Source organism: Heterocephalus glaber, unplaced genomic scaffold (assembly GCF_053883595.1).
Source record: "Heterocephalus glaber isolate CG9 unplaced genomic scaffold, H.glaber_assembly_v1.0 deba00001531, whole genome shotgun sequence".
Lineage (NCBI taxonomy): Eukaryota > Metazoa > Chordata > Mammalia > Rodentia > Bathyergidae > Heterocephalus > Heterocephalus glaber.
Genome location: NW_028258329.1, coordinates 18,437,290 through 18,508,413, shown reverse-complemented (window position 1 = coordinate 18,508,413; position 71,124 = coordinate 18,437,290). Strand labels below are relative to the sequence as shown.

Below are 71,124 nucleotides of genomic sequence, written 5' to 3'. Positions count from 1 at the left end.
GCTCACGAAACTTCCAAATCCTAAGTTTTTAGGCACTAGGAGTAGAAGCAGCAGCTCCCTGTTGTCTAGTTTTTTCCTCTGAATGGCAGCAAAGAAAAGGACAGGAACAGAGAGTGGTTTACTTGGGCTCTTAGCAAGGGTCACTGGAGAAGGACTCAGAGTGACAGGTGCAGGGCACCAAAGAGATGCCACTGTGTCTAAGCCCAAGGACTGCTGGCTTCACTAGATAACACCCAAGATGTGGTGCAGACTTGTGCAGCAGCATCCAGATGTAAGAAAAAGAGTAGACGTGTCACAATCAGACAGACTCAGGTTTAAATTCATCTTTTCCTATCCCTACAGCTTTGATCTTGGCCAGGCCACTTCCTTTCCTTGAGCCTCAGTTTCCTCATTGGTAAAATGTGGAAAATAACATCTGCTCAAAATCAGCTGTGAGCATTAAAGAGATAAATAGCATAAAGCAGCTGAGCTCCAAAGGCTTACAGTACTGTTGAACATCATGTTGGTGGTGCACTATTTATATAGAAAATGGAGGATTTTCATTTTGTTTTGTTTTTTGCTTTTATGCAGTATTGGGGATTGAGTCATGGTTTCACCCATGTTTGGAAAGTGCTCCACCACTGACCTATGTCCCTAGCCATTTTTATTTTTTATTTCAAGTCAGGATCTTGCTAAATTGCCCAGGCTGGCCTCAAACTTGTGACCCTCCTGCCTCAGCCTCCCAACTAGCTTTGATTTCAGGTGTGTACCACTGCAATTATATATTTCATAGAAACTAGTTTATAAGCACATCTGTATGTGTGTACAGATTGTTTGGCAACATTTGACTTTATGATGGTATGCAAGCAAAACACATTAAGTAGGAACCATACTCTGAGTTTTGAATTTTGATTTTTTCCTGGGTTAGCGATATATCATGTGGCACTCCTTTCTGACGCTGGGCAGTGCCCACAAGAGGCAGCTCCCAGTCAGCTGTACAATCTTGAGGGGAAACAACCCAAGCTCCACAGCATTGCTAATGAGGCTTGGGAGGTTAGGTGGATTCGATACATTCCTTACTTATAATATTTTCAACTTACAATGGGTTCATCAGGACATAACTCATTATAAGTCAAGGAACACCTATATATACTCTGTGTGCGTACATATGATATATATATATGCATATATGTATATGATAGACAGATGGTGAAGGTAGCTCCTGTGACCCCCACTTCCTGTAATCCATGCTTTTGGATACTCCCACATCCATCCTTCTTGCTTCTCCTATGGACCCGTGACTTGCTTTTAACCAATAGAATACAACAAAGGTAATGAGATGCAAGAAATCACAGAAGATTGTAACATTTATCTTACTAGAGTCTGTTAGGCCCTTGCTGACTTTTTGTTTTTTTGTGGTACCAGGGTTTGAACCCATGACCTTTGCACAGAGCTACATCACCAGCCCTTTTTAAAATTCCTTTATTTTTGAGACAGGGTTTTACTAAGTTGCTAAATTGCCCAGGCTAGGTTCAAACTTGTGATCTTACTACCTCAGTTCCCCAGAGTACTGGGATTACAGTGTATACCACTTCCCCAGCTCCTTGCTGGCTTTGAGAAAGCAGGTGGCCATATTGGAGCCCAACATAGAGTGGTCTCCAGAATGGAGATGGCTGATGACCAGCAAGAACAGGAACCTCAGTCCTATGTGTTCGAGGAACCAGATTCTGCCAAGAGCTGCATGAGCTTGGAGGGGACCCAGTTGGGCTTCTGGACGAGGACCCAGTCCTGCCTGGAATCTTCAATGCAGTGTGCAGAGGGCTCAGCGAGGGCATTTCAGGACCCTCGACCCACAGAAGCTGTGAGATAATGAATGTGTGTGTCCTATGCTGCTGGGACTGTGCTGATATTGTTATGTACATATCCGTATCTGTCATAGGTCTGTTTGTCTGTGTCTGTCTGTCTCCCTATGTACCTGTCATGAGTTGCATGTGTGAACATCCACACACCTATACCACACACACAGGGCCAGGCATGGTGTTCTGTCCCCTTGACTACAATGATGGGTATGGATCAAGATGCCAACCTGGGACTGTGTGTGTGGAGCGGGAAAGGGGAGGCTTCGCTTTCCTCCAGGCTTGTTCTGCTGACATGATGTGGGCCTCGTGCTCTCCTGCTGCATGGAGGAGACCCCTCCCCAGCAGGGGAGACTACAACTGCCTTACAGAGAGGAGAACTGAGACCCCCAAGAGGCTGGTTGCCATTATTTGAGTAACGGGGATCCTGCCATACTGAGGCCAACCTACTCTTAGATTTCCCAGGGCCATGAAATTCTCTTTTTGCTCTCTTGGCTCCCTTTGCAGGCCCTGAGCTCCTGGAGGTCATAGAATCTGCTGGCTTCCTCAGTGTTCCCCTCGTGGCCCAGCTCAGAAGGCTTTTCCAGAGTATGTGTAGAAGTGGTGGTTGGGGGAGGAGCCGTGCTGAGAGAGCCTTAGCTTGTGATCTCTACATACAACCCTGCAAAATCATCACTCTATCAGCCAGATGGTTTTGATCAGAAGTAACAGAAAACCTCAACAAAAATCACTTAAACATAAGAGGACTTAATAATTCACACAATAAGAATATCCCCAAAGATATTCCAGGCTCCATAGTTCCTTAAGCTTCTGCTTCCTCCTGAGTCTCACTGCTCTGCCTCCTTTCACTACTGCCTTCAACCCTGAGTCAATGTAAAACTGATCCCAGCTGGGTGTGGTGGTGCATTATCTCTAATCTCAGTTATTCAGGGGGCTGAAGCAGGAGGATTGCAAATCCCAACCCAGCTGGGGCAATTTAGCAAAACCTTGTCTCAGAAAAAAAAATAAAAAGAGATGTAGCTCAGTGCAAGGCCATGGGCTGAATTCCCCAAACTGAAACACAATAACAATAAATAAATAAAAAATAAAGGTGCTCAGGGCATTGGGGACATAACATGCAGACCCTGCAATGTCCAGGGGTTGAAGAGCCACCTTATTTTGCTTTTCTGTCTTTTATCCCTTTAAGACATTTTAAAAGGTGAAATTGCATATTTACATAAGTTGATTCATTTTTGTTTTAAGGTTGCTTTTTAAAAAAATGTTATTCTTTGTATTTTGCAGTTTGTATATCTTGTTCTTTGATCGGAACATTCTAGTAGAGATGTCCTTTAATTTGATGGTCCTCAAAATGTGGTCCAGCTGGGCGTGGTGGCACATGCCTATAATCCTACCACTCAAGAGGCTGAGACAGGAGAATCACCTCAAGTTCGAGTCCAGCCTCAGCTACATAGTGAGTTCAAGGTCAGTTTGAACAGCATAGAGAGACCCTGTCTCAAAAAAACAAAAAAACCCCCAACAAACAAAAATGTGGTCCAGACCATTAGTATCACTATAGTTCGGGAAGGTGGTTAGAATTCCTGTGCTGTTTCCATGCCCTGCAGACTGAGAACTGCAAATGGGGCCTGAGGATTTGGGGTGTGTAGGCCTGCAGGGGGCGCTGCCTCCTACCAGTGGACATTTAAGTGGTTTCCAATTTCTCGTGCTGCAATGTATCCCTTTCTGTGTGTTTTTGTGACCTGTGAGAACATATCTTCTCTCTCAAAATTTTTCCTATTGATTCTCTTTTTTTCATAATAATTCTCATAAATTATTTATTTATTTGTTTTGAGTTTGTGATGCTGGGGAAGGAACCCAGGGCACCCTAAGCAAGTGCTCTGTCACTGAGCTACAGTCCTGGCCCTCACACATCTCAAACTGAAATTTGCCATCAAATATTGAAGTCCTACAAGCTTCTGAGCCCAAGTCATCCACTTTAAGCATGTTTTATTCTGATCCCAAATCTAACAATTACAGGAGATATTGTAACTGTCTTCTTCCCCTGAATTCCATGAAACTAGGAACATAATCATGAAGGTCAAGTGTATGATCATTTTGTTCCTCATGGGATTGTCTTGTGTCTCCTGTTGTTCTCTCAGTTGTGATTCAGTTAAGCAGTTGTCTCTTTCTGGGAGCAAGGAAACTTTTTCTAGAAACCACCCCAACAGACTTCTCTCCATGTTTCATTGGCTATTGGAGCTTTAGAACACGCCCCCCAAATTCTTTGGTGCTCTTTCCTGTGAGAAGCTGGGCCTCTGCCCTCCCTGGACTCTGAGCTGCCTGACCAATGAGAAGGGTGACATTCTGCCCATTCCCAGGGTGAGCCCTGAACAAACCATCAACTTCCATTTCTTGTCTCTTGGGCCACACTCTTGGGCTGAATGACCGGCCCACGGCCAGCGCCTACTCACCAGGCATGGGTGTGGGCCCTTGTGGAAATGGCTCCTTCCTGGACCCAGCCATGCTTCCCTGGTGGAACCCTAAAGAACACAGAAAGGCTGGGTCCACAGAGCCACCGCTGTTCAGACCAGACATGGTGAGAAAAATCAGGGACTGTGGCCGAGTGTCGAGGTACAGCAGTTGGCTGGGCTGCAGGAGATGGCTGGGCCCATCTCCTGGTACCTAAGCAGCCACGGCTGTGGGCACAGGCACCGGTGTGAGACTTCAGATACCCAACCCCTCCCCACCTGGACTTCAGAGGGCACCCGGGCGAATGTCTACAGAGGCACTGGTTCTCAGCCCCCAAGGGAGCCTGGACCGGAGGGGCGCCCCCACCCCATGCTAGGAACTTCTCTCTGCTCTTTCGCTGTCTCCATCCCCATTCCACCCCTTTGATTTTTGCTTAGAGCCAGGGCCTCACACATGCTGGGTAGGCACTGCACCACTGTGTGGCATCCCCAGCCCATCTCTCTCCTCCCTTGCTTCCCTTTCTTTCTCTCTTTCTACCTCCCATCTCTCAGGTTCTTTCTCTGTAGCTAACTCTTTTCTTCTTTCCCTCTTTCTTTTGCCATACTAGGGATTAAATCCAGGGCCTTTGCCCTGAGCTACAGCTACAGCCCTTGTTATTTATTTGCTTATTTTGAGACAGGGTCTTGCTAAGTAGCTCATCTGCACAGGCTGCCCTTGAAATTGAGACCTTCCTGCCTCAGCCTCCCAGAGTTCTGGGATTATTGGCATGTGCCACTGCAGCAGGCTTGTCTTTGGTCTTTTTCTGTCTCTCTCTCTTTCTCCTCCCTCTGCCTGTGACCCTCCCTGTCAAGTGCTGTGGGATCCTGCAAAGCCCAGAGAGAAGGTCACGATCCCCTGCAGGTACCAGTACAGACTGCCATCAACCTGTGACTTCTGCCTCCAGCAGGGAAAACTGGAGGGCTAGGGGTTTGGGAGGGAGGAGGACTGAAGTCACTGGAGAGGGTACAGCTCAGCTGGGACTGACAGCTGAAAGAAGCCGGCAGTCAGAGGGCTGCAGGCAGACCTGCCCCAAGGAAAACAACACAGGGTTCTGGGCACCAGCTGCACACAGCAGCTCTCTGGACTCCTGGGCAAAGGGCTGGGGAGGGAACTGAGACTGATGCTACACACAAGCCTCCCCTGTGTGCAGGACGGGCAACTCAGCCAGGCACAGGGAAAGGCTCCCAGCTCAGTAGCCCCCGGCCTATGGCTTCAAAACAGGAACCTGCATTTCGAAATTGGCAAATTCCATATTGTAGAAGAGTTTGTTTTTTGAGGGGTTTTTTTTGTTTTGTTTTGTTTTGTTTTTTGAGACAGTGTCTCACTATGTAGTTCAGGCTGTCCTTGAACTCACTATGTAGACCAGGCTGGCCTCAAACTGACAAGGATCCTCCTTCCTCAGCCTCCCGAGTTCTGGGATTATAGGTATGTGCCACCATGCCCATCAGGAGAGTCTGTTTTAATTCTGAGCTGCTGCTATGCCACCTAGCCCCAGGTGGATGTCACATGTCCCCTGTCTCTCCTGGTCCCTGCTTAAACCTGAAAGTCTCCTCCCAGTAACCTGCTTGGTCTCTGTAAGCTCACAGCTTTGTGACCAAAGAGATTCTTTGAGAGGGGTAGAAACCAAAGTGCCACCATCATCTTCTCATGTGACATTGGCAAGGTGAGCCTCAGTTTTTCCATCTGTGAAATGGGAAGTAGGATGAGTCCCGCAATACAAGGCACTTTTTTGAGCATCTGGTGAAAAACCTGGACCTTCATCCTGCAGAAAAGGACCTGAGCATGGATGTGACTGTGATTTCAGGGGTGCACATACCCCTCCCCCAGGATCCCAGGCTATGAACCCCTACTTGTTCCAAGATCCCTTCCCCACACCTCAGCCACCTCAGTCCAGCTCAGCTCTGATTGCCTGGTGCCACACTTTTTGGAGGGGCCAGGGGTCTGCCTATCCCCTCCAGGCCATCAATATGCAGGAGGGGTCCCGGTTGGTTCTGGACTAGCATAGAGCGCCCAGGAGGGAAAGGGCCCTGTGGTGCTTTGTCCTGGCTCTGGGACCAAGCAGGACAGCCTGTGTAGCTCCTCCACTTTTGACTGCCAGATGAAAAGGAGCGACAGAAAGAGGTGGCCTGGGCTGTGCAGGGGGAGCTTTGTGTCCCTCCAGACAGAGTTACAGACGTTTGTGAGACGTCAATTACAACTGCATAAAGATGTCTGCAGCCCAGACATGCCTCCTTTCAGCTCTGAGGTGTCTCCAGGCTGGGCAGGGAGGCCTTTGGCAACCTCATTTGTGATTCTATAAGCAGCCCTGGCATTCAGTACACCCTAGGAGGATGGGAATGGCCAAGTATGGCTGGGGTGTCCTGGAATTTGGGGTGAGGTGAGGTGCAGGAGGAAGGAGCCACTGGCTGCCCTACCCCTCTCCTCCAGGCCTGTGTAGAGGGCTGTGTAGATGGTGGTCTTGGGGTGTAATCCAGGAGCCACAGGAATCCCTTGAATGGTATTGCTCCCTCCCAGGCCCCTGACCACTAATGGATGTAAGGGATGAGGGTTCGCTGGCCCTTTGTCCTGATGTACCAGTGTGATGTTCTCGAGGGAACAGGTTTTAAGCAGCCTGAGGTTCACATGCTAGAAAAGCTGTTATAGTTTAAATCTGGAATGTCCCCTCAAAGTCTCCTGTGTTCAAAGGTGAGGCTTTGGGAAGATGATTGGATCATGGAGTGCTGTCCTCATCTGTGGATTCATCTATTGACAAGTCCGTGGCTGAATATATTGTTAGGAGGTAGGGTCTGGTTGGAGATAGGGTATTAGGGAGTGATCCAGAAGGGTTACTCTTGTCCCAGGCTCCTTCTTCTCACTCTGCTTCCTGACCTCTATGAGATGAGCTACTTTCCTCTCCCACGTCCTTCAGCCATGCTGTTCCTGCCTTTGAGCCAGCTTACCATGGACTGGATCCTCTGAAACCCCGAGGCCAAATAAGCTTTACCTCCTTTAAATTTTGGGAATTGGGTATTGTATTCCAGCAACAGGAAAGAGACTATTATAGAAGCTGAAGGATTCCCTGACATCACTGAACATCAGGCCAACCCCAGATGCCTCACCTCTTGCCATGTGAAATGAATACAGCTACATTTGTGTAGGCTTCCATCCATGGACCACCCACAGTCAGAAAAGATCCCACCCTTCTCAGTACGACCAGCCAGATCCCACATTCCTGGCCTTCTACTCTCAGAGTCACAAAGGATCATGCCCTTCTCTTGGAGCCAACTTGGAAGGAGGTAACACAGCCACAGTAGGCAGTGATTCTCGGTGTGGTGAGCTGGGCTGCTCTTGCCAACCCATGGCCCTGGAGGGCCCTTGTCAGGACACCTCTCCTCCAGGTGTCTTGGGATAAAACCATTTCCTGAGGTCCTCCAAACATCCTAGGGACTCATCCTGAAATTTGCCCAGCAAGACTAGGCCACTGACAATTTGGCCACCCTGTGCTAAACCCAATGTGATCCCTCTTAAGGGGTTTGAGGGAGTGAAGACCCTTGGGCTTCCTGAGCACCTGTTTGGGGGCCTGGATGAGTTGTGTTTCTGCACAAACTCCTTAAAAGGATCCCAGAAACTGAGAGGAAGCCCTCCCATCCAGAGACATAGCAGCAACCAGCAGTGTGGAGCAGGATTCAGCCTTCCCCTGGCAGGGGGAGGCAGCCTGCCTGGGTGTGGCCCTGGCTGTGCCCTTGCCACAGTGGGTTTTAGCAAGTCAATTGATTTCTCTATGCCAGTGAAAAGGACCAAACAGGGCTGGGGTTCCCATCTCAGGTGGCTCAGGGACTGGGACTAGGAGAAGCAATGGCACATTCACCATGCATCTGTACCTTTTCCTAGCTGTGGCTGAAACTTCTGTGACACATGGGGAAGGCCCGTGTGCATGTGTGTATGTCTGTGTACATGCAAATGCATCTTGTGTGTGAGCGTGTATGCTTGCATGTATACTTGTATGTGTGTGTATCACAATCATGAAGGGCTGGAGCAAAGACCTTGAACTTGCTTGGCACTGAAGGTGTAAGACAAAGGAGAAAGGGCCCAAACATAACCCTAACAAGTGACCAGGAAGTAAGAGGCCAAGGAGGCTGGTTCATCTCTGAGGGGGACAAGGGAGCTGTGGGCTCCACATTGAATCCAGCTCTAGAGCCTTGAGCAGCCAAGTGGCAGGTGGTGCTGTCTCAAGGTATGCACTTTCCAGAGAGCGTGTGCTCTTTGGGGTAGATGTGTCCAAGCTGGGAGTACAGGGACTTGTAAGTAAGTGTGTTCCCAATCAATGAGGGCTATCAAATCTTCCACATTTAACTTTTGGAACAGCTAATACATTCACCTAGTATAAAAATTAAAAGTTTTGCAGAGAGAAGTCTCTCGTGACTTTCATGACTCTTCTGCCCAGTTCCCACTGAAGCAAGAAACTGTGAGGACCCCAGACAGATCACTCTTAACTCGAAGATAGGAGCAAAAAATGGCTTTTAATGCCAGCGGCTCAGCAAGGGACTCCTGTCAGTCTCGAGAGTGAGAGTACTGAATAGAAGTTTATTTTTTTATATAACCCTTTTTACATCTACAATGCTTCCTTTCATTGGAGTTTCCCTGGAAATACAGCAAGCAGGATTTACACAAAGCAGGGGCGGAGGGAGTTCTGGCAGGACTTTCTGAGTCCTGCCAGAGTTATACTCCTTTGGTGACAGATTATAGAAGTTGTCATGGCTACTCAGGTACATTCCTCAAAGAACATAGCTACCTAGTTAACCCATAGTTTCCCACTTCCGTACAGAGAGGTGGTCTCCTCTCTCCTCCACCACTCCTTAAAAAATAATCACTGTTGCCTAGCATGGTAGTACACACCTGTAATTCTAGCACTTGGGAGGCTGAGGCAGGAGGATCACTAGTTCAAGGTCAGCCTAGGATATATAGCAAGACCCTGTCTCAAATCCCTTCCCCCAGAAGATAATTGCTCTTATGAGTTGCTTAGATATCCTTCCAGAGTTTCTTTGCACATAAACAACCCAATGCAAACAACTCTTCTTTGCCCCTTATTTTCACACCAAAGGTCCCATACTGTACTTTACCTTGCCTTACTTTGTTCTGCATGACCTAGTGCCATGGGGCTCTTTGGGACCTTTCCCAACTACAACAGAAGGAGGCTCATTGGGTTGATTGCAGCCTTTTGCTTTCATAAATGTTGCTGCAACAAATCACCCCACACATAAGCCAGTGTAGGTTAAATTCCCAGAAGGAGGCTGTCTGGGCCAAAGCTTTAACACATTCTTAATTTTGCTGTCTTGACCAATTGTCCTCCACTGGGCAGGTTCCACCTCCTGACCACAGCCTATGGCGTACAGGATCCTGACAGGGGTGGGCCACTGCCTCCTTAGGTCTGTACATGGCATGAGTTTCCACTGGAATCAACTCTCCCCCAAGGGTCAAGAAGGGACTCTCTCCTGAAGCCTGCTGGCTTGTCCTGCTGCCCAGTCCCAGCCCAGCACCCATGCTGACCTCTGTACACATCCTGACTGAGCCTGCAGCATCAGGTCCTTTGAGCCCTCCTGGCCCAGGGCACTGGGGCAGGGGTTTGCATACCCACAGCAACACTGTCCCCATGGGTCTGTTCTCCTTTTCTCTCCTGCCTTGTCTTCTGTGTGATGACCAAGGATGGAGCCCCCGCCCCCAATCCTTATCAACACACACACACACACACACACACACACACACACACACACACACACACACACAGCTTGTTTTTCCAAATGCAATAGCAGAGCTTGAAGAAGTGTGTCCCCCTGGGGTTTCAACCCTGGCAGGTCAAGGAGCATCTGCTAAGCCCAGTCCCCCTGCTGAGGCAGACAGGCCATGTGTCCTCTTGGCCACTTCCCTTCCCCCTCAGGACCCAGAGTCCGCCAGTACAAAAACAAGGGGAAGAGACTCATGTGTTTCCAAGTTTCCTTCTAGTTCTAACAACTTCCCATCCCCAAATCAAAGGGAAAAGGTGTGGCTCATAAATGATTGCTTCTAAGAGATCACCAGAGAGCACCTTGCAAGATGGTGGAGAGTGTGCATGTGTGTTCAGTGAGGTGTGCCCTTGCCGGCCTGCCCACTGCACGAAAGAGTCAAGCAAGCCTAGCCCATCTGATCTGGTTTAGAGTCCCACTGTGACCATTCCCCACGGTTGCACATTTGTGCCTCTGTGTGCCCCTTTGCAGAAACAGGCTTAGAGCTGGACACAGGAAGTGCTTGGCAGAGGTCTTCTGCCTTGCGCGGGCTTTCCAGGAGCCAGCCTCTGGGCGGCCAGGCAGGGGCAAGGGTCAGGCGTGGCGCAGACCGGCTCGGTGCCCTTGGCCAGGCTGCTGGCGAGGCTGGCGCCGGCGCCACAGAGCAGGGGCCCAAGCTTTCTCTCGTCCTGTCTGGACAGGCCGGGGAGGCAGACAAGGCTGCGAGTGACAGCTGGGAAGCTTTAATTGCTCCACCGTGGCTTGGGAGCACCTCCCTCCCTCGCCAAACGATCTGCATTTCAATGTGAGAAAAGAGGAAAGTAGGATGCTGCTCAAAGGGGTTACAATGATTAATCATTTAAAAAGCAAGATCTTAATTACAGGCCGCAATTTTTGCTATTTAAAGAGTCCATTAGTTGCCAGAAAGAAGAAGAAAAATTATCACAGGTTTTTCTCCTCCGAAAGTAGAGTGTGTGTGGGACAGCGGGGGAGGGAATCAGCTGCTGGTTCGGCTGGGGTGGGGGCAGAGGTTCCCTGCACCCTGCAAGGGGCCAGGCCAGGAGGAGGCCTTGCCCCGGAGGAGGAAGTGAGAAGCCTCCCGGAGGTCTGGGGCCGGGCAGGCGCTGGACAGCCAGGCCTTGGGGCTGCGCCCCGCCGGAATCCCACCTGTGGAAGCCCCACCCCCGGAGGCCCCGCCCCCGGGCCCGACCTCTGACTCCGCCCTGCTCTGGATGCCGGGTTAATTGCCAGGCCCTCGCCTCTGACCCCTCTGTGGGTTTTAGTCTTGTCTGGTCTCTTGAGGCCACCAGGGCATACAAAGGGGACTGGCGGGGGCGCAGCGTTGGGAGTCAGATAAAGACAACTAAGCTCCCTCAGTGGATTAATGCACTGATCCTCAGGGAGCTAAAAGATCAGAAGATCAAGGTCTCCTGTGTCCTCAGAGACTTGTGTGGCAAGCGATGTGACCCGGCTTCCTCAGCCTAGTCACCTGGAGGCTCCGAGGAGGCACAGAGGCCCACTCCAAGAGGTCTCGCTCACCGCCTGGTGCTGCCTCCTGAGCCCCACCAGGATAGGGCCTCCAGTTCAGACTGGCATGCGACTGATGCTACCTACCTGCACCATCGAAACTAATAACCTGGGTGAGTGAAAGTGGAAAGCGAGCCAGGCATGGTGGTGTAGGCCTCTAATCCAGTTACTCTGGAGGCTGAGGCAGGAGGACCCCAAGTATAAGACCAGCCTGGACAACTTAGTGAGACCTTGACCAAAATAAAATGAAATAAGGCTGGGGATGTAGCTTGGTTGTAGTACACTTGTAAGGCCCTGAGTTGTATCCTCAGGACCACAAAAAAAAAAAAAGTTGAAAATGTGTGTTGCACCCAGGCTTCAAACTATGCTTATTCCTGTGATACCCTAGGTTTAAAACAAGCTTGCAAACACATTGCAACATTTACCAGCCTACCTGGAGGAAAGGTTTATTCCTCGCCAAGCCTGCTTGATACTGGTAGTAAATTAAATGGAATCGCATCTGTAAACAGTCACTCCTGCCACACTGATTAAATGCCTCTGTGTTTGTGTGTGCACCGTGAGTTTCTGGCAGCTGCGTCTGTTCTAACACTTGGGCCCCAGAAAGCAGGCTGCTACATTGGATTGAACGATAATTCTAGGGGTTTGGGGGCATCAGGGGAAGAGCAGACCCTAGCTGTAGATCAACAACGTGGCTTTGAATTCAAAATAACCACACTGGTTTCTTGGTGACTCTGCCCTGTTCTGTCTCTCTGCCATCTTCAGACCCACCCACCACCCCTGAGTGGGAAAGTGGCTGTCCCTTGCCCCTTTAATTGCCAGGTTCCCACCTCCTGGGGTGGGAGCCTCAAAGCGCCCCCCCTTCCTCTCCTCCCTTGGCTCCGATGCTGATTAATTGCAGGGTTAGGAACCCCAAACAGGCTGGACCACATTATTTTTGATGTTGGCTCTTTTCACTGGTCATTGCCTCGAAGCCACAGTAATCAACAGCTTTTAGCTTGTCACTCTGTTGACATTCTTTACTTAGACCAGGAAATGGCAAATGTGATCGAAATAAGAACTTTATTATCTGTGTGAGAGGGGGCTGTGAGTGGGAGGGGCGTCCTGTAGCCCGAAACTTAGATGCTCAGGATGGTGAGGGGGGTGGACATCGGGAAGCCCTTCATTGGGAGCCACCTTGCAGGGGACACTCTGACCACAGGGGCTATGGTAGCAGGTCACACACACAGGACACACAGGAGACTCCTTCCTCACCACTGGCTTAGAGACCTGCAGCAGGGACCAGGCCTTGCCCTCAGGGAGCCCTGGAGGGTCCCAGCACCAGGGTGCCCCCTTGGGGCAGATGCAGCCTGAGGGGTCAGAGGGCCAAACCGTGAGATTGGGTGCCAGTGGGATTTTAGCTTCCCCTCAGTGGCTCTTTGAGGGTCTCCCCTGCCTCTTGATTCTCTTGCAGACCTCTAAAACAGGCGGGTTGTGATTTATGTCTGGGGAGACTGATGCCACCTATCCTGGGTGCACAGCTGAATGGGGCCTAGAACCCAGTGACTGTGTTTCCCAGGGAGTCACCGAAGCCCCCACAGATACTTAAGGGGGCATCCAGACCCAGCCACAGAGAGCAGGGACTCAGGTAGCCCAGCCCTCACCCACTGCCAGCCCAGGGAGGGTTGTGGGAGCCATCAGGACAACTGTCCTCGCTCCCACAGGGTGACACTGCTCAGGGTTCAGCCCAGGAGGGAGAGGGCTGGATCCTCTTCATCGGCAGAATCCCAGCTCCGGACGTGGCAACCAGAGGATGCCAAGTGTTCTCCTCCTTCAGATCTTCAAATATCCCACAAATATTTTTTGAACTGGATGTCAGGCCATACTCAGGGCCACATGAGTGACAAACACCCATGTCCCTGTCCTCTTGGAGCTTGGTTCCAACTTGACTAAAAGGGATGAATAGGTGAGCTGCCTCATGTCTCCCTCTTAATGAGACCTCCCTATTTCAAAGTCTAATCCCTAAAGTGTAATCCCTGAATTCTAGGAGCCTGAGGCAGGAAGATCAAAAGTTCAAGCCCAGGTTGGGCAGTTTGGTGATCTAGTGAAACCCTGTTTCAAAATAAAAAATAAAAAAGGGTTAGGGACATAGCTCAGTACGAAGGCCCTAGGTTGGATCTCCAGTACCACACACACACACACACACACACACACACACACACACACACACACACTATAATAAATGGCAGCCTCCAGCATGCCTGTTACCTTTGTAGATTCGTCCCTGCCTTCCAATTGTCTCTGTACTGTTTTTGGTTTGTGTTTGCATTAATGGAGATTGAACTCAATCTTTACACTGAGCTATATCCCCAGCCCTTTTTACTTTTTTTTTTTTTTTTTGGTACCGAGGATTGAACTAGGGTCCTTGTGCTTGCAAGGCAAGCAGTGGAACCACTGAGCTAAATCCCCGGCCCTTTTTACTTTTTAAGACAGTATCTTGCTAAATCACTAAATTGCTCAGGCTGGTCTCAAATTTGTGGTTTTCCTGCTTCAGCCTTCTGAGTAGCTGGGATTACAGTGTAGGTGTACAACTCTGCCTAGCCAGGCACTGTACTTCTTTTTTTTTTTTTTTTTTGGTACTGGGGATCGAACTCGGGTCCTCGGGCTTGCGCAGCAGGCAGCGAAACCACTGAGCTAAATCCCCAGCCCAGGCACTGTACTTCTTTATCTTGTTGGTCAGCTCTCTCCTACAGGAGAATGTCGGTTCCATGAGGAGAGGGACTTGTGTGTGTTGTGTTCAAAGCTGTGTGCCACAAAGCCTAGAGGTTGAGGCTTATTAAAGATTTGTTGAATACATAGATAACAGTCACCTTGCGACACCATTCCCTCCTGAGGAGCCCCAACCCCTCCCCAAGGCCCTGCTGGGGGAACCCCAGGTGGCTCACTGCCTGTCACTTGCTGTGAGCACACACAGAAGTTCCTTTCCCAATTGGACCTCAGTTTTCTCATCAGGCAAATGGACACATGTCCTTTCTCCTCTGCTGCCTTTGTACTTGCTAGAATTGAGCCTGGGTCTCAGCTGGCCAATGACAGGGGCTTCCTGCCACCTGGATCCCTTCCTGCTCCTTCCTGCCTGTGGCTTGCTGGGTAGAGGACACCAAATGAAGGGTGAGAGCCCAGTTGCTAGACCCTGAAGCCTACAGCCTTCCGCTCTGCCCAGGACTGGCTCAGCTGGCCCAGCCCTCTTCAGACTGTCATCTTGGGCCTCTCCAGCAGGGTGTCTCTCATCTTCCACATGTGACAGGCCCTTTCAGCACTGGAACAACGTGGGGTGAGCGCCCCTGGCTCCTTCCTGCAACAGCTGTGTCTGTACACCTCTGGCCTTGGGCTTTCATCCACATCGACTTCAGGTGACATCTCGTGAGGAAGACTTCCGGGAGCAGGCAGATGGGGAAGATGTGCCAGCCTCTCATTCTCTCGGGATTCCCTCTGCCCTCCTTTGCAGGGCCTGAGCAGCAGGGTGGAGTCCCTGGCTCCACTAGGGGAATCGTCTCAGGCCGGGTGTCCCAGCTTCTCCTGGCAGAGGACAGACTGTAACAGTGGCCCCTGAATCAGCCACTGAAGAGCCAGTGCCCAGCGGGTCCTGGGCAGCAGGGAGCTGGACTGAGCAGCCCTCAGGGCTTCTGAATGGAGGGCTGGAGCAGACCTGTGCTGAATCCCTGCTGTTCCACTTCTTGGTTGTTTGACCTTGGACAAGTCTTTGTTTCACTTCCCTGATGCCAAATTTTAGGCCATAGTAATCCTCATTCTAAAAGGCTGCTACCATGAAATAAAGTCCCTGGTACAGAGCCTAGGCACTCAATAAATGATAACTATGGTGATTTGCATTCTCGTGGGTAAATGATCACATAGCTAGCACTTTAGAGCTCTGAGCTGTGTGATGTTGGGTATGTTGTGTGCCTTCTCTGGGCTCATGTATAAAAGGATGAGCTTCAAGTAGAGGAATGGTGAGGAAGTGCCAGCTGGGCTGGCTCAGTCTCAGCAGAGGAATCTGGGCACTGGGTCTGGTCCTGAGGATACCAGAAGGACTCCTAGCTTGGAGATGTGGCAGAGCCGGCTCTACATGGAGGGCTGGTGTCTCAAGTGTGGACCCTGGGACTGGGATGCCCTACTGGATTCCAGAAAAGGCCCTAGGCGGAGACCCACTGCCTCCTGACCTAGCCCCCTGGGATTGCTCCAGGGCCCCTCCGCAGCCCTCTGGGACATGAGAGGTGGGCAGGGGCACAGATCTGGGCAGGACAAAGGGCTTTCCTGAGCCTTCCCCAAGCCCAGGTGGCCTCTCCCAGGGGATCATTGAGTCTGGGCCCCAGGAAGTGCTTGACCTGGGTAGCCAGTCAGGGGAGCTGGGGACAAGGCCACCAGCCCCAGAGCCCCCTCTGCAGCACGGCCACATGCTTCACCCACTAGTGGACATTCCCTGCCCTCTTTCCTGCAGCATGGTTAGGAGCTCAGGGCTGAAAGATTCATTGCCTTGAGTTCCACTTAGGAGCTGGGCAACCCTGAGAAAGTCTTTCAGCCCTGCTTGTCTGGGAGGAGGGGGCCATGGGAAGACTCAGCACACTGCTTTTAGGGCCCAGGAGGAAGAGCAGGAGGAAGTCAAGGTGTCTTCCTTCTCCCTGTCCCCTCCTTCACCCTGCGCCTTCTCTGGCGCTGGGCAGCTGCTGCCTCCCAAAGTGTGCAGCAGCCCCTTCCCGGGTCTCCTAGCCCTGAGCCTGGCCAGCTTTTGGTGTGTGTCCAGGGACAGCGTTGCAGGAGCTGCAGGAGCAGCGAGCCTGTGGCCATATGAATGGCCAAGCCGGGGACGGGGGTGGGAGAGCTGGGGGGGGCTGGATGAATAGATCTTGGGCTCCTCACCAGAGGGTCTGGGTCTCCAGCTGCCACAGAGGGGGCAGGAGACTGGTGTCTCAGGAGCCTGGGAAAGGCTCTCCCTGCCAGGCCACAGGCAAGGGTGGGAAGTCAGAGCTCGAGGGGGCTTTGTACCCTGCACAATTGCGGCTGCTCTTCTGGATAAAGGGGCGAACAAAGGGGCCTTCGGAAGTGGCCACGCTGCTCAGCACCAGGGAGGCCCCAGGAAGCCAGCTCTCACTGGCTGCCCACCCAGGCATCCTCCCAAAGTCCCCACTGTCCCATCCCAGGGGGCCAGCTGGCCCCAGCCACCCACAGCCTGGGCAGCTGGGCCAGGAGCTGTGAAAGCCAAGAGAACACCCTCTATGCACCAGAAGAGCCTGAGTGGGGGAAGTGGGGACTGGTGACTGACAGGGTGGGCTTAAGAAAGACTTCGGTCCTGGGCAAAGGTTGGCTCCATGCAGCCGCCTTCCCACTAGGAGCCACTGGTTTGCAAAGAATCTATAGCTCCCACAGGCTGAGAGACCCCCACAAGACCACCCCCATACCCAGTGCAGCCAAGGACCCTTTCCTTAGCTGGCTCACTGGCCAAACAAGCATCTCACTCTATGGGCCTGGTGAAGCACCCCCAAAGCACCCAGCTCAGGAGTCATCGAGCCCGGTTCCACATCTCTGGCTCCGTAGTCTCAGCCAGCTTCAAATCCCTGAGAGCCAAAGTTTTGTTTTGTTTTTTTTAATCTCTAAAAGGAGTTTGTAGAGTTAGGGACAGTAGCGTGCACCTAGAGTTCCAGCTACTGGGGAAGCTGAGGCAGGAGGATTGCTTGAGCCCGGGAGTTCAAAGCCAGCCTTGAGTGTACATGACATGGAATCATGGGATAATGAGGGTCAAGCCCCTGACATATATGATCTGCTCTCTAAATAGCTACATTTCGTAGGCCCTGTCTGCATGTGGAAAGACCATGAATTCTAAATTAGTTGTGTCCAAAAGTAGTCTCAGGCTATGACTTCTGAAATCTTAGTAACAGCAGGTTGGAGCTAAAGAGATGGGGCGAGAAGGGCTCCTTCACTCTCTCCCTGCCTTTTCATGTGTGAATAACTTCAGATTTACAGAAAAGTTGCCGGCAATGCACAGTTCCCATATACCCCATACCCAAGTTCACCCAGCACCGTCTGGCGTCATGACCAGATGTTTGTCACAAGGAAGAAACCATCAGTGCTGCGGCACTATGAACTGAAGCCCAGACTTCCCTGAGGTGAGTCACCCGTGTTTCCTGGCTTTCATTCTGGGACCTGGTCCCAGCACCTATTGTCTTTGGCCCCCTGGGTTTTAAGGGGTGAAAGGATGGAAAGGGCGCTCTTCACTCTCTGGGGAGCTTTGTGGACCTCCTGCACGTCAGGGCTCTCAACAAAGCTCATTTCTGCAGCGGGTCCAAGACCTCCACAGCCTTCAGTCTGCTCTCCAGGTCTCCTCTGTCAGGAGGGGTTTTCCCAACTCAGCAGTGTAAACGGGGCCTCCCCACAGAGCTCGAGCTAAGGACGGATCTCTGGCTTCCTGCTAGCTTGGAAATCTGCAGATACACAGCCTGGAAGGAGGATCCCAGGAGCATCAGAGGGCCCTGGATCCCTGCCACTTGGCACACAGCACATGCACAGGTGCACACAGGCCCCAGGTCAGCTTTTCCTGCAGCTGAATGGTCCTGAGTCCACAAGTTCTCCCCCCAATCCCAAAGGCTAGGATGAGTAGGAGTGGGGCTCAGCCCCCAAGCCCACACCTGTCTTCCGCCCACAGAGCTGGTTCCAGTAGCCGCCTGGGCACTTCCAGGTCCCCTTACATCATGGGAGGAAGGAATTACCCAGGCCTCCAAGAGCCCAGAGGGGGAGCCCACTGCCCTGGGTGGGGACAACACAATGCCCTCTTTTCCAGGCAGCTGGCAGAGCCTGTGGGTCCTGGGCATCTGAATGGCCTCTGTGTTTAGGCAGCCAGTGCCAGGAACACCCGGCTCGGGAGAGAAGGAGCCTTTCTTCCCTGCTGGCCAATGCCACGGCTTCCAAAAGAGCATCAGTGGCAAGATCTTGGGGCTGACCTTTGCTCAGGAAATGTTTTCCTGGCCACCTATGCCACTTGGGAACTCCAAAGTCGAAAGGAAGTGACTAAGGGCTTGGATGAGACCTGGGCCGGGCCTGGCTGACCTCTCCCACCTATTCATCCCCAGCTTCTTCCTGTTCCAAAGGCAGAAGACCTCCCACAAGGAGGGAAGACTTCCCACGAGGCTCTCCCAGAAGGCTATGAAAGGGCTGCACCAAAGCCTGTTGGGGGCACATCAGGGGGAGGCACAGGGGAGGGGGGTGAACAGAGTCCAGTAGGAGTCACCATGTCCACCCTGAAGGTAATGGAATCGAGACCCAGAGAGTTTGACAGATGTGCCTGGGCTTTCAGCTAGAGGAAAGGACATGGGTTGGCTCTCCAGATGCCAGCTCAGATTTGACCCATGTGGCTCCCAGGCCATTTCCTCTAAAGGTTCAAGCTCAGCTCTGTGTAAGGGTATACAACAAGATGTCCTCAAGAGGACATTGCTGGGTTATTTGCCATCCATTTCTGACTGCCCAGTTTGGGGTCTGTGGATAAGCAGACTCAGGGCCGGCTGGGACTTTTGGAAGGTCTAGGAGTCATCAGGAACATGGTGTGGCTGTTGAGTGCCCTCCCTGATCAGGCCATCCCTGGGAGGACCCTAGCCTTAAAACTGGGGTGAGCACCACCTCATCCACACCCCCAGGCCAGAGAGGGAGCAGGGATGCAGACTTACCACGTGCCTGCCACACACACCACAGAAACATGCACACCTCTAACGGCATCGTGCATGCTATACCCTTGTGGTGGGCACTGGGATGGGTGGTGGACACTTCCTCTCCACTTGATCCCCACACAACATGCTGCAGACAGACACACACAGGTACACACCAAGGATGCAAATGGAAAGCACTGAGAAGGAGACAAACCAACCCTGACCCACAAAAATAAACACACCAAGATTGTCGCAAAGGCCAGGAGGTAGCACATACCTGGCCTGGGGAAAGGCAAGTGCATGGTCTATAGAGAATTTAAAATTTAAAAAAAATTTTTTATTGGTACATGCTTGTAGTCCATAATGATTGCATTCATTGTGAGAAGCTGGTACATTTATATGACATACTTCTTTTTTTCTTGCCTTCCCTTCTTCTCCCTCCTCCTGTAGAGAATTTAAAACAATAATAAAACTCACTTCCGGTTTGCTTTTATTATCATTTTGCCCAGGCAATTTCTGTGTCAGTGAAAAGATATTCCTCCCTTCTCCCCAGATTATTTTTTTATTTCTGACCTAATTGATGGTTGTTCAGAGTAGTTTGTTGCGGTAAAGTATATATAACATAAACGTCACCATTTTCACCATTTTGTTATCGTGATATTTTAACTTTGCCTATATGCTCACCAATGCTAAATATGCAATTTACCACTGAGCTACATGTCCTGCCCCTACTTTAACTGTATAATTCAGTGGTATTGCATCCGTTCACAATGTAGTATATTGTCACCACTCCTGATTAACAGAACTTTCATCATCCCAGACAGAAACTCTGAACCTATTAAATAATAACTCTCTATTCTCCTTCCCCTAGTCTCTGGTAACCTGTAGTCTACTCTTTCTTCTTTCTATTTATTTTGTTTTTTTGTTTTCCTTTCTTACGTGGTGCTGGGGATTGAACCCAGGCCTTCATCTACATTCCGGGTGAGCAACGTCCCAGCCCTCTCTGCTCTCTGGCTCTGTGACTTGGCCTGTTCTGGTATCTCATTGAAGTGAGATATTCACGTATATAATACACACGCTTTTGTATCCTAACCTGTTGATTTTTAATAATAAATATATAGCTTCAAGTATGGATATCTTATTACTCATCCTTTAGTTAACCCTATTCTAGGTCTGGGATTTAGCCTGCCTCAAAAGTGCAAGGTCCTGAGTTCGATCCCCAGTACCAAAAAAAAACCCAACAAAAAAACCAATTAATTAACCCTATTCTATACAGAAGTTAATTCCAAGAAATCCTGTCTCCATCACTGTACTTTGTGTAGGTTTCATGGTTGGAATTTACCAAGTCAGTTCAATTCAGTTTGTGTCTCCAAGGCATAGCTCAGTGACAGGGAAGTTGAAGAAATAGAACTTAAATTACTTCATCTCACTGTTAAATTTAAAACAGGGGTAGAATCCATGCTTAGCAAGCTTGAGGCTCTGGGTTCAATCCTCACCACCACACTAAAAGAAAAATAAAACAAGGACAACTGTCTGTGGTGGTCCATGTCTGTAATTCCTGCACTCTGGGAGGCAGAGACAGGAGGATCACCAGCCTGGGCAACTTGGTGACTTAGCAAGACCTTGTCTCAATAATAAAAAAATATGGCTGGGGATTCAGCTCAGTGGTTTCGACGCCTGCTGCGCAAGCACAAGGACCCGAGTTAGATCCCTGGTACCAAATAGTAATCATCATCATCATCATCATCATCATCATCATCATCATCATCATCATAATGAAATAGAGATGGGGATATAGCTGAGTGCAAAGGCTCCGGGTTCAATCCCCAGTACAGTGCCAAACAACAACGGATAGAGGTGTAAGTCAGTGGTAGTCCGTATGTGAAAAAGAAGAGTGTCCTGTGAGGCTGTGATAGTTTTGTTTGGAAAGTGCCAATTTTAGATCAAACAGAAGATATTTTACTGAATTTTAACAATGTGTTCAAAATTGAAGTTTCTTCTTCTTTTCAAATTGCCCGTTTTAAATTTTTATTATATTCTAATATAGTGTTATTCAGTACAGGGACAGACCAGTGTGTAAGTACATGCCCCCTCTCATTTAAAATGATGTAATTTAAACGTACTTGTCCATTTATTCCTTTTATATTATAATGATTTCTTATTCTATTAATTTTTGAAATGGTATGAGCTTGTGTACAAAATTCCATAAGGGGAACTTATGGTTGCTTGCCATGTATTAGTTACTGTTCATTTCATGATTATTACGTCTGCAATTTGGTCCTATAGAGAAGTAGTGTTAACAGTCACGCTCCAGGTGTAGACCAGGTCCGCCTTGAGACGCGCGCACGTGCACACCCCCTGGCCGAGCCCCGAAGCCCCCATCCGAGACGAGCGCGTCTGGAAAGGCAGTCACAGCTTGGCACGGGTTGGGACACTGGCGGGCAAGGTGGGGTCTGCAGTGGATGGGCCGGAGGGAGCGGAGGACGTGGGTACTGCGGCTCTGATTCTAGGAGTCCCAAACCCGCCCCTCGTCCCAAGGTCCCATCCCTGATGCACTCCCGAGGTCGACCACGAGATGTCGCTGTGGCAAAGCCGTCTTCGCCTCCGGGCCCCTCCGAAGCCGCTCGTCGAAGCTCACGGCCCAGCGCCTTCAAAGTACCAGGCTCGGTGCCCGGCCCGCGCGTTCGGTACCTATGAGTGCCACCTCTGTCCCGGGCACCGCGAGGCAAGGGTATCACAGCCTGGAGGAGAGCGGGACTCAGAGAGATCGGAAGGAGACGCGTCGCAGGGCCATTGGGCTCCCGACCACAGACTTTGAGCTTTCCTGTGCGGGGAACCAGGAGCCACCCCAAAGTCTGGCAGGATGTGAGTGCAAAGAAGTATTGTGTACTGTCATTGTGAAGACGAAAGGGAAGAGGAGGAGGAGGAGGAAGAGGAAGAAGAGGAGCAGGAGCAGGAGGAAGAGGAGGAGGCCCCCAAAGAGCGAACATGTACGTACACTCATGAATAGTCAAAGAATGTATCTGGAAGACACGAAAATGAGGGACATTAGAGTCAGGCGTGGTGGCACACTCCTGTAATCCCAGCACCCTGGGAGGCTGAGGCAGGAGGAGCAAAATTTTGAACCCAACCTGGGTAATTTAACGATTTAAGGTTTCGCAAAAAAAATTTTTTTTAATTAAAAAAAATTAAAAACTGGGTCAGGGATTTAGCTCAGTGGCACTGGGCCAAGCGCAAGGTCCCAAGTTCGATCCCTGGGACCAAAATACATACATTAATTCACTAATTAAAAATAAAATGGAAAAGGTCGGGGAAGTGGCTCATGAATTTCCAGTGTTCAGAAAAAAAGACATTAGGATGTCTCAAAGCTAAGTACCAGCTGCTGGCGGGGAGAAACTTCCACCTGGGTACATTTTGGTATATTTTGTTCGTTTTGAATTTTGATCCATAGGAATGAGTGAATCACCTTTCTGGGGGAAAAATCATTAAATCAAAAATGGTAAAATCTGTATAATTAAAATGAAGATCACTTGGCCGTGTCATGTCGAGACAGGCTGGGACTTCACACTGGACCGTTGGTCCCAGGGACAGATGGAGGCGCTCTGGGGTCTCCAGCAACAGGACCAGGCAGGGCTCAGCTCATGAGCTTTTGTGGGGCTCCAAAAGTATAAAGGCCCTGAAAAACCAAAAATAAGGGCTCCAGATTTTGAGAGAAAACTGCGAGATGCAAACGAGCACAGCAAACTTCTGACGGGAGGACTGCAGAATGGAGCTGGTGCCCACCCGGCTGGCCCGTCACTCCCTGACTTGTAAGCCACACTGGCTGCAAGTGAGGCATGGGGGGCAGATGGGCACAAACTGCAGGTTGAGTGGAAGGGGTGTGGAGAACCAGTGGGCAGCCTCCCACTCCGCTGAGCCCAGAGAACTGCAGGGGCTGCCCTGAGGCCACGCAGCCAGTCAGCTGCAAGGCTGCCGCGCACCACCTCCACCCCTGCCAGACATGTTGGCCTCCACTTGGCCCCATTGATAACCTGCACACCCACTCCGGAGCCGAGCAGGGGACTGCCAGGACCCCTCGGGCCTCCACAGACGGATGTATCAGCCATCCATGTCTCCAGAAGGGTCACAAGTGGGATATGGGCTCTTGACCCTGGTCCTGCATCTGGCAGGGGCTCCTGAGAACTGAACGAAAAGAAGGGAGGTCTTAGACCTTCTCAGCTCCCTCCTGGCCCAGGGCCTCTGCACATCAGTCCTCCATCAGGCACCACCAGGCCACCATCCTGCTGTACACAAAGGAATGCAGATTTCCAGACTGATGACATGAACCCTGTGAGGCAGGAGAATTGCAAAATCAAGGCCAGCCTGGGCAACTTGTGACTTAGAGAGGCTTGGTCTCAGAAATAAATAAATAAATAGGGCTGGGGATGGACCTCGTGAGAAGGCCTTGGGTTCAATCCCCATACCCCCTCCCCCCAAAAGCTTACACAAAGCCAAAAATACCTTATAGAGAGTTAAAAGTTAAAAGACATGTGATAGATGGAAGAAAGTCTACAACATAAATAAGAGAAGGTTGTCTATGACATATAAAGATGTCCTACACATTAATAATGAAAAAACGAGTAGCCCAACAGGAGGAACAGCGGGAGTTTTCTGGGACTGAAAGAGGTGGACAGGCCTGAAGGTTGATATCCTGGAAGAGTTAGAGGGAACATGTTCTCTTTTCTTTTCTTTTTTTTTTTGAGACAGGGTCTTGCTGTGTAGTTCAGGCTGGCCTTAAACTCACAGTGATCCTCCTGCTTTAGCCTCCCAAGTGCTGCTGGGATTACAGGCATGTGCCATCAGCATCTGTCTATCTATGTATCTATCTATCTCCCTCTTTCTTCCTCTCTCCCTCACTTTCTTTCTTCTTCCCTCCCTCCTTTCCTTCTTTCCTTCCTGTGGTACTGGGGATTAAATCTGAACCTTCACACAGAGCTATATCCCCAGCCCTTTTAAATATTTATATATTTTTTAATTTCAGACAAGGTCTGCCTAAGTCTCCAAATTGCCCACACTGGGCTCAAACTTAAAATTCTCCTGCCTCAGCCTCCCATAGTGCTGGGATTGCAGGCCTGTGCCACCACATCTGGCTTCTGCTTCCTCTTTCTTTTAGGCTAAGACACAAGAAGTCTTTGCCTATCAGCCCAGTGGAGCCGTGAGCACGCCCACACTCACACATCACACACGCTCACACACGACACTGAGAAAACCTCCTGAGACCCGGTGCAAGTGGCAGTCCCAGAGAGGAGCAGGGCGGGCACCTGTGAGTGGGGCAGCCACCTGTGAGGACCAGTGGGTAGCGCTGTTGACGACCTCCCTTTCTCCACCCCTCCTGCCCCCCCCAGGGAATTCCAGTTGTTCAGGCCCCCACCCCACCCCCACCCCAAGCCCAACAGAGGACTCTAGCTGCACCCAACCCACAGCTTTTGAGAGAAGCGGTGGCTTCCTGGGGGCGTTTACATCCATGTGGGAGATTTTTCAGTCATCTTAACCATGGGGTGCTGTGGACACTGGATGGGAGGGTGGGAGCTAGAATTCCCGACATTCACACACACCTAACCTTCCAATGTCACAAGGGCTGCTATAGCACGACAGTGCTTCTGGTTTCTCCCGTGTGGTGTCTTCACTAGAGCTGCCATTTCAACACGACCACATCACCACAGTGATGGCATTTCATCGCCCAGCAGTCCACTGATATCTGTCTGTGGCTGTTGCTGCCACATTCCTAGAAATTCTGGATGCAGATGAAAGCAGCTAGCTGTTTCATGATGCCTTCTAGAACACTCGGGCTTGAGCACATATCTTGAAATAGATGTTATTTTATTATAGTATACATTTCCTTTTTGTTTTTCCATTTATTTTATTTTAAAAACAGGCTCTTGTTCTGCTATCCAGGATGGCCTCAAACCCCCTAGGCTCCAGCGATCCTCCTGCCTCAGCTTCTTGAAGAGCTGAGACCACAGGCACAAACCATCATTCCCTGGCTTTGTTTTTCCTTTGCAGTTAGGGCATTGTACTGACATTTTTGCAATGATACGTGTGAGTGGGATCTATTGTCTACTCCTTCCTTTAGGATAGTGTATTTGTTATGGAAAGAGGCATTGCCACTTTGGGATTAAGAATGGCTGGTCTGAGCCAGGCGTGGTTGTGCACTTCTGTAATCCCAGCACTTGGGAGGCTGAGGCAGGAGGATCACCACCAGTTTGAGGCCAGCCTGGACAACATCGCAAGACCCTGTCTCAAAAACAAACAAAAAAGAATGGTTGGTCTGAGCCGGTCAGCAGATGGCGCTGCACTGGTGATGATTATAGGGCCATGGTCCTTTAGTGTTTTCTGTCATCTTCACTCTCTGGCATGAACACCTGTATGGCCCTGATGACTACTGACAGTCACTTTGTGACCCATGAGGGGTAATGTTCTTGAAGATAAAGCCAACATGGCTGGAGATGGAGGACCTGGATCTTTGGTGACCTCCCTGAGTCTTGATGCTATGGCATCGAGGCTGCCCCATTTCTGGATCTCCATCCCTGTGAGAGGACTGCCCTGTGTCACTAGCCACCAACTGCTAGGGCACAATGGCCTGAGTGGTATGGATTTGAGGACTGCAGTCTCAGTTTCCCCTTCAGAAAGGGCACCCCAATGAGCAAGGACGCATCTGCCTTTTGCTGTTGGTGTCCATGGCTGCTCCTGTTTCCAACCCTTTGAAGATGACTGGAATCCGGATCTCAGAGGGACCACAGCAGCTGCAGGCTTTAGGTGTCTCCTCACCTCTGGGCAATGTGTATGGGGCTCCAAGGGGTGGGGTGGAGGCTGAGAGGGTATGGGTCTCCATCAGAGCTTGGAGTTTTGTGCCCACGGGCAAGCTCCAATGGGCTGCTGACACAGAAATGCTGCCAGCAGCCCACACCTGGCAGGCACAGGAGGAGAGGGCTTAGGAGTTGCCTGGGCCAAGATCCTCATGTGTCAGTCAGCGTAGCTGTGTGTAGCTACATCCCTGAGGAGAGGAGGTTCAAAACACAGCAAGGCCATCTCGCCATTCATGGTAGTTCCTGACCATAATATTTCCCAGGGCTTCTCTGTGCTGATCACCATGGCGGGTGCTGGGCATGGAAGGATGTACCATCTCTTGCTCCTGCCCAAAGACCTCAACCTGCCAGGAATTAAACAAAGAACAAGACAACCCTGTACCTGCTGTGAGAGGACCAACTCAGAGAGAGACCATGATATTTAAAGAGCAAGATATAGAACAGGGCAGATTGTGCGCTAACTCTCTGATACAAAATGGAGATATAGAAAACATTTGTGCTTGAACCCACACAGAATGTCTTTGGAGAGATACAAAAGAGACTGATTTTACTGGCTGCCTCTCCAGTGGGGAACCAAGCGTAGGAAGGACACCCAGGTAGGAAACTTGCCTTTCTGGTCCATTCTTGGTATAGTTTGAGCATTTTGCAATGTGCTTTTTTTTTTAATTAAAAAAAATCAGAAATCATAAAGTACTCAAACTATCTTGTTATCTGGAAGAGATAAATTTAGACTTCAAAGTCCAGGGTACAACATGACCCCTATTTTTGTAGAGAAAAATGTATGCTGCATCTTAATAGATAGAAAAATGTTTCATTTGGTGCCATTTTGACTGGGCTTTATTTGACATTCTTCTGATGAAAATGCTAACAGCAGGAAAGGGTATAAATGGAAAAGAGTATGTCTTTTCCCTTTTCCCCTTTCCCTCTATCCAGCCCCCTGTAGCCCGTGCTCAGCTGCTCACATGCAAAAAGTTAATGGTCAAGTTGGGCGTGGTGGAGCACACTTATAATCCCAGCACTTGGGAGGCAGAGGCAGGAGGATGACAGCAAGTTCAAGGCCAGTCTGGGCTTTACAGTGAGTTCAAGCCCAGCCCAAACTACAAAGCAAGACCCTGTCTCAACAAACAAACAAACAATGTTGACAATCATGATATCTTGGTCGGAGGATTCAGAGGATGTTTTCTTTGTGTGCTTCTCTGAAATTTCTAATTTTTCTCAGTAAGTATATATTACTATGGGAATAAGAAAAAATCCATACTTTCAAAAGTGTACTGAATTAAAAGAGACCCCCTCACCTCCCTCACTTTGGGGAACACATTGGATGGCAGAGGCAACATTTCTAAATTCCAGAAAGGTCCTCCAGTTCCTTTTTGAATAAAATCCCCCTCCTCCCCTCTGGCTCTGACCTCATGGCCTCCACCTCCCTCCTCTGAGCCTCTACCCACCAGACCTCTTTTCAGAGGCAGGGGGTGCCCCACAGAGGGACCTGTTGCTCTGCTGAAGCATCCTGGGGCTGAATCCAGGAATCATCCTCCATCTCCTTCCTCAAGAGGAGCTGTCTAGAAAAGGATCTGAAATACAGTAAAGGGAGAAAATGAAGCAACCTGAAAATCCCTCCAGCACGAAGATCTTAGGTTAAAAATGAGTGGCCTTGTTAAAACCGCACCTTAATGAGGCTCCTTTCCGGCCCAATTGTCACCATGGCAATGACCGCTGGTGGCCATCTTTAATTAACTTGGAATCAGAGTCACCAAATGAGCTCCTCCTGTAAATTGCTCACTAGCCCAGGCAGTCACACGGCCCCTCCTCTGTCCTTTGCCCTCTCTCCTCTGGCACAGCTGATGGGGCAGGAAATTCTCAGCCCTGGCTTTCCTGTCTACCTGCTGGATTTTCCTGGCATAGCCAGGGGAGGGCTCAGACCTGTGGTGATAATAATAGCTGGCATGCTAAGTATTTCATATGCATTATCTCTTTTAATCTTCATAGTAATACTAAGCAGGATGCACTACTATCCATCATCTTTTCAGATGAGGAAAGTGAGTCACAGAAAGGCTTAGTCAGTGTCAGAGCTGGGATTTAAACCCAGGTAATCTGGTTCAGCATTTCTTTTGTCTGTGTGGTAATGGGGATTGAACCCAGTCCCTCCACACTGAGCTACATCCCTGGCCCCTTTCTTTTATTATTTATTTATTTATGGTACTGGCGATTGAACTCAAGACCTTGTGCTTGCAAGGCAGGCATTTTGCCACTGAGCTAAATCCCCAGTGGTCCCTTTCCTTTATTTTTTGAGAAAGGGTCTTGCTAAGTCACCCAGGTTGGGCTCCAAATTGCCTCAGCCTCCCAGAGTGCTGGGATTCCATGCCTAGCCGGTGTCAGCATTACATGACTGCTGGAAGTGAAGTTCACTGAGTCTCTTGTTTCTGTTGAGCACAATAAAGACCTGGTGTTGTTTCCCATATCTGCTGGTTTCCAGATGTGTGACCTTGGGCCACTTCCTTCACATCTCTCTGAGTGTTATGGGTTATATCTAAATGTCCCCCCAAAGCCGCAAGTGCTCATATGTGACTGACTGGATCATTGGTGTGATACTGGATCATGGCTGTGTGATGCTGGATTAGTCCACAATGGGTTTATAGTTGGGTGTGATGTTGGTAGGTGAAGCCTGTTGGTGGGAAGAGGTGGGTCACTGTGGTTGTGGCCTGGAAGGATATATCTCCTCCCCTGATGACTCTCTCCTTCCTGCCTGCCATTCCATGCACTCTTACTCCTCTGCCATCCCACCCTGCCTTGGAGCCAGCCAACTATGGCTTGAAACTTTTACAAACTGTGAGCTAAGATGAACCTCTTCTCCTTTAACTTGCAGGTATTGGGTATTTTGTCTGAGCAATGATAAAGTAACTAAGACACTGAGCCTTTTTCCTTTACCTGGAATGGAGTAGTGGGTCATTAAAGTGGGCTGGGGGCAGGTAAAGGACCTGAGAAGCCTCATCAAGCCTGTTCAATAATGATTCTCGACTCTACCAGAACCTTCCTACTGTGCACACCCTGGTGTGGTTTCAGAGCAAGATGTCAGGGAGGTCAAGAGATAGTGAGTGTGACTCCCCATCCTTCCAGGTTGGGAAACCCCAAACTCCCACCCACAGTCACCTCACCTTAGACTCCACTATTCCCCTCACGCCCACTCCAATCCCTCCACAAACCTCAGCAGCTCTCTCTTCAAAGCCTATGCAGATGTTCAATGCTCACCCACCACTCTGTCCCAACAGGTGCAGGTGGGGGAAGTGGACAGACATAGACCACTGAGGAAGACAGAGGGTCTCATGGCTGTGGCAAGAACTTTGAGTTTTATTCTGAAACTATAGAAGGACTTTAAGCACGATCAGAATTGTCTCTTGAAAAGGTCAATCTGGGGCTGAGTGTAGCTCAGTGGTAGAGTACTGGCCTGGCATGTGAGAGGCCCTGATTGGATCCTCAGCATAGAAGAGAAGAAAGAAGAAGGGAGGGAGGAAAGGAGGAGGAAGGGCGGGAGGAAGCGGGGCTGGAGGGAGGGAGGGAGGAGAAAGAAGAGAGAAGAGAGGAAAGAGGAGAAAGAAGAAAGACAAACCCACTTCGAGTAAGTAGTACTGGGTGGAGCAAAGGCTGAGGAACAAAAAGCAGTGAGACCAGTTAGGCAGTCATTGAGGTTTGGGGGCGATGACGACGTCTGGAACTGCTTTCCTTCCACGGAGAAGCCCGTCTCGCTGGCCGAGGTGGTGGGGACCGGCAGCTCCTGCTGGCGGCTCCGCCAGGCGACTTGTATTTCAGCACCTCCGGGTGGACAGCGCCCGCCCGCCTCTGCGCAGGGCCGGTCCCGCAGTCTCGGTTCTGTGGAGCCCGCCAAGCCGCAGAGGTCAGCGGCTGCGCCGGAGCCCCGGACTCCTTCTCTGGACACGCTTCCTTTGATACCCGTATGGCACCCTCCAAAGTAGAGGTCAATGCTGCGCACCCTCAAAAAGTCACTGTGAGTGCCTACGCCTGACACCTGGGAACTTCCGGGACACCGGAAGGGAAGAGGGGCTGCCCAAGAGCAAGGCCGCTGAAAATAGTTTCCTTTGCCTAGACTCTCGGGTTAATTTTCCAGACTTTGGCGAACTGAAAAGGAAGCCAGGTCTGTGGTGGTTTTGGGGAAGAGGGGAAGTTCATGATGTCGCTGTGTGTCCTGGCCGCCTGCATTGCTTTGGTGTGGCTCTGCCTGCCGACAGTGCTCCAAGAACTACGTGGCTTCTCTGAGAGGTGGCAGTCCGGACCCAGAACCGAAGGCTCCCCCCAAAGGTGCTTTCTGTGAGGTGGCTGGGAAAACCTGCGCTAACCCAGCCATTCACACACACTGGCAACTTCCCAGCACTCAGCAGGATCCCTTTTCCAGGAGCTGGGGACTTCACTGTGGATCTGTGGACCAAAGAGAACTCAGGTCCTGGAGGTGCAGTCAGCAGGGTCAGGAGGTGCTGCTGATTTCTCTTCAAAATGACCTCCCGGTTTCCATTCCCCAAAGAAGAGCTTCCTCTCAGCTTCCCTATGGAGAAGGAAAAGGGAACAGAGAGGGACTCTGGCTTTAGGGATCCCTGGGCCCACACCGGGACCACTTGGGTCCTCACCTGCCCACAGTGCTGAAGTCTGCAGGACCTGATCATTGCATTCTTGGCTGCCACGCAGTCTCAGCCCTGCCAGCCTTGCCCCTCTCCTGTCTGTATCCAGGGGATACACTCCCTGCACTGGGCTGTGTCCTTCAAATGTTCCTGAATAGGTCCCATTTCAGATCCAGCCACCCTTCAGGGACAGTAGGTGGACATAGGAGGGAGGGAATTGACCAGGACTAGATATCAACTCCCAGCTCTTAATCTTGTTCCTCACATGCTGGATGACCTCGGGGGAGTCGCTCCCACACTACTGCTCTGAGCCTCTGTCTTCCCATTTTACAGATAGGAAACACTGACCTGTCCTGCCAGGGTCCCACTTCAGTCACCTTAGGTGTGTCTCTTCCCTTGTAGGGACCCAGCACTCCATTTCTAGAACTTTGTTGTTGTTGTTGTTTTGAGACAGGGTCTTGCTATGTAGTCCAGGCTGGCCTCAAACTCACAGCAATCCTCCTACCTCAGACTCCCAAGTACTGGGATTACAAGCATGTGCCACCATAGCTGCCCTATTTCCAGAACTTTTAAAGGGGTCTAGGGAACAGTAGGAGGTTTCCAGCCAACTGCCCCAGAAGCCAGAACACCCAACTCCCCTTCACTGAGACTCTGTCTCTCTCCTGTGTAAACCCAGGAGAATAAAACTTCTCAGATGTGCAAGAGGAGTAAAGGAGACCACACTCCAGTGACCCATCCATTCCTGCACCCTCACAGTCTCCTCCACAGAGCACCCCCACCCAAGGGCTGGTATTTCACATGGCTGGTAAATCACATGGCTGGTAAATCATCACATGGCCAAGGTCACCCAGCTGAAAATGTGTGCACTCCAATAACCATGACTATCTGGGAGAGCAAGAGCCAGGCTCCCAAGACTGGAGCCAAAACCCAAAGCCTCGATGCCTGCACTTGCTTCGGAGGGAGCCATTGGCTCTGACCTCATTCCTTGGGCCCCTGGGGCCCAGGGCTGGCTCCACCTAAGCTCTCCGGATCCCACCCACTGCCCCACTGCACTCTCGGGCAGCCCGCCTGCTCTGTGGCTAGGGGGGCACTTTTCCATCCTCTGCTCCTCAACTGTCTACTGATTCTGCCATTTTTAAAAGCCAAGACGCAACTGGTTTTTCTTTTTTTTTTTTTTTTGGTACCGAGGATCAAACTCGAGACCTTGTGCTTGTGAGGCAGGCATCAGAACCACTGAGCTAAATCCCCGGGCCTGCAACTGTTTTTATATTTGGTACTGGGGATTGAACTCCAGTCCTTGCGCTTGCGAGGCAGGAGCCAGAACCACTGAGCTAAATCCCTGGCCCTTGCAACTGGTTTTTATTTTTATTTTTTTGGTACCAGGGATCAAACTCTGATCCTTCTGCTTGCAAGGCAGGCAGTGGAACCACTGAGCTAAATCCCGGCCCCCGCAACTGGTTTTTAATTAGCTGCAATGATGGACTGGGGAGCTCTGATATTTAAAAAAATCTATGAAAAACAACTGTTCCATGCGTGCATAGCTGCATGCCTACACACACAGACACACACGGGGCCTCCTGAATGAGCTCTCCCCTTAGCTGCCCACCACCACCTCACTTGAGGAGCGGACAGAAAAACCCTGTGTGGCTAGAGGTGGCATCAGGGATGTCACTGTCCAGCCCAGGCCGCACATGGCACCCCTGTCCGGGGCCAAGGTGGGCTAAGGGTCACAGGGGAAGGTTTCTCACCTCCAGACTGCAGTGAGTGGGGGCCGAGTGCCTGGCCTCCAGCTGGAATTCCCATGGAGCAGCTTTCCCTACTGCATTCAGTGAGCCTGGTGCTGGGCACAGTGGGCAGAGCTCTCCAACACGGGACACTGCCAGCTCCAGGTCCAACCAGCACCCAAATCCAGGGACTGCAGCCAAAGGGCCTCATGTTTGTGAAATCTGGCCTCCTCATCTGCGTTCATTCCAGGGCACCTCACTGCACTACCTGCACCCTCAACTTCTGTGCTACCCTACTGCACACAGTAGGTGCCTTGTCGGTTGTCATTTCCTGGCCTCTTGTCTGGATCTGGTTAGCTACAGCAACTGTGGTTCCTCCTGCTGGTGCCCATGGTAACAACCTGAGCCCCTACTGGCTGAAAGCTCTCCCCCCCACACACCAGAACCCAGGGTCTTGTGAATGGTAGGCAAGCGCTGTATCTCTGAGAGCTTTCTTGCTCTACCACTGAGCTACATCCCCAGATCAGAAAGGTTAATTTATTTAAATGTCAGGGGACTCTGCCTATCCTGCACTGCCAACTCTTTCCTCACCTCTTGCCCAAGTTATCACTGAGAAGCAGCCAGGATGATATTATTTTCCAACAACTTTATCCTGAATGCAAACAATATAAAAATGCTTTCATTTACCCAACAAATACTGAGCACTCTATTAATCACCACGGCTAACACTGATTGAGTACTTACTACCTGGCAGTAAGTTGGATCCTTTGCAGGTGTGAGGGCAGTTAACTCTTAACAACCCTGGAAGGTGGTAGGTACAGGTAGTTACTTTACAGTGGGAGATGTGCAGGCCCAAAGAGATGTGCCTAAGGTGACACAAAAAGGGTGAATGGCTTGAACCTAGGTTGTCTCTGGAGCCCAGGCCTGTAACCTCTATATCAGAGTAAGGAACACTAGGGGGAAAAGAAAATGAAAACTAAATATTCAAAGTGGTTTCAAAGTATCCTCATTCTCTAATTAACCCTGGATAATTTTTTTTCTTGAAAGAGGCCACAGACAGGGCCTGGAGATTTAGCTCAGTGGCGCTGTGCCTGCCTCGCAAGTGCAAGGTCCTGAGTTCAATCCCTGCTTCCGCAAAAAAAAAAAAAAAAAAAAAAAAAAGCACAAGAGACACAGATGAATGTTGTGAAAGAGACAGATAAATGTTGTACATAGAGATGTTGGGGCTTCCTGGTCATTTCTTGTGTCTGTGTTTGCTTGCGGCACCAGCAGTTTCAGGAGTTAAATGGTTTTTCCACATTTCCAAGGGGAAGTAGATTAAAAAATAAAAGCATGCAAATTACTGTTACATAGTTTGAAATTCTTACTCCATCCCTGCAAAACTGCTTCTTGGCTGGGATGTACAGCTCAGCAGTGACGCACTTGTGCAGAGAGGCCCTGGATTCAATCCTCAGCAACACCAAACGGGGGGAGAGGGTAAGAGAAGGAGGTTTAGCGGGGTTCAGTGGGCTGCTCTTCACTCCTAAAAAACCAAGAACCATAAGAGAGTCAGACCAACCACCCTCTCCCAAAGTAGATTCCTCACTGTGGAGGAATCTCGCCTTTGTTCCCGAGGATATGAACAGCCCCATCTGCGGTCCTCGCCATGGACTCGGTGCAGCTTTGGTGTGGACTGTACATGCTGTGATAAAGCGGCACTGTGCAGTGAGCTGGGGGCACCTCCTCTCCTTCGGAGGGTCCCACAGTGAGCAAGCCATGGACACAGACCAGGAGTCCAAGAATCTTGGAGTGGAGACAGGCTTGGAAACCAGCTAATCCAACGTGGATTTAACATGAGGACTTCCAAGGTGCTGTGACCGTCCCTGGGGCACAGGAATGTGAAACCATCCACTCTATCACTCTATTCCAAGGTGCAAACTATAGGGCCAGGATGTGGCTTTCTGCTCCACCCAGCCTCACCCCTGTACCCTGTGCCAGGCATGTATACTAATTGTGTGTGTCTGGTCTCCTCTTTCAAGACTAGGTTCCTCCAATGGCACAGTTGTTTGTCACTCACCACTGTAGTCCAAGCCCCAAGCCCAGGGTCTGACATAGACTAGGAGCTGAACTGAGTAAATGTACTGGGGATTGAACCCAAGGCCTTCACAGTCAGCTACATTCCTAGTCTTTTTTCTTAGTTTTAAATTTGAGACAGGGTCTTGCTATGTTATCCAGGCTGGGCTCAAACTTACAAGCCTCCTGCCTCAGCTTCCCAGAATGCTGAAATTACATGCATGTGCCACCATACCCAGCTCACCTGCCCTGTTTGAATCCTCAAAGAGATAGAGCATTCACTGCTTCCTCATGAGACTGCTTCCCTCACGTGTCAGTTAAGAGGCTGGGATCTTCCTTCTCCAGACTACCAGACCAAGCAGCACTCTCTAAGCCTTTCCTGAGTCCTGTACCAACTGTACTAGGCAGCCAGATACATGTCTGCATTCTGTTCTTAGGGCCCAGTCCAAGCAGGAAAACTCAAAAAAAGGGATTTTCTCTTCCCAAAGGGTATGAGAGACCACCTGAATTCCAGAGGAGGAGGAGAGTCCAGTCCACCTAGGGGGGGCGGGATGAGTTCCCAACACCATGTATAGCTGGCTAGGAGCTCCTCGCTGGAGCCCTTCTGTGTGTTTGTCACAAGTTTCTACCCTGGTAAGGCAATGGCATATTGGCTCCATAGTATTTACCTGTGTTCATGTGAGGCAGAGAGCATGCACACGTCCACGTGTGTGTGCACATACATCTCTGGATTTGGACACAGGCTATGCATGGATCCAGGATGGAGGCTAGAGGAAGTCTGTGTCCTGGGGGGAGAGGGTGACATAGTCTGTGCAGAAGAACTGGGGACAGCATGACTGGGGTTGTACATGTATGCAGGAATATGTGTGCTCACAAGCAAACAAGTCTGGGTGGCCTGTGTGCATGTGGATCTGCATGGATACAACCACAGACTACAGTTGGGCTTTATGTCTGGGTGGCAGTGTGTGGCTCTTCCTGCAACACTGTGATCTTGCTGCTGCGCATGTGTGTGTCCGTGTGTACACAGGTGTGCATATGTCTGCAGTGTAATACCAAGCCTGTTTGTGTGTGATCAACTATGTCTGATTTGTGTTTCTGTGTTTAGCCACAAAGTCCTCTGGAGTGAGGGTCTGGGTAACTCTGAGTTCACAGGAACCCTCCACTCTGCCCCCAGCCTCACAGGCACAGGCAGATCCCCTGGCCACAAGGGTTGAGGCCCAAAGTCCATGAGGCTGGCTAAGCATCTGGGGAGGTGTGTGTAGGTGACTGGTGCTTACCAGCAGCCACAACCAGTCTTTGTCCGGTGCCCACTCCCCATGACCTCTAAATTCCTGGCCCTGGCAGGACCTCAGCTGTCCTTGGTCACAGACTGCCTTCCCTAAGGAGTCCCTTTAACTCACAGCCCTTTTCTGGCCAGGGGGTTGAGAGTTGGGGGATATTCATCTCGGGGAGTTTTTGTTCCGCCTCATGAAAGGCCTCAATGGCTGGGAATACCATTCTAATTACGGGAAGCCCAGCTTATGTGGGGGACACAAAGGGCTGTGGTCTCATAGCAGCCCCTTCCATCCGTCAAATAAGGCCATCTAATGATGGGGTGAGAGCTGTGAATGCCTAAAACAAACTCCAAAAGGAGGGAAAATAAAGCCGCCAGGGGCTTAAAATATATTAAATTACCCTGATTAGGAGTCGTGGCTTTGCAGGCACTGGTTGGAGAGGCCGGGAAGGCTGAGAGTCCTGATATTCACGTGGGGGGAGAGGGGTCAGTAGGTCGGAGTGGGGGGGTTCACAGAGCCCCGGCCCATTCTCATGCTAACACGGGGACACACTGCAGGCTTAGTGGGCTGGAAAATAGAAATGAATTTGCCATAATCCTCCTCCTCCCTCCCGCTGCAGCCCAGAGGCTTTGCCTAATTGCTGCCCTTACAGCCTGCTGGGCTTTGGGGCCAGCCACACCCAGGAGCAGACACCCCAGCCCTCGCTGGTATCTTGTTTCTCCTTTCGGTGGGGCCCAGCAATGAGAGGGACTCCAACACTCACCTGAAGAAGCAAGGAAAGCAGGTGGTGCCAGTGTGCCTGAGCATGAGTGTGTGTGCTTGTGGATGGATGTGCACACACAATTCCCAGTTACCTCGTCACATACAGGCACACCATTCACAGATACAACTATCCCGTCACTTTTCCACACACACCTCTTCCCACACCCTTTTGTGGGCACAAATGTATCTGCTCACAATTTGCAGGCACAGGTATGCTTTCCCAGGTGAACACACACAACAGCCACACGCACTTTCCCGAGCGGTTTACAGGGACCAGGCAGAGACAAACCCTTCTCCTGAGGGTAGCTGCCTCCCAGACATCAACGCGCATTCATGCGGCCCTTCAGGAGTGACCCTAGAAGCAGGGGTCTGGCCCAGGATCAGTGGTGTACAACAGAGGAAACTGACGCTCAGCAGCCAGCGAAGGGACAGCCCTTTCCCAGCCTCAGCGGAGTCTGCCCCATTTCTAAATGCAGGACCTTGGAGAAGTCGTCCCCCTCTCCGGGCATCAGTTCCCTGCTATTAAAGCTCAGAAAGGAGGAGGAGCCAAGTCAAAGGGACTACACCTTCTGACCCTCCCGTCCTTGCACATTCACACAGACACGCGCACGGCGGGCGCAGGCGCGCCTCCACAGTGGTAACAGTGACTCCCCCGGATGTTCTTCACGTCCTTATAGACTAGAAGGTCCGAGGGCCAGCCCCCGTTCTCCCAGGTACTGCAGTAGGGGGCGACACCGTCCCCTCCACCCATCTTCAGCCGCGGGCTACTCTGGCTTTATCAATACGACTGTGCAGGTTTGAGACACAGCAACGTCAGGTGAGCTGTGAACCATCGGGACCCACAGTGTGGTGCCCGGGACCCAGGAGAGGAGCTCTCCGGCCCCGGGCCGCCCTCTGCCGGCGGATCTGGGACCGGCGCTCTGGGAGGTGGCCAAGCACGTGACCCTCGGATCTGACCCCAGAATCCTCTCAGTGAAACCGCTCGCCCCGCCCAGACTCTTGGTTCTGCGGCTAGAGGAGCCCGGGAACCCTGCCCCAGACTGGAACAGAGAGTGCGAGAGTCAGCTGGCAGGAGGAGCGTGGAACTACAAGGCCAGGCCCGCCGCCCCTTTCCTCGCCGGGCCTCCAGGAGCTCTCCCCCTTCGGCGCCCTCCAGCTCCCCCTCCACTGAGAGCGAACCCACCAGTGTGTACAGAGGGGACGGGAGAGGACAGGCACCCCAGGGTTAGCAGCAGGCTGCAGGCAAACTCTACACGACGGCTCCTCATCTCCATCCATTAAGCAGTTAAAAGCAACCAAAGAACTTCCCTCCTCCACTCCAGGCCAACCCAGCGAGGACACAGGAATCCCCAGAAGACTGTCCTCAGGAGCACCGGGTCAGCTAGAACCAACCTCACCCTTCTGGCCTGGAGGGTGGCTGGAGGCTGAGTTAAGCAGTTTGCAGAATCGGGCAACCCTGTGCTGCAGGACGAGGGGGTGTCATGGAGATTCTCCCTGTCTGGGCACCCAGGTGCGCTAGGTGTTGACCAGTTATCATGGGGGACCAAAGGCCAGCAGCTGTGAGATGAAGGCATGTGTACAGCCAGGTCGTTTCAGGTGTTGGGATGAGATGAGCCAGGGATCCCAGCCCAGCTCTGGGTGACACATGTGAGGATCAAGAGGCGAGGAGGGATGGGAGAGCTTGGGTCTCTGCTTCAGGCGCCCTCAGCACAGTGTTCTTGGCCCTGCACACATGGCTCTGCCAGCTCCTGTCCCACCCCAGCTCTTTTCTGGGGTTGATCTGAGTTGGATCCCATAGGCCCTCTCCTGGCTTCCCAGCTCCAGGCCAGGTGGCATCTAGGGACACAGAAACTCTAAGCCACTTGTCCCAAAGATGGGGAGAGACACTAGGGGTGGACGCCGGTTTGAGCTCAAGTTGTGGTGCTGAGGGTGTCTGCCCCCCCCGAAGCCCCCATCTCAGCCTTCCCCCGAAGCCCGCAGCCTGCCCCGAGTGGGTGAGGGACTCACCCTGGATTCTTCTCTAGCCTTTTGGGGAGTTGGGTTGGTGCCCAAAGGACAAAGGGGTGTGATGCTGAAAGAAGAGGGAGGTGGGATATAGGTAGCGCTCCTACCAGGCCCTAAACCCAGATTTGGTAGCCAGGCCTGAAGCCTAGGGAGGCCAGGCAGATGCCCTCTCTTCCAGGTTCCCCAAGCCCCTCCCCAAAGCAGCCAGCTGCCCCTAATCCATGGATTTATGAAGTACGAACAACCATACCATCAAAACACTCCACACAAGGGGATTCCAGTTCCTGGTTTTCTCCATATAAGATCAGCAAAGCATCGTGTGGGGAAGTGCAACCTTTGGAGCCTAAGGTTGGGAGTAGAGCAGGTTGAGAAGGAATTGTGGGGTGCCCTGTGGGGCTTGAGGGAGCTCCTAGACTGGCCTGACCCTCTTGGAGGTCCCGGTGTGTCCTTCTTTCAGGGCAGACTCTGAAGCACCAAAATGAGCCTGTATGGGCTGGGAGGCCTAGGAACCTCTAGACAGAAACGCCTAGGTTCCCTGAAACTAGGACTTAAAGGGTCCGATTCATACCAGGAAAATCAAGAGTCCCCAGAATTTGGAGTCATTCCACACTTTTCCAGAAGTCACATTCACTGTTCTCTGATTCTTTTTTTCTTTTTTGTTCTCCAAGTCTGCCCACATACAAATGGATTACCCTATCAAATGCCGCCCATTCCACATAGAGAGGAACAAGATCTTGAGTGGTTTCCCCCACTTAGAATAGTCCCAAAATAAAATTGCTGCATTGGAGATGAATTTCGGTGGGGCAACCACCTTGGCTTCTCGGGCGTGATAGGGCCGGCCACGTGGTGGGGGCTGGGAGGGGCTGGGTCGCAGAGACACCACTCTCAGACCGGAAACTGCAGCTGGGGTCCTGTGGCAGACCCCACGGAAGTCTGGGGTTCTCTCGCTCTTTTCCAGTCCTCACGCATGCCTCCTCTGAAGTGGTCTGTGCACACTCACCTGCACAACCACGGGTCCCCAAGGTCCTTCCCAGTGGTGACAAGAGTCTGGAGGTTGAAGGTGCAAAAGTCCCCTGATTTCAGGGTAAGGGCAACATCTAGGAAACCCCGGTGTGGGCGATTTTCTAACATCCTGGCTCCCTCAACGCGGTGGAGGCAGCGGCAGCAGCGGCGGAGGCATAGCCACCAGCAGGAGCCACACAAGGGCTGGGTGACAGAGCCAGGCTTTCGGCAGCTTCTGTTTGTACAACACAGGCTGAAATCGGAGGAGCTGAATGAAGATGAAGCCATTTTTAAACGTTCGATTAGTGAAATCTCCACACTTAGCAAACAGTTTCATTTTCAGAGCTGTCTGTGGCTGTATGAAAGTCCAGAAAATCATCTCTGTAATTAGGGCGAATTATACCCAGGAACAGAGTCCTAGGGATGGGTGCCCCTGTGCACAGAAAACAGAGATTTTGAAAGGATTGTGTGATGTGGAAAAGAAGTGTGGTCTAGGGACACAAATGTTGAGTTTTTCTGCATTTATAGGCTTACTGCTGGGCCTTTGTTTATCCTCCTTGGTGGGGCTGTCGCGGGTGTGCAGGCAAGCCACCCCTTCCTGGCTCCAGCATTCAAAGATGCTATTCGGCCCAGCCGGGTTCCTGGAAGAGCCACTTTTCCTTGGACTGGCCTCAGGGGTTGCACACTGAGTTGTCTGAATGCTTACATTCTCTATCCCAAGTGCCCAAGACTACAGAGCCAGACCCAGATAGGGGACCCAACTGGAGAAAGTGGGAGGATGGAAGTGCAGCTGGGGTACAGTTGGCCAACATTGACAGGAACCACGGAAAGCCCAGACCACTGTTTCCAATATTTTGCCCCATATTTGGAGCACCCACAGGGGCAACATCACCATCGGCTTCTTTTGCCAAAAAGCAAGACAAAGCTTTCCAAGGACCCTGCATTCCCTAAGCTGACTTTTCCTATCAATGGGAGAGACGCAGGCTATTGACCCAGTGGCCTCCTCCTCTCTGCCTATTGTGGAAGCTCAATCACGCACTCATAGAAAGAAAAGCAAGTTTATCTTAGCCTGGGGGAGCCTCACGTGTGTGTGTGTGTGTGTGTGTGTGTGTGTGTGTGTGTGTGTGTCTCAAGGGTGAGGAAAATTCTGCTTCTAGGACCATGCAGATGGGTTTAGGATAGACACTTTCAGAAAAGGGCCAATTTCCCCTTCACAATGAGCGCTAAGTACCTGATAAATGGGGCTGGTGTTTATTCATGAGCAGGTACTTTGGAGCTGGAGATTAAAACAGCCGACTTCGCCGCCCAGCCAAGGTACTTAAACTGGGCAGGTGCAGCGCGGCCTCAACGCACAAAGCCCACAGCCGCAGGGCCAGGGGAGGGGGCGCGAAGCTGGGCTCGCCAGTCCGAGGACGCGCAGCGCGCAGGCACCTTAGCCTTTTGTTACCCTGCTGAAGCCAAGGCCATTTCAACAAGGGGCGCCCCGGGAAAACGTCCCTTCTAATTACCAGAAATTTCCCCTCATCCTTCCTCGGGGAGCCCAGCAGCAGAGCTCTGGGTCTGGCCAATGCAGAGGCTCGTGAGACCCGGCTCCGCTTTTATAGAAATATTGCTTGTGAGCCGGCTGCTCGCTAACCAGCCAAGTAACTAACTCAAGAACTAGAAAAGGACCTGAGCCCAGGCCTGGGAAATGCTCGGGCACTCTGCTCCGGTCGCCCCCGCCGCCCGGGCGCCACCTCTGGCGGTGCGGACAACCTCGGGCTTTCAGGTTTTGTTTCAACTCCAAAGGGAGAAAATTGGGGTTTGGTTCACGCTACAGTTTCCTGGCGCTGAGGTGGTGGGACAAACCCGATCTCGCTTTCGGAGCAGCTCCAGAATCCCTAAGAACTGCCTGATTCGGCGCAAACGGAGAGCGCGTAGTGAGCGCCAGGCCCGGGGGCACCAAGAACTGCGTCCTCTGAGCTTTGGGACGCGGAGCAGCCGTGGGGAGTCCCGGGGCTTGGGGTGATCTGAGTCCAACACACCCCACGGAGCTCAGGGGCTTCCCTATAGGTAACATCCAGAGATCTGAAGCACGCGGGTGCGCGCCCGGGGGTGGTGGCTCCTGATTGCATTTTTAAAACTTGTTTTGTTTTTAATCGTTTCGAAAAACAGACTAAGAGGATTTATCTCCAAACCACAAAATCAGAGAGGACATCTGAGTTTCAAACAAGTTGAGTCCCTTTGGGGAGAAAATGCTAGGAAAGAAGGGGCAGGGAGCTGATGTTACCCACCACGACGAACGGCTCTACCCTCTCTGCAGATTGACCAGGAAATTGCGGGGACTGACTTCATTATAGGTATTATTGGAACCGTAGGGCTAGATTAAATTATAGAGATAGGATTATTCTGATTCCCGGAGAAATCCGACATCCTGGACATGAGCGAGACTGGAAGAGGTAACGCAGTCTCACTGCGGAGGAGGGCGGAGGGCGTCTGTGCCCAGCGGCCGGACTGCGCCGCCACGAGCCAGCCTTGCGCTGGGTGGGACAGGCGAGACAGCTGGTGGTCACCATTAAGAAACCGGGGTCCCAAGAGAAGCAGTATTTCCCCTCGCATCCCCTGCCAGGACCTGAGTGAAACTTCGTGAGGGTGCAGCGTTCTGTCTGGTTACTGCTTGCGGCCCATGTGCCAAAGACACGGGGTGGGGGAGTTGACCCATTGCCTGGCAAGCCGCGTGTTGGAGACGAGGTGGGCCCCCTGCCCGCAGCTGAGTTGCCAACCGGGTGCAGACAGCTTCCTAGAAGGATGCCCTCGTATAAATGCTGCTGCCGGGTGGAGGATCAGAGCAGGGGAGCTTGGGTCCCTATGCCCAAAAGGCTATTAAGCCTGGGCCGCCCAGCGTATGACCGCATATCCGGCTGGGGCGCACAGAGTTCGGCCACTCTAGTCCCCACTGCAAAATGACTGCCCTGCCAGCCCCAACTTTAGGCAGGAAGTGGAAGATAGATTGGAACAGGTGTGGGGGGTGGGTGGGTAGACAGACGAAAGGTCGAAAAGCAGTTTTTATATTTTCCACTCCCAAGACCTTAAGGCACACCTTAAAGACGTAGGAGTGATCAGAAGGAGGGCCATCAATACCAGTGCCCATTGCTGATTTTCTTTGCATTACAGATTTAGAATAAATCATAAAAATATAATGAAAGCAAGTCCTAGGGAAACAAATGTGCCAGGATACAGTCTGTCCCTCCCTGCCTGTTCCCTGGACTCCTACGCTAACTTTGTCTGGTTTGGTTTTGTTTTTTAGAAAGCCATTTAGGCAAATTAACTAGAGGCTTCCCAGGGCATCCCCAGCTTCTGATTTATGTCTCTCACTCTGGTGAATCCCCCTGACCAGGCTGTCTAGTTAGGCCATGAGACCTGCCAGGCTGGAGCCCTGGCCAGGAGTGGCTCTGCAGATCCGACCTAATGCCCCATGCCTCCCCCAGACCCACCAGGGGAGAATCCTTTCACCTATGAAGAATCTGATCTGGTTATGGAGTGAGCTGGACAGGAATCCCACAGTACTTTTATCACCGCAGCTATTAAATCACCAATGCCACATTCAGATAGTTATCTCCATCAGGAAAAGCCAGAAACCTCTCATTAACCTGGCATCCTCTACTGCCAGCACAGTGACTGTTGGGAGAAATGCTATGGCTATCAAATTCTAACCAAAGCCATCAGACTAGAAGACAGACTTCTTGACCTGCTGCGCTTGAGGTGCTGGCCCACCCAAGTTCTCCCTTCAACCCCTGCCTGCCACCCACCCTGATCCTCCATCGGGGTTTCTGGTGAAAGGACCGTTTCTCCACTTGATCTTAGCCAAAAGGCCTGAGAAGTGATGAAAGGACTGTTTATCTAGCCCAGGACTAAATAGGGCTGGGACAGGGTCAGCATGATCTTCCCCCACCTCACCCTTTGCAAAGCACTTTCACAACACAGCACCTCCTGTACCCAACCCACCAGCCAGGGTTCTGGGGAGACAGTCAGCTTCTGTACCCCAAGGGGAACTGAAGCTCAGAGAATGAACAAGATTGCCTGATAATCCCCCCACCACATGGAGGGGCATCCGGTTCCAAATCTAGAGTGGTCCTTGACATCCCCCCACACCCTCAGATTCCTAAAGGGATGAGGGGGATCTTTCAGGGGCCCTATGGGTAAATATAGGGACCTGCCTTGGTACCCAGGGGTGAAGACATTCAACTGAATGCCATTGCCACTGATTTCCACTACTGCACAAACACACAGCAGGAGTGTGTGTGTGTGTGTGTGTGTGTGTGTGGTGTAACAAACATGACTTCCATGGCCTCTCATGTTAACAGTGCTCAAATGGAGACAAACTCCAAAAAGCTGGCAGGAAAGCATTTCCCAAGGAAGACACAGCCAGAGAATAGGCAGGGCTCCAGAATGGCAGGGCCAATTCTCTGTGGGTAAAAGAAGGCATTCAGTTTCTCTAATTGGGTGCTAGAGCACCTTGGGTCCTCAAGGCCTTTACAGACCTCTTAGGCTTTGCACAGGAGGCAGGTGTGGGTGTCTTGCTTGCCTGGCTCAGAGTGCTCAGAGCTGAGGGTGGCTGAGCTCTGGAAGTCTCCAGTCTGGGAAGCAGCTCTTCACCCCAGACCTTGACGATGTGCAGGTGTGCAGTCTGGCTGGCAGCGAGTGAACTGTGCGGACAGACCCTGGGACAGATCCCAGTTTGTTTCTGGTGCCCACTTTGAGTAGGACCTCACCCAACCCCTTCCCCCTCTTCAGTTTCCTCATCTGCCAAGTGATAGGGAAGAAAGAAAGAAAGAGAGAGAGAGAGAGAGAGAGAGAGAGAGAGAGAGAGAGAGAGAGAGAGAGAGAGAGAGAGAGAAAGGGAAAATAAAAGAAAGAAAACCTCCTGACACTGACAGGCTGTGGTCCAAGAAGTGTTGAGTAGAAACTCCTGAAGAATTCTAGGACATAGGCTTTGTCCCCAGTCGTTTCTGAAACTTGTCCCCAGACAAGGAGTTAGATCCATGAATTAGGTGCAAAAACCCTGGAACCAGGTGCCTGGGTTCAACTCTAACCTAGGTTTGCTGCTTACTAGCTGTGTGACCTTGGACCATCTTGGCTCTGCCTCAATTTTCTCATCTCTAAAACAGAAATTAACAATGGTGCCTTCTCACAGGAGAAGGTTACCCAAGCCGATACATGTAAAGCACTTAAAGGCATTCCCGGAACAAGGGAGCTGCCAACATAATTTGCCTGAACACTGGATATGGCTTCACCCCTCTGGTCATCCCATCTAGAAACAGACAGGCAAGAGCAGAACACCTGCACAATGCCTGCTGGGCTCGTGCTTCCCTGGAAGTGTCTCTGCCTCAGTTTTTTTTCTTTTTTTGCAGGGCTGAGGATAAATCCAGGGTGCTCACATGCTAGGCAAGTGCTCTACCACTGAGCTACAGCCCTGCCCAGGTTACTTATTTTCCAGTAGGAAAGAAAGTCAGTCTCTTTCTCCTCCCTAACAGCTGCAGGCAGAGTCAGCTGGTGTGAGAAGGGGAGGGAGGCCAGTTGACCCCTCCCACCCGTGAGGGTGCTGCCAGAGGCCAGTAGGTCAGTGCAGTGCAGAATGGTTGAAGTTGTCCTGCCCCCCATGTGCACTTGTACACTCCTGCTCCCTGAGGGCAGGGCTTCTGTTTTGTTCTCTGCTACAGCCCAATGCCTAAAACAATGTCTGGCACAGAGCACACGTGGAATAAATATTAACTCAATGAAAGGAAGCAGACATTCCACTGACCGGATCTGCCTTGGTAGCAGGGTCTGGTCTTTATTTTCCATCAAGAGCAATGGGCAGAGTTTATGGCTAAGAAAGAAAAGAGGAATGTGTTGCCGGGCATAGTGGCACACAGTGTAATCCCAGATACTCAGGATGTGCTGGCAAGAGGATTGAAAGTTGAAGGCCAGCCTGGGCCACTCAGCGAGACCGTCTCAAAAATAAAAACCCTTGGTTTGATGGCACACATTTGTAATCCAAGTACTATAGGAGGCTGAGGCAGGAGGATCTCAAAGTCGAGCCCAGCCTGGGCAACTTAGCAAGATTCAGTCTCAAAATAAAAAGAAAAAAGGGCTGGAGGGATAGCTTAGTGGTAGAGCACAAAGCCTTGGTTTTGATCCTCAGTACAGCAAGAAAAGAAAAAAGAACATGCTCCAGATTTTTCTCCTTAAGACTATTGCTCTGAATTCTCTCAATTATCCACGGGGCTCTTCTTCCAACGCCACCTTCCACACCTCCCAAAGGGCTTAGAACCAGGAGGGACAAGATTGCCAGGGTCTGTACTTCAGACCTTGGGGAACCATATAAGCTCCTGGAGCTTGTGTTACCAGTCTGTAAAAGGGCCACTGTCACCCCACAGCCCCAGCTCCATCTTCTCTTCCCCTTCCCCACTGCTCAGTGAAAGCACTTAGAGACCTGTGGGGGTGAGGTTTGCCTTTTTTGCTGAGAAGGGAGAGCACCTTTTTTGAAAATGCAAAGTGACAGTGACATTGCCATTAATGGAAATTGCCATCTGGTGAGGTAGCCAATGCATGTAATCCCAGCTACTCTGAAGCTGAGGCAGGAATGTCGAAAGTTCAAGACCAGCCTGGGCAATTTAGCGAGACCCTGTCTCAAAATAAAAATTTAAAAAGACTGGAAATGTAGCACAGCACTCTCTGGGTTCAATCTCAAGTAACTACAACAACATCAAAACGATTGCTATTAATAATAATTACCATTCATGGATACATTTATGATGTCTCAGGTACCCAGCCAAACACAGCATCTCTGTTGTCCTCCCAACAAATTTTTGAGAGTGATTTGTAAGCCCATTCCACAGATAAGGCAATGGGGATTTGGGAAAAGTTCCATGTTTGTAAAGGAGAGAGCTAGAATGAAATGTGATTTGGGGGAGGGGACATTCAGGGACCAGCTAGAACAAAGCTAGAATGCTGGCAGTGTAGTGGCACCTTCTACATCAGCATGCCTGAGTTGAAAGCAAACTCGGAGCTAGTTCTGGCTGTGAGGTTCAAGGCATTTTATGTAACCCCTTCACATTGCAGCTCCTTTTCTTCAAAAGGGGCTAATAAAAAGATCCATCTCCAACTGGGAGAGCCTTGGGACTTATTATCAATAATAATTTATTGTTCTCCCAGTGGACTGCACAGCAGGGTTAATACCCTTTGCAAACCATGGCTGCCCTAAAAGCCCTCAGTTTATTTCTCCATGACTCTCAGGACTTTGGAAAAAAATTGGCCTGTCCAAAATGTCTCAGCGAGCCAAGGAGAATGAGGTGAGAACTCAAGTCCGAAGTTCCCAGGAGGAAGTGGAAGACTCTGGAGCAGCATCTGCAGACGGTTATTACCAAAAAACATTTGGGTTCCCTTCCCTTTTCTTTTTGGTACTGGGGATCAAACTCGGGACCTTGCACTTTTGAGGCAGGCGCTGGAACCACTGAGCTAAATCCCCTGGGTTCCCTTTTTAAAAACATATAAACACCCTCCAGGCTACCCTGCACCAGTATGTCAGTAACGCGTGATTAGGAGCCTGAAGATGTGCACGGGGTAGGTCAGTCTCTGTTCTCCATCAGCTTCCCAGTGGCCCCACTGAGGCCTAGCAGGGGGTCCTAGGTCCCATCCAGCCCCCGATAGTTTAGTTCCTCCAGGTCCTGGAGCACCTAGTTAGATGAGAAACAGAGCAGTAGGGTCTCCTTTCTATCATTTCTTTTATAAAAGTTTTAAAGCAATTTACATAGAATGTTCCTCTTTTCTTTTAAACAGAGCTCAAGGAACCAGCCTTCCCTGCTTCTGAACCAGACCTCAAACATGATGGGCCAGGGGGAAGATGCCGCTGGGAGCAGCTCTCTTATGTTAAGTCAATATTACAAGTGGGACCAGGGATTTAGCTCAGTGGTTTCGCCGACTGCTGTGCAAGCACAAGGACCCGAGTTTGATCCCTGGTACCAAAAAAAAAAAAAATATTACAAGCAAAACAAACTTGATCCTTTAAAAATGTATGTTGCATCTGCTTTTTTTTTTCCTAACAAGTCTCTCCCGTCATCCAGCCCCTCTCCTCTCTTTGCAGTGCTATGGATAAAACCACCCCCCACCCATGGTAGGCAAACGATCTACTCTCAAGCTACACTGCAGCCCGTTTCTGCCTTTGTATTGATTCATTGGGAAGTCATTTCAGTTTTTGAGTATGTATTCCATGCTGAATGCTGCTGCCCCTCTGCTGAAAGTGTCAAGAGAGGGAGAAATGAGGAACTCTGGGCAGGTCTCCTGAGGGAGGAGGCACTGCCCAACCTTGGCCAAGAAGACTGTGCTCCTGTAGGCATGAGCTTCCATACGAGTGAAATGCCAGAAGTGCAACATCGGGAAGATGCAGACAAGGGGAAGGGGCACAGAAGTGGAGAACAGTTGCTGGGAAAAGGCCTCCTCCCCCTTGTAATTCGACACTCCCAATTTGCTATGGATTTAGGAACCAAGCATCACCGGTGTTACACCCAAGAGTGACAAGCATAGAAGGGGACAAGTTTGGGCCACTCAGAAGCACTCAGAAGTCCTCTGTCAGCTCAGCAGTGTCCTGGCTGGATGGGGTCCAAGCTAACACCTGTTCACACGGAATCTGGGAACCTGGCACACAGGAGGAGCAGGAGGTTCTGTGCTGGAGTAAAGGACCAGGCCCACCAGTAGGCTGCACCACCCGCCCCACCCCAGCCTCTACCATTTGACCTACGACCTTAATTTAGGTGCATAGGATGAGGGAGGTGGAGGCGGAGTGGGCACACCTGACAGCCCCTCACACACACACACACCTCTCCCTTCTCCTCAAGGAGCCTCTAGCTGGAGTACTCTCCAGCCCAAATCGTAGAAGAGGCCAGGGAGCGCCAGAGACAGGAGACACAAAGTGGAGACCAGGAGCCTAACCGAGGAAAGATGGGCTTTCCAGACGCTCTTGGGAAAGGCCTTCGCCCCAGGAACCCGCCCCCTCAAGCCCGGTCCCCCTGGAGCCCTGGGGCTGCAGCGGGACGGCCTAGCCTCGGGGCCGCTGTGCAGTACACAGCCCTAGCGCCGCTCGCTCCTCCAAGTCGCCGGGTCCCGGGCGGAGGGAGGGGCGCAAGGGGGTGCGGCGAACCACGCCAAGGGTTCTTACCTCAGCGCGGGCGTCCGTCCGACCGAGCGCAGTTTGCGGCTGAGACTGCGGGGCTGGGGAGGCTCCCACGGGCTTGACTCGCGCCTCCCCCCGCCCTAAGCCCCCAGACCCTTCGGTGGCCCTGAGCGAGGTCGTCGGGACCTGGGGACAGGCGTCGCGCGGGCGGGAGGAGGCGGCTCCTGCGGGGCGCGGGGGGCGGGGCGGGGGTGTCTGCGGCCCCGCCCGGGAGGGGATGAGGGAGCGATTGTACCGGAGAACAAAGGCGGCCCGGCAGGCTCGGCGCCCCCGGGGCCTGGCCCTGAACTTGAACTTGTACTTGACACTTTTTCCGGAAGGTGGCGAAGAAGCCCGGCAGAGCTGGGACGGGGCGCGTGGATCCCCTGTTGCGCTCCGGTGACGGAGCCGGGCGTCCCCAGAGTCCCGGAGGGCCCGAGCTGCCTTCAGCGCCGGGGATCCTGAGGTCCCCGCGTCCCCTCGGAGCGTCACAGTGCACCCGAGGTCCCAGGTCCCAGCGCTGAGGAGCTGGTGGGAGTCTGCGCCCCTCCCCTCCCCCTCCCCGCCCCCACCCCGGGCTGGCCCCGCGGAGCCGCTCCGCACCGGGCAGGCCGGATTCTCTGCACGTCTCGTCGGCAGCCTCTATTCAGCCGCTAATTGAACGTTAATGGCAGGTGCGGATGAGGTCACCGGAGCTGGCTTTTCTCACACATTTTTCATGCAAATTCGCGAAACTCTAAACAAATTTGAATAAAAAGCTCTTTGTGCAGCGCGTTCCCCAGTCCACTCCCTCCCGCTCGGGGTCCTGGCTCCTCCCGGTGCCCCGGGGCTCCAGACCGCTACCCCGCAGGAGGAGCCGTGCACTTCTCCGGGCAGCGCCGCCCGCCAGTGGTCCTGGCCCGGCTACAGAGGGGCAGGGGAGGGACGTCTCACTGGGGTCCGGAGGCGTGTCAGGCTGATGGAGACATCTGGACAGAGGACACCTGTGTTTGCATCCGGGCGGCACACACAGCCCCGCTGGCCACCATGGATGCCTGATGGAGCCTCACCCTCCCCTTTCGATAGGAATAAAGATAGTGCCATTATGTCTGAGGATTAAACCATAATTTAAAACGCAAACAAGCACTTCGAACACTGCCTGGCCTAAGGAAGTATTCATTATTGTCTGGGTTCCAAGGTTTTGTGAGAAGGAAGCCTGAGATGGACACATGGCTGTGTTTTTGCCCATACAGGAAAAAACTTGCCAAGGGCTTTCAGAAGGTTCATGACTCCTGCACCTGCTTCTGGTCAGAGAGATGAGATTTGGAGCACAATTTCACTGCATCCCAGCAGTGTGGTTTGGTGTATTTCTTAGCCTCTCTGAGCCTGTTTCCTAGTCTGTAAAATAGGATTGTCTCATGGCATCTCAGTGAAAATTAAATGAGAAGACACTAATGGGAGTTTACAAGGAGCTTGGGGGATGGCCCCCAATCCAGAACTTTCAGGACCCCTCTTCTGAGGGCAGGGGACCTATAATTACCATCTCCTCCCTCCAAGCAATGCCTTGGATAGGCCCTGGCCTGCATCTTCTTACCCAGGTGACCCTAGCCCAAGTCAAGGGGACAGACTTTCCAAGCCCTTGTGAGACTTCTTACTCCATCCTTCCCATCATCCCCAGGGTCCCCACCACACCTCAAGACACCAGTTGTCTTTGCTAGTGACTGAGTCTCACTTTCCTCTCACACCCACCCAGAAAAACTGACCAGAAACATGGGAGGCTTTGCAAAGAAATTTTATTCACTGTGGGCTGAGGCAGGAAAAGCAGAGGGTTCACAAGGTGGAAAGGGGTCTCTTTCCCAGGACTGGGGCAGTCTCAGGACCATCCAGGGGGACCCAGTGGCCTTGGAGGAATCCCAGTGACTCCCATTCCTGCTTCTCCAGGCTCCATCTTCCCCACCAGGCCAGTTCTCAGAAGCACTGGGCTTAGGCCCCTTCTTGCAAGCTCCTTCAGGTCAAGGATGGACGAAGAGGGGTCTAGAATAGTGCAGGTGACCAGCAGCCAGGAGGCTAGGCGGCAGCAGCAGTTAGCAGCAACACTCACCAAAGGCCCTGGGACTGCATTTGGCTCTGTAATACTCTGTGATACTCTGCTACCCCAGGCTGAGCACACCCCAGGAGACCCTAAAGGCACAGGACTATTGGAAGTGACCTTGCAGGAAAGTTAATGTCTGTGCTTGTGAGGCTGGCCAGAAGGGGTTGCCACTCTGGGACCTCCTTAGAGTGACCCAAACAAGACATCTTTGGGGTTATGAGTATAGACCTTAGAGTCAATAAGAACTGGCCTTGAATCTCAGTTCTGGCACTTTTTAGCTGAGTGACTTGGGGCCTCTAACTTAACTTTTCTGATTTTTTTTTTTTTGGTACCAGGGATTGAACTTGGGTCCTTGCACTTGCAAGGCAAGCAACTGAACCACTGAGCTAAATCCCCAGCCCTTAACTTTTCTGATCTTGATGTCCTCATTGATACAGTAAGTGTATCAATAGCACCCATAATGGGTAAAATTGAGAATTCACTGCATCAAAGCAAGTGACCTGGCATCTGCTTGACTCTCTACTACAGTGGAGGCTCTTAATGCTTCTTCCTCGCTGGATAGCTGGCAGCAGATTTGAGGTTGACCCTAGCTGCTTCCTGACCTGTAGGTTTTCCATCTCTTTCCCTGCCTCATGAACCAGGGGTGGCAACTGGTGCTCTGAGAGGCCTAGAAGCCTAGTGCAATGATGTCTTTCTCTCTAAATACAGGCTGCTTATGCAAATAGGGCCTTTCACAGCCTGGTCCACCTCCTAACCCCAGTTCGATGACACCCCAGTTGGGGCTAAAGGGATGGGGACATCTCCCTGCAATTCATGGTCCACTGTGTGGCACGACCCTGGGGCTTCCTCCTGCCCCAATAGGCAGCTCTGGAGGGATCAGAGGCCAGGTCCACTGGTGGAAAATGGAGACCACACCCACCTTCCCCCAGCCTGGGTCAGGCTGACTCCACCCCTCACCTGCCAAGGAGCAGGAGCAAACCAATGACACCTACCTAAGCAAAACCAGAGAAATGAAGCCTGGCACTTGCTAGGCTTTTGATTAACACTAGCAGCTATGATGATGATAGGTGATTACTGGAAAGGCCAATGGCAAAGGCCATTGGTGATTCTGGCATGCTTTTTCCAGTCACCACCAACACCATGGAGTGCCTACCCCAAGTTGGTTGACAGAAGTTAAGCCTAGTATATTAAATAGCCCCATGTTTCATAAACTGTTTCACTAACATGGAGCTAGGCACGATGGTGAACACCTGTAATCCCAGCATGCTGGGAGGCTGAGGCAGGAGGATAGCAAGTTTGAGGCCAACTTGGGCAACTTAGCAACTTAGTGAGAGCCTGTCTCAAAATAAAAATATAAAAAAGGGCTGGGACTGTAGGGATGTAGCTCAGTATAAAGGCCCTGGGTTCAATCCTCAGTACCACAAAAAAATCAATCAATCAATCAAACACTAACCTGGAAAGAAAATATAATCGTATGGAAGAGTACATCCCTCCATCCCCAATTCCCAGAGGTAGCTGTCCAATATATATTTTTAGAAATATCTATGTATAAGCATACTTATGACTTGGGGGGGGGTGCTTGGGAGTGAACTTGGAGTCTTTGCAGTGATCTACATTCCCAGCACTCTGCCCCAGCACCCCCGCCTTTGGGCACCAGGGATCGAACTCAGGACCTTACACTTATGAGGCAGGCACAGCGCCACTGAGCTGTATCCTCCCCCCCTTATCTTGAGACAAGGTCTCACTAAGACATTCAGGCTTGGCTTGAATTTGCAATCCTTCTGCTTCAGCCTCGCAGAATGCTGGAATTTCCGGAGTGTGACACCACACATAGATTTAGCCCACCTGGGTGGGTTGGGTGCTGGGGATCAAACTCAGGGCCTGTATATGTTAAGCACATGCTCTACCACTGAGCTACATGCCCAGCTCCTATATCTGACTTTTAAATATAAACAAATAAGATCATTCCTATTACCTGTTCTACAATTTATTCTACTCACCCAATAATACACACTGACCAACCTTCCATGTCAATCTATAGAGAGAGACCCACCATATGGACTTTTATAGCTGCCTATGATAGTATTCCCATTATGAAAAGGCCCATTGGCCCATTTCCATTCCTTACACTCTTTAAAAAAATGATCCCGGGGCCGGGGATTTAGCTCAGTGGTTTCACTGCCTGCTGCACAAGTGCAAGGACCCAAGTTCGATTCCCCATACCAAAAAAAAAAAAAGATCCCATGAACATCCTTCCACATACTTTGGGAACTTTTGCAAATATATGTACAGAGTGGTGCAATTTGTGATAAAGTATGTGTGTCCTTTACACTCTAATATAGCCACATTTCAGAAAAGATTGTATAATTTACACTTCCCAACCAACAGTATTACAGAGTGTCTTAAAATATACACAGAATGGTACAGAAGGCACACAAATACCAGCCAGTGAGACAGAAGCACTGAAGGAGCCCATCAAGAATGGCACTGTGCTGCCTGGTGTCCTTAAGGGCAATGCACAGTGGCTTCCTCCTCTCCAGCCTTGTGCAGGCTAGTGACCCCAGGGTACCCTGAGTCACAGGACAGAGGGGCCTATAGGGGCCCTGGGAGTAAAGGGCAGGTCAGTGTGGCTGGGGTCCCGCCTGAATGGCTTCCTGAAACCATTGTCTCTGTCCTGCCTGGTCTCCTCGAGGGGAGTTTATTCAGAGGCCTGTGGGGAGGGTGTATAGTCCTCACCAAAGGCACCCAGGAATGTGTCACTGGAGGGAGAGAAAGAGGAAGGGGGGGTAACCCATCCCTTGGAGAGACCGGACGTCAAGAACCCCTGACTAATGAATAGCGAGTTTGCCCTTGAACCTCTCACTGGGCTTTGCCATTCTCAGGCACAGAACAAGAGCTGAGACACGTCTGAGCCCAGCTGCACGGGGGCGGCGGCGGTTCATCTCAGACCCTTTGACAGCCTGAGCCTTTTCCCTGCATAGCTCAGATCTGGCTCCCGGCTCCCCTGGCAACAGCACAGCAGCCTGGCTCCTGAGCCCAGGCCCTGCCTGCTTCGACAGGAGGAGGGAGGAAGAGGAGCACCAAGGGGAGGACAGCTGCAGAGAGGGAGTCATTAACTCCTATCAGGCTGGAGCCCAAGCTTCAGCAACTTCCCAGAATCCCCCCCGCCCCGTGCTTTGGCGTAGAAATGCGGATGGGGAGACATCTTCCTTTGCCAGTGTTCCATGGTACACCAAGCCCAGAACAGGCCAGGTGGGGCATGACAAGGAGGGCAGTGGTGGAGGAGATCCCAACAAGTCAAAGGCAAAGGACCCATGGGAAGGTTTGGGGTGCACTTCCTCGGGCTTCCTGCAAAGTCCCAGACAGGCAGGATTCCCAGGTTGCCCCCATCCTGGCGCCCCTCTACTACTGCACCACAGGACAGTGGCTGCTGAGTCTTTTTCCCCTGCTCTGCTTTTCACTTCCCCTTCTGATGATCTCCCATGTCCGGGGCAGCCTGGCTCCATCTTCCAATCCTGTGACCTTGGCAAGAGTCACCATTCTTCTGTCTCTGTTTCCATAAAAGCTGAAAAAGAGGCTGTCCCATCACTTCCCGTCACAGGACAATCTAAAGAAAAGAGAAATAATAGTGAGCAGCTTTGTACTCTGGGGAGGAAGCTGTCCTATATATCTCATTCAGGTATTATTAGGGCTGAAACTAGGTATCTCTGCTCCCCAGGGAAGGAAGGAAGGAGCTCTGCCAAGGTTGTCTTAGGACCTCCCTACAGGGCAGTCCTGAACCTGGAAGGCAGTAGGTCGGAAGTCAGGGGCTTCTGCTGTGAACTTTGGAGCCTCTGGGTTTGGCTGGGCTTAGGAAATGAGAGAGAATGAATGTTATCACTTCAAGGTCCTTTCTCTACATTACGTCTATGTCTCCAACTTTATGAGAAAGATGTGGTTATCCTCAATTTAGAACTATGGAAACAGAGGCTCAGAGAGGTCAAGTGGCACAGGGTCATTCCAGTCATACAAGAATCTTGTGCCCACATCATGGCCACACTTGTCTCAGCTGTACCAGTGGCTGAGCCACCTGGCTGCAGGTGCTATGGAGAGGGGCTGGGCACTAGGCAGTGCTGTCCCCATAGAAGACTTCTCGGGATTTTGAACTTTTGAGTCTAAAGGCCCGGCCCAGGGAAAGTCCTAAAGACTCTCCAAACCCATCCTGAGGCCACCAGGGCAATCAGGGATCAGAGCACATGGAACTGGAAGAGAAAGCAAAGGCATCTAGACTTGAGGCTGGGAGCAGACCTAGCTGAGACCAAGGCTCCTTGGCCCAAGTCTTCCTCCGGGGAAGATCACTTCCCAGCCACATGCCACTTGCCAGTAGAGTGGTAGGTTTTCCTTTTTGAAGCATCTAGGTGAAAATGGCTTCCTATATCCCAAGGTAGCTTGCAGGAGACAAAGCTGGCTGAGCTTCCTATAAACCGGGGAGCTGGGTGTGGGATACTGACAGGTGACAAAGTAAAAAAGGCAGGGAGAGCTCTCACATTGTAAAAATGCAAGGGCTAAAGATACAGCATCTTATCCAGTGTTCCTTTTTCTGGTCCAGAAAGGGAGATGGCTTGCCCAAGACCACTCAGTAGGAAGGTGGGCCTGGACTCAAGACTCTGAGTTCCAGCTAAGTGAAGCTGTCTTCTGATGCCCTTTAGCAGACCACGTAGGGCCCTCAAAGCAAAGATTTTGCCCAATCAGGCAAAGAGAAAGATCAAGAGAAAGAAGCCACTGCTCATAAAGTGCACATGTCCAGGAGTGGCCTCTAAAAGCCTCGGGCTGGGGCAGATGCTGCCTTGAGGTCAGAAGTGCTGTTCAAGGACAGATTATGGCCCCACAGCAACCCAACACCATACTCATCCCCTGTGGGCACACAGCAGGAACCACCTGCCTCCCTTGGCTGATGAAGAAGCAAAGGCCTAAGGAGGAGGACTGTAGTCCAGCCCAGTCCCACAATGCTTCTGAAAAGGGACAAGCAGAAAGCAAGAGCTCCAGGGCAAGCTTGTCCCCACTGAGATGGGCAGCAGAGCTGCAGTCAGCAGGGGGCCCGGAGCTGAGAAGGACTGCAGACCTGACCTGCTCCAAATGCAAAGGAAGTCCCAGGATTCCACACTGCATGACCTTGGCAGGAGCTGCCCTTGAAAGACGTCCATGTGCCTGGTGACAAACAGATGCATGATGTAGCAGAAGGACACAAAGACAAATGCACTGATCCCAGCCTGGCTGAACCCTCCTCCCTGGGCTGGTTTGGACCCGTTACCATCCTGACCGGTCAGTACCCAGGCTGAACCAGTGCTCAAATGTCTTTGATATCACTACTGTCCCCATCTCTGAAGTCATGGCTGTATTAAATGACCTTGAAAAGTTCAGATCCTTTATATCTGTCCCATACCTAAGGGAGAGAAGGAAAACTAACCCTGTTTAGTATTTCCTATGTGCTGATGCTCCTCACAGCACCTCCAGAGGTACAAGTTATTATTCCCATTTTGTACATGAGGGTGTGGAGGCTCCAAAACATTCAGGCATCTACTGGCCAGAGATCTTGCGCTAGGCCTCTGCCCATAGCATCCATTCCTCTCCCCTCCTCTCCAGCCAAGGTCTGAGCCTAAGCTGCGCCCATCCTGCCAGGCTACAGCCTCACCACCACCTAGGCTTAAATGTTACCACAATTTCAATCTCCTGACTCCTTGGGTTTTCTCAGGACGATCAGTCTAACATAGGAGGCCTGCTGTCTAGCAGACTTGCTTGGTTTTAGAATAAATCTGTCCCCAACACCATACTGCATTTTCCTGGCTGGCCGAGGGGACAAATACCTGCAAATGTGCAGATGGCATCTTCTAACTGGGACTGGCAGCCAGAGGGTTTGGGGGCTGGGGTAAGGTTGGTGACAGCTACTGAACAATAAAACCTTAGCCATGCAGAAAGGAACAAAGCCAGGTGACAGCTGACTGCATGCGGGCCTGTGCCCCAGCCCTCCACTGGCCACCACCCATGCTGGGGCCAGCCCAGTCAGGGCTGCTGCCTCCAGAGGGGGAGCCGCGCCTGGAATGTGATTCCCAGGCTTTGCGTGATGCTCAGTGACGCTCCATTAGCAGAGTGCGACTCCTAAGATCCCCTGTCACCTCCTAAAGCTCCTGCCAGCCCACCCCCTAGCACCATACTGATCACCAGATTAAGGGGCTCAGAGCTACAGCTGAGGCAGCTAAGACCTGGAGGGAAGCATGGGGAAGGGGAGGGAAGGTGGTGCGCAGTTCCCTAGTGTGGGGACTGATTGACGCAGGACAGCCAGTGGAGGGTGGTGCCTGCTAGAGGCAGAGCCCGGGGTCAAGTGAGGGCTCCCTGTGGGTCCCTCTGGCCAGCTGCTGCCTCAGAGCAAAGTGCACCCCACAACACCTGGGGAGAGAGGGGGAGTGTCAGAGATGGGTGGGGAAGGCAAAAAAAAGGGGACAAAAGAGAGAACCTGGGCATGACAAGCTTTTCCTTGGGACCCCAGTATTTCTGGAACCAGGGGCACCCCAACTCACTTAAAACATGCACAAGAGACAAAATTCCCCGTTTGTCCGTAGGGGTTACCAGGACTGAAAGAAATGAGATGGAACTGGGAATTTTACCATGTGAGTTCTTGGACTGGGAGAAGTACTGGCCTTTGGAGTTACGGTTAACACAGAGGCTACATGACAAGGGCAAGGCTGGCGGGCTGAATGGCCGGGAGCACCCAACAAAGAGTTTAAGCATCCAATGCCTCAGAACTGAGTCCTGAGAAAGACCCACACACATGACCAAGAGGAATGGTGCTGCTCCCCGGTTACTGGTTACTGAGTGGGACTGGGGAGGGGGCAAAAATGCAGGTATAAACTAGCTCAGATCTGCTTCGCAGGCATCCAGCCCCTGCTCAGCCCTGTCCCCTGTCCCCTGTCCCAGGGCCTGCAGAGGGTGACTAGGACACACCCAGGACCTCAACCAATAGCTGCTCTCCCTCCAGCATCTCCTATGTGGCCATGGCCAGCCTCTCCCACTGGCCATAGCCTGTTTCCCACCACTGCTGCATAGGGGCCGAGGATAAGGCTCAGGCTGTGGAGGAGGACTTTAAGGGCCTGAGAAGATAGCTCTGCCTGTTCCTGCTCCTCAGCCTGATCCGAAAACACAGGTCTGCACCTGAGTGTAGGTGGAGATGAAATCCTTCCTGAGATACATTCTCCGCCCCCAGTCAGAATCCATGCTCCCATTCTTGTTGTTGTACTGAATGAGCACAGGTTTGAAGGGATCAGCACCGCCACCACCATCACAGACTCTTCAAGTAGAAAGGAACAAAGAGATTCCTGAAGTTCACCTCACTCATCTTGCCAGTGAGAAAATGGGGACTCTAGGCTTGGGGAGCCTGGCCTGCCCAGTCACACAGCAAGGTGGTGGCCAGGCCATGCCTTGTGCCCTGCCTATCAGATCCCATTCCTTTCAGGTCAGGACTCAACAAAGGCCTGAGAGGGGTCTTCTCATCATATCCTAAACAAGATCTTGGCCCACCACAGGCAGCAGGGGTCTGGGGACAGGGGAGGCCATAATGCAATCAGCAGACTGGCCATCTGGCTCAGGGATGGAGGAGAGACCAGACTGGTCGCTTCTGCTGCCCGGTCCCAAAGGGCCCTGTGTTGCAAGAGGCAGACTGCCAGATGGACAGGCATTGGCCTGGGTCCGGGTGGAAGCCAGTGAGCTCCCTGTCATCAGGGCTGACCAACCCTCTGATGAGCAGAGTAGCAGTGGAGGGGCACAGGGAGCAAAGCCAGGCACCTCCAAGGACAGAGATGGAGGAGACCCCCCCCAGGCTCAGAGTCTGGCTCCCCAAGTAGGCCCAGCCCTTCTCAGCTGCAGGGCCCTCAGCCTGCTGGCCAACCACAAACAGGGCCCCCTCCCAGGGAAAGGCAAACACATCTCCCTTGGCACCTTCTCAGACATGCATGCAAAACTAATTAACATGGGGAGACATGCAAGCAGCCGGCCAGCTCCACACCCTCGAGTCCACGCAAACAAGGCGAGCCCTTGTCCGGGGGACCTGCACAAAGCTTTGTTGCTAATTTAGGCATCTGTCTCTGTCTGGTCTGGTCCTCCTGCCTGTGCTGGGGTTTTTCCCAGCCCCTTGGACAATGCTGGGAACAGGCCCGCCCGATCCCTTATTCAAATCACACCCGGGACAATGAGTTCATTGTGCAGGCCACAGAAAGGGGGATGCTGGGGGTGGGAGTGTGTAAGGGCCATAGGGGAGTGGAAAGGGTGGGGTGGGGGGAAGAAAATGGGAACCCAGGAAAGTGTTTACTAACACAGCCCTTGCAGCTGCCTTGGGCCCCTTTCCCCTCCACTGCCTGGCTGGGAGCTGGGGAGAAGGGCTGGGATTTAGAGGTTGGGGCACCGGGCAGGGGATGAGGGGCCTTGTGTCTATTGGCCCAGCAGATCTGAACTTGGCTGGAACCTTCATCTTCTTGGTCTGTCCTGTCCTCAGCGGTCTGCAGCTACTTCTGCATGTCCAAGCGGGTGTATTTTTATAGAATGGCTTGGGGGTCTTTTTTGCTTACTGCAGGCTTAGCAGAGTATGTGCAGCGACCCAACTAAAGAGGTGAGACAGGGATGGGGCGAGAGGTGTAGGCGCCTGTGCTGGGTGCGACCTGCTGTCTCAGCCATTGTCTTCAGGCAACATTTCATTTTCTCCTCCATCCCAGCTAATAAATTAGAGAGAAGACGGTGTGCTGAGAAGGGACTGGGTCCCCATAGACCAAGGTGATGGCAGGTGGGAAGGCGAATCTGTGTTCTCGTGGTCGGCAGAGCTGCTGCTCCTGGCACACCTGGACAGACACGTGAATGCTACCCCATCATGAGCAGCACGGGAACCCCTGTACCCGTCCATAGGGCATGGACATCTGTCCATGTCCTCCCCAGCCCAGGGGAAGAGCTGGGGCTCTGAAATGCCTTCCCTCTTAACCAGAACCACCCCCAGCTCCTTGTCGCACTGAGCGCGCCCAGACAGGCCGACATAAATAGACACGCACAGCCTGACACTGACACGCAGACACAGAAAGAAACACACACTCCCAGAGGCAGCCCCAGACACACACACTGACAATGGTGCGATGAATGCACACGGCAAGTGCATTCAGTCAAAAGCGCACACTGCGGCCGCCCAGCACCGCCCTGCACCGAGGTGGCTGGAAGGTTAGGGAGCAGCCTCCTCCCCACACATCTCCCAGGATGGGAAGAGAAATCCTATTTCAGGCTTCCATATAAAAGCAAACACCTCCCAAAATGGAAAAGTTTGGAATTGGTCTCAGCCTTTAGCGTTGGCTGAGCTACCCAGAGACCAATTTTTTTTTTTTTTTTTTTGAGACAGGGTCATGCTAGGTTGCCTAGGCTATTCCTGATCTCTTAGGCTCAAATAATCCTCCTGCTTCAGCTTCCCTAGTATCCAGACCCACAAGCAGGCACCACTGCACCATTTTTTGTTGTTTTTTTGATTTTAAATAATGAAAGAAAGGGTGCTCAGTAGTCATCTTTCTTGCCTTTGTACTGAGCTACATCCCCAGTGCTTTTTTTTTTTTTCTTTAGGCATGTTCTCCTTTTGTAGTTCAGATGGCCTTGAACTCACTATGTAGCCCAGGTTGGCATAGGCCACCACACCCAGACCCAGTGCTATTTATTTATTTATCTATTCATTTATTTTTTAGTGCTGTTTATTTTTGAGACAAGGTCTCACTAAGTTCCCTGGGCAGGACTTGAACCTGTGAACCTCCTGCCTCAGCCTCCCAGAGAGTAAGGATTATAGGTGTGCCCCATCATGCCTAGCTTTAATAGTCATCTTAATTGTCCCGACACTGGAGCCAGATGGAGCCTTGCTAGGGTAATTTTCCTTTGAAGTACAGTCCACAGGTTGTGGCCATTTCTTCCTGTTGTTAAAAATAATTTTTAAGAACAATAGGATGAGGGAACAATAGGATGAGGAGGAACACAAGTGGTTAAGATCTCAGATACCCATTAAAATGTGCATCTAGCTGGGCTTTATGGTGGCTGAGGCAGAGGGATCGCTACAAGTTCAAGGCCAGCCTGGGCTATGTAACGAGTTCAAGACCAGCCTGAATTGCATGATGAGCCTCTGTCTCAAATAAATAAATAAATAAATAAATGCAATGTGCTTCTGTCCCAGAGTAATGGAAACATATTAGGTTGAACCATATAAAATAGTCAATATTTGACTAACAAAAATGAAATTTCATATGGGTCAGCCTAATAGGCAACTGGTTCCAAGAAGAGGAACTCGTTTTTATTTTAAAAATTTATTCATCTGAGGGGCTGGGAATTTAGCTCAGTGGTGCTGTTGCCTGCCTTGGAAGCACAAGGTCCTGAGTTCGATCCCTGGTACCGCCAAAAAAAAAAATTACTTATCTGTTTGAGACAGGGTCTTGATACGTAGCACAGGCTGAGCTTAAGTCACCTTCCTGCCTCAGCCTCTCTGTAGCTGGGAATAGAGGAATGTACCACCATGCTCAGTTTCCCTTTTTAGATGTCCTCCCCAAGCTGGGTCATTTTCTTCCCAAAGAAGAAAACAACATTGATCCAAGACCCAACCCTATCTTGGACCACCCATTGAAAGCCACATCAAGATGCTGCACAGAGGTGGGGACAGCCCCTGAAAAACCACCTACACACCTGTCACCTGCAGCCTTGTCAGGGTGGGGTAGGACCCAGGTCTTTCCTGTCCTCTGATGCTGAAGCAAGTCTGGAAGGGTGAGAAGCACAAGAGAGGGAGAAGAGAACCGGAAGCAGGATGCCTGTGCACCACAATCATGGAGCCTAGGATCTGGGCACCACCAGCCCAGAGGAAGTGTTTCCCAGTGTGTGATGTCAGCTGCTTACCATGTTTAAAGCCCAGGCCAGTCTCTGTGCATGTGATGCTTTCTCAGTAAGTCACCTGCACGAGGTCCAAGCAAGGGAAGCCAGGAGGGAGCCAAGGCCACTAGCCCAGGGTAGGCCCACTGCATCCAGGGTCTGGACAGTCCACATGTCACAGAACTCAGAGACATGACGTCTTCCTGGGAAATCACCCTCGCCAGCTTCCCTGGGGTTTCCTAGAGATGGAAAGGCTGAAGATTTCAGAAGCAGAGTCCAGCACTGCTGGGCCTCACTCCTTACCCCTCACTGGTCCACAGAAGAAACCCTGTCCCATGGATGGTACTCTTGCCACTTTGTCTGTGGCAAAGCTGAGAAGAAACATTTCCCTGCACTCAGAGTCTTCCAGTGGCCAAGGACTGGGGACTACATTCAGAAGTCTAGAACCACCTTCCATCCAGCCATGGCATTGTCTCTCCTGCATCCTGGACAAATTCTATGTGATGTCTCTTGAGTTTTATTTTACTAACGCATATATCGACCTCAACGCCAAATTCACCATGGTAATAGTAACATGAAACCTATTTGCTCTTCCTGTTCCTGAAAGGCAAGTGAGGAAAAGAGAGGTCACAGTTGAGGCTCCAGGGCTGGTGGATTTGCAGGGCTGGGCCCCAACCCAGTTGCTACATGGATGACTCCTCAGGGCTCCAACTGGGGATGTAGCACAGTGACACAACATTTGCCCAGCATGCAGGAAACCCTGGATTTGATCCCCAGCACAAGAATGAAAGAAGGAAGAGAGGGAAGGGGGTGGGAAGGTAGGGGAAACAAACAAAAAATACAAAAGAAATTCCAGCTGTGTGGAAGGAAGGTGGCTGGATGCCAGTTTACAAGAAGACCCGCCTCCAGCCTGAGTAGAAACAGAGTAGAATTCTAACCTTGGAACTCAGAGCAGCATCTGACTTCTTCAAAGGAGAAGAGACCTGTATGAAAATTCCTCTAGATATAATTTATTATTTGATTGCACTTAAGATGTTTCCTACCAGCCTCACACATAAATCTCAATAGGTTACTTACTGGTATTCTGATTCTTCAGATCAAAGTTGTTTTTAAATGAAGAAAGTGAAACTATATAGAACCAGAGGGATCTAGAGCTAAATGACAGCTTAAAGTTGCTGTGGGCAAAGCATGCAATGGCCTCTGACCCTGTTCTCCTGGCTCTTGGGCCATGGAGAGAGACAGGAAGGCAAAAAACCACAGACTGACGCTAACTGTCACAGCCCCAGAGCCCAGAGCCCAGCCCTCCCTCCCCTTTGCTTGGCCTCCCCATTCTGGATGGACAGATGAAATTCCATATCACACAGCAAAAACCCCAGCCAGGAACTGAGGTTTCCTCCTCGGTGTCCCCAAGGCCTTGCTTCACACATAATGCACCGTCAATAAACGTTGAATATTCAAGTGAGTGTGGTAGAGAAATACAATGTGGCGTGGGAAGACTTCCAACTCCTGAGCTCTATGGCCACTATGCATGCTGGGAAATGGCTCTGTGGCTCAGCCTGGAGCTGCTGCATCCAAGCCAAGTGCCAAGAGGTGACAGGCACAGGGTGGTGTGCCCATTCAGCTCCAGCTGCCTTGGGTGGCACAGGGCCTGGAGACCCCCATGCCCACCCATCTTGCACATGACCAGCAGACTGGTTCCTTCAGCCAGCTCCTCACCCTGTCATTCTCAGCCTCCACCATCTGACTTGACCTTCTGTACCCAAATTTGAAGCCCAATCTAGTGGGGCTCCTCCCTGCCCCTCTGTCCCCAGCTCTGAACTTCTGGTCAGGGGGTTTCCTCCCTGGCAGGGATGTCCCATCCTGCCCTCTTCATAACCTACAAGGCCTGATTGAGTTTGAGGAGCTTTCTCTGATGCTCCCATCCCAAAGGAATGCTTCTTCTATCTCCTAGGGCCTGAGTCAAACAATGTACTCCTGAATGTGGTAAGGCAACTGTTGGGGTCTCACTACTTACATTTCATGAGGTCAACAGCGACTTTCTCTGCTCCTAGAGGTTGGGGAGAGGTCAGAGACTCCTGGCACCACAGAGCTTTTGAATGGTCAGTGCGCACCAGTGACTGACAGACAGCTGAACTCAGTCTCTTGCCCACCTTCCTCAGGGCCTTCCCTCATGGCAAACGTGACACCAGCAAGACGGGCGATGCAAACTTTCCCTTTCCCCAGCACTTGCCAAGGAAATGACACACTCTCAGAGGCACCATGCTGCCATCTGGGCAGATAAGGAGTCCTGATACCCTGTGCTTAGGACTGAGAAGTGTGGGCACTGCCAGGGCTAACGCTGCTAACATTGCAGCAACCATCTGGCCTCACCCCGAGGAGCTGCAATCCCTTCGCACTGTGCACAGGCCGGCAGACATGGGCCACCTGATTTTCGGAGAGGCCCAGTGCCCAGCTCTGGGCTCTCCTGTCTGGATTCTGCCAGCCCAGAGTAGGAGCTGCTGCCAAGGTATCCTCTACCCTTTAGTCACCCAACAAGCTTACACTACTTCCCAAAGCCCAGGCTGGTTCCTCGGGAGACCAGGGCCTGCTGGGGACCGAGACACCCTCCTAAGCCTCCAGCTTTGAGGAATAACCTATGCAATCAATGGCCCAGATGGCACCTGGCTTAGCAAAGGAGGGCAGAGTTATATTATGTTTACCGCTCTTCCTGTTCCCCAAGAGCCAGGCCTCAAAGGAGACACTATAGCAGTGTTAGCCCAGAACCTGGCCCAGCCCAAACGCTCGGTAAATGGTCCTGTCGCCCTCATCACGGCTCATGATGACTTCCTAGCTCCCCATTCCTCCCTCCTAAGCTCAGGTGAGGAGCCTGCTTTTCACAGACTCATGGCTTCCTGGAGCTAGAAGGCCCCAAACCCAGCCCAGGGCTTCCCAGGCAGGAAACTAGAGTTTCTGAGAGAGGCAGGGGGCTGGAGTTAAGAGTGGCTTCACACCGGGGGTCCTTGGAGGTGAGAAGGCTAAGCAGGCCCTTCTGCCCTGCAACAGCAGGATGAGCCCAGCATCTCCCCAGAAAACCTCTCTGAAGACCCAAGGTCTGGCAGGGAGCCAGGGCAGGCAGCCTCTCCAAGAAGATGCTGGCTCAGCGCCACGGCGGCCCTGAAGCTCCTGCTCACACAACACTGGGAGGCCCAGGCAGAGGGGAGGAGGGGCAGCCAGGAGCCCTTGGCCAGAGGAACCCGCCCAAAGAGGGTTGGCAGGACCTAAGTGCACAGCTGCCTTCCGTGTCCAGTGGTTTCAGCACATCTGGGAGACTGTGAAATCACTGTCCTGCCTTCTACAGCTGTGCCCATACAAACTGCACCAGGGTAACACCAAAGCTTCCCTCAGCAGTGCTTCCAGAGTCACCCGTTGGCTCTTCTGCCCACACACTAATGCTGACAACACAGTGTTGCTACGGGCACAGCTGTAATCCCAGCTACTCAGGAGGCTGAGATAGGAAGATTGTGAATTCAAGGCCAGCCTGGGCAACATAGTGAGACCCCTTCTCCAAAAAATAATTCCATTGCTAATCAAAACAAAGCAAAACACAAAGGTGCCTGCAGGTTCAGGCCACAAATTCTGCCTCCAAGGACTGAGGGGTGATCCCTACTTAAAGGGCTGTCCTAGGCTTTCCTAAAAGCCCCTAAAGCCTAAGGCTCTTCTCCTGTCTCCACCCCGGCTTTTTTCTGGTCCTCAGAGGCCTCACAGGGGGAGACTAGGTTAGTTACTGGATATCAGGGCTGGAAAAGGTCTTGATCCTCTAGTCTACACCAGCAATATCCAATAAGGTGGGCTTCATATATAATTTTAAATGTTCTAGAAATCTCATTTTAAAAGTTATTTTATTGTGATAGTGGGGATTGAGCCCAGGTCCTTCACACTGAGCTACATCTCCAGCCCTTTAAAAAACAATTTTTTAGGGCTGGGGATGTAGCTCAGTGGTTTCACTGCCTGCCTTGCAAGCACAAGGTCCTGAGTTCGATCTCCGGTACCAAAAAAAAAAGGAAAAAAATTTTTTTAAAAAAACTTTTGATATAGGGTCTAAGTTGCCTGGCCTGGGCTTAAATTGTGATCCTCAGCTTTCCAGAGTGCCGGGATTACCAGCTGCACACCACCACGCCTGACTATTTTATTTCATTCAATATTATCATTTCAGTGTGCTGTAGTGACCACATTTCACAAGATCAATGGCATGCATGTCTGATGGGCATGCACTGGACAACACAGCTCTTCTCCCTTTTTTCAGATGAAGATACAGCACACGGATCTACATAAAGGGCACCAGGGCAGAAGGGGAAACCCCACACGCTGTCCTTACAGCTAGGATGATCAGCTTCCAAATGCATAGCCTTGGCCCCAGGAAAGGGGATTTTTATGATCAATCAGATTCAGAGGGATTGTAACATAAACCTATTTGAAACAAACAACCCAGAGAGGACTAGGAAATGGGTATACTTGGCATTCCAAGGCTAAGGAACAAAGACAACAGAAAGAAACAGGAGGGAGACTCTGGGAGACCTCTGGCATCAGACCCAAGTCTTGTTCAGGACCTCGGTTTGTGCCATCCTTGCCCAGAGACACCTGGCTCCCACCGCGTGTGTAAATACCCACGCTCCAACATGGGGTCTGTTGAATTTTCCACCACATCTCCCTGGAGAACTACCCACAAAAGCTCCTCTCTGCTTTAGAAGCAAGAACAAATCGTGCATTTACCCAGTGCCTCTAGTCTTCTTACTCTGAGTCGCCATGCCAACACACAGTCATAATTACCGAGGAACGCGTCAATAGTGGCAGCATTGACAAAGACACTATATCAGGGCCTGTGAGCTAAGCAAGGTCAGGCTCCTCGAAGCCCCCCAGCTTCCTGCCCACTTCCTTTATTCCACTCTGATGCATCTCTTTCCCTTCATTCTTTCTCTCCCACCCAGATGGTCTCTGATTATACTTTCTCTGCAGAGAAAGGAACTATAGCTCAGTATATAAAACACTTTGATAGCAATTTGGAGATAGGTCCTCCTTTGAGTCCTGATTTTAACTTGTGGGAAAAGTCACTTTAACATCCATGTCTCAGGTTTTTGTTTTTTTTGCTGTGAATGGGGAGAGTATTTTGGACCCTGCCAATTTAGCAAGTGGGTGCCTGCATTTAATTTGCCTTCTGAATTCAGGGGCTGAGAAGCATCATCTAGTCATCGCCAAGACCATCTTTATGATGCGCACTAGAGGTACCAGAAACTCAGGGAAACGAAAGAAGGCTCAGGTCAGAGAGGGAGTTGGTTCTGACTCCCTGGGAACAGCAAGGCTTGTATGTCCTCCCAGGAAGAGTAAAAATCTCAGAAAAGGAGCCAGAAGCAGCTGAATGGTGGGCTTTATCAGATTATGAAAAGATGAGTGGGATGGATGAGAACTATCAGTCTAAGTGACAAGCATCCTGAGGCCCCCAGTGAGAAACAGGACATGCACCCATTTAAAATGAGAGGTCAGAAAAAGAAGGCAAAAAGCCATCACCGGAGCCCTAACACAAGAGCGCCCCAATTTCAGAACACCCAGTACACCAACATCTGAACTTACAAAGGAGATAAATTGGAGGTTGATGATTAGCATCACAAAATGATTATTCCCTTTGTAAAAGGCTTCACTGCAGGACTGCTTTAAATAGTGCATTTAAACCATGATCTGATTTGCTAAATTCGATTTATACACATCCACTGCCTAAGCTGGCGTGCGGCTGTATTTACATGTCTTCCCTTGGCACGGAGGAGGGGAAAAGCCAGCTATTATTTGGGGCCTTTAATCCTTGTAGACAGTAACTAATCTGGGGAGCTGAACCCTGGTTTTCTTCCACAGCTGGGGCTTTAGCTGCAAACTGGCCCCGGTTCTCCACCCTGCTTTGCGTGTGCAGACCAGACCCTGTCCAAACAAGCCAGGCAGGATTTGGCCAGGACCCTTTGGAGCCCTGTGGCCATAGGGGCTCCCCACCAAGAAGAATACTTCTCTCTACACCCAGGGGTGACACCTTTCTGCTACAGATTTCCATTGAATTGGGTCGGTGGCAGAGTCTCTACCTTTATTTAGCACCTCTGGTCATCATGCCAGGGGTTCAGAGGCTCTCTTTTGAGCTCCATGGAAATTTACTAATCTCAGCCACATTCTATGATTTGTACCTAAGCCATGGGAATCAAACCCAGTTTGAGTCTGTAACCTAGTAGTTACAGAAAGGAGGCTGGCCCTCCGCCCAAGGAGGACAAAAGAAGGGGTCTGCCAGGTCTCACAGCAACTCTGCTGGTGCAATGGGGAACCTTCCTGGGTTCACTTAAAGGTCTCACTGACAACACATTCCTGAAACAAGTGATCCTTTCCTGGGAGGCCCAATAATGTGACAGGACATTTAGGAGTCAGACAACAGCCAAAAGGGAAAATACACTTCAGCCTGCACTGTTTTCCCAACAGAGAGGTTTAGGGAATCTGCTCCGGAAAACAGCATTAAAAAAAAAAAGCTCCTCACCACCCAGAAAACTGAAGTAAGCACCTCCACCCCCACCCCTACTCTCATCTCAGTACCAGCAATTTCTACCCCTTCATTCATCGAATATTTACAGATACCCACAATGGCAAGCCCAGGCCAGCACTAGGAATTGGGGTGGGGGAAGAACCAGACAGTATCCAGGATCAGGTCTAAGAAATTTCAGGTATGGCGAGCGGGCTTACTAGGTTATGACTAAATGATCTCCCTGTTGAAAGGCCCACTAAAGCCTGGTCGTGCAGAATGGGACTTTCAGTTCCTGGGAGTCAGAACCCCTGTCCTTGTCCTTGCTAAGATAACTTAACAACTGTGGTGTTAGGGGAATCACTCAATGTCTCTGGGCCTGGTTCCCCATCTGTGACATGGGAAGGTGACCTACATAATCCCTGACCTTTATATTTTATATAAATTCATTGCAGGAAGAAGTATTCACCTCTATAAAACCCTGATGAGCTTCCTTTTTTGAGCACTGTTTTACACCATCATGTTTCCATTGACTTGGCTGCCAGGAAGCTCAGAAGAACCACAGGATTCAATCACAAAATCTATTTTAGGCCAAGGCTTCAGGCTGCTGGATTGGGAGTGACCAGCAGGGTCCTCATCTGTGAGGTAGGGATGTGTGGGGATGGGGTTGGATTCAAAAGAGTGATGATGCTTGTTTGAAAGACAAAACCACGGGGATGATTAATCTGTGTTTGCAGGTTGGACTCAAGTCCAGAGGCTGAGGTTAAGAACCAAGGCCTCAGAGGACAAAGCTCAAGTCTACTTATTTCCTTGCTGTGGCAAGTCACAAAAGGGAACCATCACCCTCCTGGAGGAGTCTCCTAGCCCTTAGCACCAGGCCTGGCACAAAACCAGGGCTCAAAACTTAACACTGAAGTTTCTTGTGTATGTGTGAGACCAGGTTTAAGGCACCCCTGTCGTGTGGCATCTGAGATTAAATTATTGACCTGTGCAGTGGGCATCCAGGGGCAGAGAGCCAAAGCTCTGACCCTTGGGCTGAAGTCTGGAGGATGCAAAAATGTGCCCCTGCCACCTTTTTCCGAAACTAGGCCTCCAAGAGGGTCCTCAGCCCCACCCACTCCACTCCTCAGCGGCCCTTGCTGCTCACCGGCTATCCTTGCCTGCCGACTGTACCCAGGCGGTTTTGACCAGCATGCCTTCTGGGCTTTGCACTTTCAAAATGACCAGAGGCGACACAACTAACATTCCTTGGTCACAATGCTTCAGGCAGCGTTCTAAGAGCTCCCGATTCCTAGCTCCGAATCAGCCGCGTGGGGCAGGAGCGCTCCTCCGAAGCTTGGCACCCCGCTGGCCCAGCGGCGCACGTTGCCCTTGCGCCGTTTCCTCCGAACCCCGAGCTGACAGCCGCAACGCACGATGTGGGAGCAGGGACCCGGCGGCAGGGCAGTGGCAGGAAGGCTCAAGGTGGGAGGCGTGAGGTGGGAAGGAAGAAGCCCCGGGAGATTCCCCAGGGGCGAGCGCAGGCTGGTATGCCCGCCGGGAGCACAGGCCGCGCCTCCGCTGCAGGAGTTGCGCGCGTCTCCGCGGGCTACTTCGCGCCCTAGCGCCACCTCACAGCGCTCCTCCTCCTCCCGACGTGGCCTCCGGGCCCGCGGTGCGTCCGGCCTGAGCTGTCCTCTAGGTGTGTCCGTCCTGAGCCCCGCACTCTGGGGTCCTGCTGCCGACCTGGCCCCGCTTCCTTCCTGTGCTGCGGACACCTCCGGTTCCGAAGGCCGCGCACGAGCCCAGGCAGCGCCCGGGTGTAGACAGGCAGGAACTCTTCGAAAGGATCCTGTGCTCAGGCGCGTGCCACGCGGCGGCGGCGGCGGCTTCGGGGTCTGGCACTTCCTTCTCCGTAGCCCTTGAGCAGGAGGAGCACACGCCCAGACCCTGAACCACTTGGGCCAGCCCAACCTTGGCGGTGTCATTCCCAGAGGAGGCTCTGGAGACCCCACGACGCCTGCTGCCGGGACTCCAGAGAGCCCGAGTGTCCAAGAAGTCGCCCCGGAGGCCACAAGTATCAGAGTGCACTTGATTTGACTTGTACTGTGTGCTAGCACGCTGCGCTCTGCCTAATTATATCACAAAGCACAAGCTAGCAGGTGTATTATTTGGTGGTACTAGGATTGAACCCAGGGCCTTCTCACTAAGCTACATCTCCAGCCCTTTCTGCATTTTTTTTTTTTTTTGAGATAGTCTCACTAGGTCGCTAAGTTGCCCAGGCTGGGGGCTTCAGCTCGTAATTCTCCTGGCTCAGCTTCCCAGACGGCTGGGGTTACAGACGTGTGCCACCATCCCTAGCTCAGCAAGCGTTTTTTTGTTTTTTGTTTTTTTCCCCAGCAAGTGTATTATTAAAGCCCACAAGTACACAGGGTGGGGGAGGACATTCGGTGTGAGCTTAGGGTGTATGTGGGGAGAGGGCTGCCTTTTGGTGACCCAGGTAAAAACACAGCCAGTCTACCAGCACGATCCTGGAATCTCCCAAGGTCTCAACTCCCAGGCCAGCACTTCGTGACATCGCAAGGCAGAGTGGGGGTATAGGCAGCCAATTCCTCCAGCCCAGCTCTGGCTACTCACCTCTCCAGCTGGGGTGCCCTAGGAGCCGCAGTCTGGCCCTGGGAAGAGGGAGTCTCGCTCAGGCAGGAACTGCACGGGGCAGGAGGCACTTGCAGGCAGGAGCTGTAAAACAGAGCTGAGACATCAGGTGCCCCCTCAACTTCCCAGTCCCTTCGAAGGTGCCCTTGTGGTCCCATCCTCCAGCGCAAGACCCAGCCTAGAGAAGTTGCTGGGCCTCTACAAGCCCAACCGCGTGTGCCCAAGCTGCAGAGAACCCAGGTGCATTACTAGCTAAGGGGACAGGGGTCCCATCTAAGCCTGGATCCTGCATGGGGGC

General features: G+C 51.5%; 1 long non-coding RNA gene across 2 annotated transcripts; it reads right to left on the bottom strand.

Moving 5' to 3' along the window:
* Positions 1–25,088: 25,088 nt before the first annotated feature.
* LOC101701860 (uncharacterized) lies at positions 25,089–49,220 on the bottom strand. 2 transcript variants are annotated; one of them, XR_015441761.1, is made up of 4 exons: positions 48,712–49,220; positions 33,810–33,964; positions 27,539–30,645; positions 25,089–26,437 (listed from the first exon to the last, which is right to left on the bottom strand). It is a non-coding gene; the product is annotated as an uncharacterized LOC101701860 (long non-coding RNA). The 2 variants fall into 2 exon arrangements; XR_205590.3 differs by having other exon boundaries at positions 25,089–30,645; positions 48,712–49,206.
* Positions 49,221–71,124: the final 21,904 nt, after the last annotated feature.